The sequence below is a fragment of the Strix aluco genome, chromosome 6 (assembly GCF_031877795.1).
Source record: "Strix aluco isolate bStrAlu1 chromosome 6, bStrAlu1.hap1, whole genome shotgun sequence".
Taxonomy (NCBI): domain Eukaryota; kingdom Metazoa; phylum Chordata; class Aves; order Strigiformes; family Strigidae; genus Strix; species Strix aluco.
This window is the reverse complement of record NC_133936.1, coordinates 14,612,600-14,673,547: the sequence shown is the minus strand read 5'-3', so window position 1 is coordinate 14,673,547 and position 60,948 is coordinate 14,612,600. Positions and strand designations below refer to the sequence as shown.

General features: G+C 40.3%; 1 protein-coding gene across 2 annotated transcripts; it reads left to right on the top strand.

Moving 5' to 3' along the window:
- Positions 1-894: 894 nt before the first annotated feature.
- On the top strand, positions 895-50,378 carry RALB (RAS like proto-oncogene B). 2 transcript variants are annotated; one of them, XM_074828778.1, is made up of 5 exons: positions 895-1,047; positions 41,851-42,007; positions 43,132-43,340; positions 46,149-46,326; positions 48,479-50,378. In XM_074828778.1, exons 2-5 carry the CDS (start codon positions 41,894-41,896, stop codon positions 48,596-48,598), a joined length of 621 nt encoding a protein of 206 aa, XP_074684879.1. In that variant the 5' UTR covers positions 895-1,047; positions 41,851-41,893; the 3' UTR covers positions 48,599-50,378. The 2 variants fall into 2 exon arrangements, with proteins under 2 accessions (XP_074684879.1, XP_074684878.1); XM_074828777.1 differs by lacking the exon at positions 895-1,047 and adding an exon at positions 23,927-24,086.
- The last annotated feature ends 10,570 nt before the right edge of the window (positions 50,379-60,948 follow it).

Here is a 60,948-nt window from a genome sequence, read left to right as displayed (position 1 = left end):
CCTGACAACTTGAGAGAAAAATGAGTGACTTATTAGACCATTTGATAAAGCTGGAAAGAACAGACAAGCTTGCAGGCATGCAGGTGCTTCTTTGGATCTGAAATAGAAACAGCAAACTTCAAAACTAAATCCAGGTTAAGAACAATTCTGCTGAGTTAGGACATCTGCTTTGCTTCAAATGTTTATTAATTTATTTTTTAAAGGCTATAAATGATGACCTGGGAAATAAATTTATAATAATATAGCCCTGTAAATGGATTATTATTTCTAAAGCAGGCTTGCAATTAGAAAGGGATCTAAGGAGTAAAACCTACCCCAGCAAATCTGCACAAAATCACGTTGACTTTCCATGAGATTTACAAGCCTGTTTGCTTACATTTCTTTAGAAAATATTAATTGGATTCCTAAGTCACTTAGGTGCTTTAGAAGATTTTACTTTCACTGAAAAAGGCAATAAACAAGTCAAGGAACTGCCAAGGAGTGAGTACACATGGGTCCTTGTTGCTTACACAAACCCAACTGTGGCTGCAGAGCCAGCTATGCTGGGGACTGGTGTGTTTGCCTGAACAGACCTGGTAACAAGCTCAAAGCTTAAGATCTGCCATAAGCACAGACAATGCCAGGCAACACTAAGCAATGCTCTGAGGCAGCTCGCCTGTAATACATCTCTTAAGCTAGTCCTAGTAGTGATATAAATACTGTTTTCTAAGTTTGTTTGTATTTACTGAAAATTTTCACTGGCAGGGGTAGGGAAGGTGAAGCAGAAAAGTAATATTCTGCTATTGGCCATTCAGGAATTTTTAAGCTGTTACTTTTTCAATCATCTACAACAGTTTCCTTGTTTTTAGAATGAGTACATGATATCATATCCTGAGCCCTTCCCTTTTCTTGCAGCTTTCTGAGGCACTAGGAGGAGTCCAGCTACAGTCATTGTGTGAATTGGTCTGTAATACTGTAGCCGAGCTGCCTCTGTCATCGTCCGCCTGCCTGCCTTATTCATACTCCGTAAGAAATTGCTGCTCTAGGACGAACGACCCTTTAAACACAGTGAGTATCAGCTAAGAAAGCAAACAATCTATCTAGCTTGTAAAGTTGCAGCGGAGAAAGATCACTTCTCTATGTATTTACATGTATGTGCGGTTAGGGACACAAATACAAGCGAAAGGAGAACTTGCTGTCATTATCCATCACTGAAGTGAGAGAGAAAGGAGATTCCTGGCCCAGCTGTGATGAGAACATGGGTAGCAGCAATGAAGGAGGCTCTGGGGTGCAGAGACTGAATTAAAAGTGTGGGCTAGGTGTAGGAAAAGGCCAAGGTACATGTACTTGTGTGAGGCAACATACCTATTCGCTGTGGACAGACAGGAAAAAACAACTGCTAAAACGTATACACAAACAGCTGTGCCTGAGCACATGGCATTGTGTTAATGCTGGATGACAAGCACCTCTTGTTTATTCTTGATCTTGCTTGACTTAATGAATGCAATAGTACTAGCTAGTAATAAACAAAATAAAAGGAGAATAAAAGAACTAGAACTAGTTTTCTGCACTAATTTCCACTCATCCTTAAAGCATACAGGCCAAGTAAACATTAACAGTGAATCACTGATTCTTTTTAGTGTGACTACATAACCCATGGTGGTGGTGGTGTTACTTCTGCACTTCTCCATCTTGGTCTTTATCTCTGAAACACAGAGCTAAAGGCTCTGCCATTCTTGGTGGAGGGCCTAACGTTTTGTCTAGATGGCTCTGCAATGCTAATTTAGTAGAAACTTGATAACTGTATCAATAATATATTTATAGTTTTATTTATAGTGTATGAATAACTTAGTATGATCCAGAATTTGAAGTGTAAAAATATTACAATGGAAGTAAATAATCAGCTTGCATTTATATCTGTCAAATTATATTGTAGAAGTTATTTATTAACCTAGAAAGTCACTTTTAAACAGATAGAACATCTGAATTTTCCTGTGCATGTTGCTCTGGTAGAGTACCAAATACCAACTTCATTTCAAAGTTGTAAAATACTTATGACCATGATACACACAAAGGCCTCACTCTGTTTTGAATGGAACCAACAGAAAGCAGTAGTGATAATTTTGTGAATATTTAAGATAACAATAACTGACTTCAGAAATGTGCAAATAAGTTGTGTCCTTTCCCAAAACCATCTTTGGTGAGGCAAGCAACTGTACAGGAAACACATAACCTTTGAATATTTATTGATCACACTACTTTATCCATGTTTCCTTTGCTCACTGTGGTTTTGATCAGTTCATCCATAGGATCACAGCACTATGTTAGTAAAAATCATTGCTTTTTGTTATTTGCTAAAATGCGTTGTGAGGTGAAAACTCCTCTTCAGTTATAAGTTGCTGGATCCTCTTCTGTTGTTGATGCAGTTTATTTTATGACAGAACAAACCTGCCATTTTCTACAACATAGTTATGATAAGAGTAGAAGGATGCTAAAGATGTGCTCCTGTGCTGCTTGGTCTAGCCTCAGTAACATCAAGATTGCTGCATTAGAGGCAACCGTTAGTTGACCTACTCCAGGGTTCTGCCTCTGACAGTGACCTGTACTAGGTGCTTCTGACACAGTTGCAAGTAAGTCCAGAGTGATCAGCTGTTGAACAGGCTTCACAGGAGAATTTTTTTAATGCCCGTCAGCTATTAGTTGACTTGTACTGTGCAACATGAGGATTTTTTCACTCTTTCAATTCATAGAATATCACAGTGAGGATTCACATTTCCATATAAATATTTGTTTCCTGAATTCATCGAGATCTTGGTTCCAATGTTGTCATATGGCAATGAGTTCAGTAAAAACTGTGGGTTTTTAAAGAAACGTTATTATTTCCTTTTTCCAGATTTAAATCTGTTGCCTTTCACTTTCATTAGATGTAAATTTGTTTATACATCATAGGAGAGAAAAACTCACCTTAGTCTTTTAATTGTGTGCTCTACTGAAGACTGGTGATGTATTTTTATTCTTAGTTATAGTCTGATCTGCCTAGTTTGTAGCTATGCTTTTTGTCAATTTATAAACTCATTTCAAGGGCTTCACCCACAGTTTTTCCTGTAGTTAATTATTTTGTTGTCATGCTTAAAAAATTCAAAGATGAAAGAGATGTGAGTTTCCTTTATAGAAACCACCCAGCTCTGCTCTTGTATCCTGTTTATATATGTGTTTAATAATAAATTTTCCACCACCTTACATGCAAGAAATGTTAGGTGTGCAGCAAATGTTTAATTAATTAATCTCACAAACAACTTGTGAGGTATGTTCCTTCATTTTACAGGTGAGACTGAGAGTGAGACAGTTAAATTAAGACTTGCTTAATATCACACAGTGAGTCAGTGTTAATGCTGAAAATAGAGTTTATGTCTTCTGGTTCCTTGCCCTGTATTTGAATCATCAAACCAGACTTAACTCTAAAGTTGAATGAACTCCTTAAATGATTAAAATAATTGTTCTCAATTTCATGTTGGAGTATTATGTTTTAATCACCTAAGCAACTAAAATACTTGCAAAAGTTTTCCTTGCTTAGGATTTTTTTAGTCTTTCTTGTTCAGATATTGCTTCAGGTATCAGCTGAATATGTTTTGTTTACAGTAATCCTGAACTTCAAAAATACACTCAAGCAGCTCTCCATAAAAAAAAGAAGGAACACACTTAAAACTCACAGCGATCTCTTTGCTGTCAATGTAGCAGTGCCTTTTTTCATACTCCGAACAGCCGTTCCACTTAATAATACCCATAGCTTTAATTAATGGTGCATAGTAAAGTTATTGCCCCACAGAAAGCAAAAGATAGACTGCTGGTTATGCTGTCGTGACTAAATGAAAATGTAGCCTGAAGCACAAAAGAGCAATTGCATCTTAAGAAATATCTGCTTAGAAGTGCAGTTCTGAACTATATGCTGTGTCATCTCTGAATAAACTGGTATATAAAGAGGTGCAATCCTTGAAAACATGGTCAAATGAATAGTACCTGTGTTCAGGCTGATAGTATGCTCCAGCAGCTTTATAGCTTTTCTGAGTAGAGTCCACATATTTGTTTATGCTGATAGGACATACATAAATTTTTCCAGTCCTCACTATCTTAACTGTTCGATAGTGTTCTTCAGTATAGGAAAGAATAAATGGCCCAGAAAACATGTACTTAGGCATAAGACTAGAAGAGGTTCAGGAGAGGGAATGAAGAAATAATATTACCATGGCTTGCTCCCTATTCAACCTGGGTATAGACACAGCTGTCTGTTACACAGTCTTATACAATGCTTTCTATCATATATTTTGAGAGTGTGAGACAGCAGCACAAGGCTGTGGTCAGCTCCAAGATTTTTATACAGACTTCTGTCATATGTAATGAATAGGGCATTGCTGTGCAAGCAGCCTTCCAACTTAATTGCAATTTAACAACAAAATGCCTTAAAAATTCAACTGTTTCACTGCTGAATGCAAATAAAGTTCTTAGGTGGTAAAATCAGTCACTAAGCATTGGCATGCTCTATTTATGGAAATAAGTCTAATGTAATTTAACATGTTGTACTTGTAAAGAAGGGTGTCACATCTTACCTACTGAATTGGAGGCTAGACAGAAGGATCCAGATAACAAGCCAAGGAGAGATGCTCCACGAAGGCCAATCTGTTTCCTCTCTGGAGTCAATACTTCTAATTTACCATGTTGCTTTCCTTTTCGGTTTATTTCCTCTTTAAAATGTTAACTCTGAACATATTTTACATTTTGCCACTAAGGCTCTGTCATCAGTGATCAACTGTCCAATATTGGTCAGAGTACTGCTCCAACTTCACTTTCAGTTTTTGTTAGAGACTAAGGTGGTTTTTTTCACAGACTTCAGAAAATGGCTTGATGCCAAGCAATGAGCAGTTTGCAAGACAGCACTGTGTCTGCGTCAATCTATCAGGGCTAGAGATGTTGCCTTTCAAAGGGGTTTTTGAAAACCAGGCAGGAGTTGTCCGGTATAAAGTGGACAAAGAAGACACTTCTATGACTTTCATAGAGTTTGAAACCAAACCCAAGAAAGCAATGCAGATAATTGAAAATATTTCTGCAGCTCTTCACTCATGTCTCCTTTTATCCTAATAATAGTTCCTATTATTAACCCATCAAATGTAATGGTAATAATGTTTGAGAAGCTGAAAATTTTAATCAAACATTAGATAACATTTATGAAAAACCAAGCTGGAAAATATAATGTGCCTACGTGTTCTCTTCCAGACTGGGAATAGAAAGAAGACTTTGTGGTCTGTGTGTCTGATCAAAACTAACCAAAACAGTAGAAACAAAATACATGCACATACAGTTCATGGGCAGAGAATCCTTTTCAGCAACAGTTCAGCTAATAGCTATGAAGAATGAGTCAGCTTGAGAAAATTAGAAATTGCTTGTGGATAATCTGAATGAGAATGGAGGATGCATAATACAGTATCTCATTTGAGAAGAGCTCTGACAAAATATAGGCCTTGGATTTTGGATGTCGAGAGAGTTACGCTTGCTTCATCTATTACTAAAGAGAATAGAAAACAAGCCAGCCTTTATGATTAAATAGACATTGTGCTATTTTACATAATTAACTTCGTTTAAGATCCTACTTTCAGTGAAAACCTCAGTGTGTCCTGCCTACCTTAGCAATTGCATTATTAGTCACTGCTCTTTAATAGGTCTATTGCAGTCTTGTTCTGTTGATTCAGCACAGAAAGAAAACATTTTAGGAATGTCAGTTCTTCAGGCAGTGGGGATTATAGGCATGGTAACAGTACATGTTTGTGAAAGGTATATGCTGTCTGCCTTCGTTCCCCGCACAACAGCGAGAGGGAAACTGAGGTACAGGCGTAGTGCTACTCTGAGGAGTTAATGTAATGAATATATTATTATGTAAATTTGATTCACAGAATTGAGAAAGCAGTTGTGATAATATGGTGCTGATACTTTAGCGCCAGAAAATGAAACGGAAAAGAAAGTGAAAAGAAATGCATAATGAGGGAGTTGGCCAGTTCAGTTCCATTATGCAAGCACAGTGAAAGGTACAAAGGTAAGGAATGCCACAAGTAACAAAAAACCATCCAATATCAGTTACCTTACATTATATTAATTATTAAAGGTGGAGTTAGCAATGCAGGCAAAGTACATTTTTTCCAACATTCCTTATTATGTGTTAATCATGGCACTGTAAAGATCCAAAAATCTTGGATCATGCAACTTGAAAAATACCACTAGAATGTTTCATGCTGGAACTAGGTACAGCAAGGCAAGTACAAGCTGCAACTGTAAATATGGGGAAGGACTTCTCTGTTCAATAAAACAAGCAGTTTCTGCTGAAACTAGTTTCGCCTGAGGACTAATTTGTGGTTCCAAGTGTCTTTCAGTGCTGACAGCTGAAGAAGGTAGCTCTGGGCCAGATTGTAATGTTCTCTCCTTGCTCTAATGGGCGGATGTGTTTAATTAACCTTTGTTTCTGCAGAAGCAGACATTCTGGCAAGCTGTAGGAATGCTGAAGGAGGGAAATCTAAACAGCAGTGAGCCTAAGCACATTCTATACATCTAGTACTAGGTAAAGAATGTTAATGTAGACTGTTTCCTAGGAGATAGGTTTGTATAAGTAACTTCTGTAAAAGAAAGTTAACATGGTTCCGGCTGTAGGGCTCCCCCCCATTAATTTCACAAGACCCAGATATGGTCCCATGCCCTTGGGCATGTCTCTCATGTCTGGTTAAAGACTGGGCACAGTTGTTCAACTGGGGGTGACAGAAGCACATATTCAAGGTGGAAATATTCTGCTTAGCATTTTAGATAGAGTTAACCTTGCTGCCTGTTCTATGTCGAGCAGTGAAGAAGTCTCCAGATACCACAGCTTGGACAAACCTTTCCCAGAGCTTCCTGTAAAGTACAGATCTTAAGGTTTACAGCTAATTTTTCAAAAGGCATATGGCAAGTCTAATGCAAAGCAGATATCCTTTGCATAAAGTTGCTGAAGGCACTGTTTTTCACTTGAAAAACTAAAGATTACAGTTCATACAAATACAGCAAACTCCCTGACCACAATGTCCCTTGGCCCTAATCTTTCACTAAAAAATCACCAACTTTGCCTGAGTGTTTTGAAAGCATGCAAATTAGAGCTTATCTTCTCTGACCTTTATCAGCTCAGCTGCCACAATAGCATCATTGTTTCCTATCTCCTTTCCTTAGTAAGAAGCACCCTCCATTCCTCTCACTTCCTTTCTGGCCCAAACCTTTCCATCTGATAGGCTTTTTAAAGCTCTGCTTTGTCATCTAGTTTTGCTACTACTGTGATCTAAATGCCAACCTCCTTCAGTCCTGGTTGTCTCAGCCTCAGCCAGCCGAGGCCCTGTTTTTACTCAAACGGCACCTTTTAAACTTGAGTGATGGACATTTCTTCTACGCTTGTAGTCTTACAAACAAGTGTTCCCAACTGACAGAAACATTTAGGTTACATTTTTCTTACTAAAACTACGCTGTAGCAACACAGTATCAATCACAATCATAAACAGTACTTTTCCCACCTCAGCGCTGTGACGCAGAACTCTTCCTTTCCTAACACTGTGCAACCATCTCCACATGGCCACAGTACATAGGAACTAGTGTTAAGGCTGCAGTTTCATTACTAAATTCCTAATCCCATGCTTTGTCCACTGGGTTGCTGTTCCAGAATGGAGAGTTGTGACAACAAATGAGGTAATCAAGGAAAAATAAAACTGGCTACAGTTGTCAGGATTATGAGTTCAGTATAATTCTTCAGCTTGTTCATACTGGTCTCTGTTTGTTTCTTGTAAGGACTGATGATTCCAAAAGTCATAAGCTGTGTGTTAAGTTCTTGGGTGATGACAATTTCCTTTATAATGTTGCCCAGTGTCTGAGATCATAGAGATATGATCGTGTAGGCCTGCTACGAGCAAAGTGTCCTATTGCAAAGAAAAGGTTTGCACAAAGACTGAGGATAGAGTAGGAATCTTTATGTCCTGATATAGTTGGTGATTTCCAAAAGCTCTGAGCATTGGCCAAACTCACAGCACAGTCAGTAGATACAGTCAGGCTGACACATTACTTTTGAAAATTCTTCACCAGCATGGTTCAACATGCAGCCCGCTGGACAAATCTGGTCTGCAGGATCTTCTGTCTGGCCTGAACCACCTTTTCTATGGAAATTCCAAGGAGCAAGCTGCTGCCTCATCTCAAAGAGAAGGAAAGGAGGGAGGATGATTCTTGCCCATGCTCATGAGAGGTGGGCAAGAACAGCACCCTGATACAGATAAGTTCTTGTTGTGCTTCTGTCTGAAGCACAACATTATCTCCTGGTTGGGCAGGTGAGAACAGCAGCACTTCTCCACCACTGCCACTCTCATTTGCCACTTGTTGTGAGGGGGACGCACAGTAGGGAGCAAGAGACAGTAGTGTTTCCCTGCAGCCTATTGTTCCCCTCAGCCTCTTCCTCAAGCCGACTTCACTGTCCAAGTCTGAATGTGTGAATGGTAGGAGGTATGAAATCACAGTCCTGAGCTGCTATTGATTGTCATCTCCATGGCCTGTCCTTAAACTGGGATCTGACTCATGCAGCCTCTAGGGCTTGACTATCCTATTAATACACTTACTTTTGCTGCAGGTATCACTCACTGAGAATTGTATGACTATATTTCTTTGTATTTGTGTTCTTTGTATTAAATTTGTGTCTCTCTTTTCTTTGGCCATCTACATGTGATGCATGACTCAATTTCCCTGCACAACTGTAGGAATTATGTTTTTCTTGTAATTATGGAAATAATTTCAGTAACTTCGAATTCTGTATGCATACAGGATGTATGGGTTAACCTTGCAGGCCTTTCATTCAAGTGAGTAAATTCAGCAGGTTCTGGGTCCTATCTTCCTTCAGTACAGGAAGCATAGTGCTGACGGGGACTGAAAAGAAGTTGCTGTCCTTGGAGTCGATAGTAAAGCTCAGTTGCTAGTGGGAAGAGGCCCCATTCTGACCTAATATGAAGATTAAAAGCCAAAGGAAAGAATTACAATATCAGCTTAATTTTAGCATAATCTAAGTATGAATTATCAAAACTGAGAGCTCTCACTTAAACACAAGTTGAAACAATTACTTTATCTTCAGGGAGACTCTCTAAGTAATTGAGATCAATGTAAATCTCAGCTGAAATTCTGCTTGAGGAAAAGTACTGCTGGATGTGTCCATGGCTTGGTTTCAGCACATGCAGCCAGTTACAGTACAGGGGAAAACTACATTGACTTTCAGTCAAGCTAAAGGGGTACCTCTCCTGGTTTTGACAGATGACAGTTAATTACATTTTTCCTCTTTGGAAGAAGTATACGTTTGTTTCTTTTGTTATCATGTCTGATAACGTCAGGGGATTTTTCTGAGGGTAGTCTTGGAACAAAACAGCAGCTCCAGGCATTCTGTAAGAAGCCAAATACAAGGGAAGGGTGGAGTGAAGTTGCTGTTTGATAATAGGAATAATCTACAAGAAAGTTTCCTTATCTCCCTTCAATACTTGTTTTTCAGAAGAAACTGTGATGAAAAGGCAGGAGCTATTCTTCTCTGTTGTAAATTCTTTTCTGATAAGTCTTTTGGAAGAAATCACAATGCTATCTTCATTCAAATCCTTCCTAAAATGCATTTCTTCCATAAAGTGTTTCTATGCTAATCCACTAGGCGTTGCTATTTACGTCTTTAAAAGAAAGAGAGTACTTAACCTGGACTGATTGTAGATTAAAAATTACTAAGTGCATGCCTGTCCCATAGGAAAGTCCATGAGAAGAATCTATTGCCTCCTGGCAGTAGTTCTTTGTATTGTGGTTTTATTTCTTATTGTTGATTGTAATCTCTACAGGGAAGGGGCGTTTGTCTTTATGCACCTTTAAGGCATCATATATGTCTGTAACTTTATGCAAATTAGTGAAGATCAAGAAGGAAACAAGAAGTAATTTTACAATACAAATTAGCTTTGCCTTGAATAGCAGTCAAATTCTACTCTGTCATCCCAGTGTAAATCCAGATTTGGTGCAGAAGTGACTGGAATGGAATATGGTCATAGCTTTTGATGCAAAGAAGACTGAAGGGGAGAGGAGGCCAGTAATGCTGCATCTAATAGATTAATTCCTATTATTTTAGACTACACAAATGTTAAATAACCCTAGTTTTCTCTTCAGGACATGCTGACTGTGCTGCTTTGTGCTATAGGCTGCTAATATAACTCAGAAATACACACCTGCTATTTAACAGTGTATAAAACAGTGGTTCCCAAACCAGGCACTATACTAGTGAGGTCACAACAGTTTCAAACAATGTCACAAGCTGCATGAAATTCAATTTTATCACATATTTGTGCTAGTATTTGGTGTTGCATTAAATTCTGGCTCTAAAATAGCAATTCTTTGCAGTGAAAAATTTGGGGAACTGCTGTTTTACTCCACGAAAAATTGGGCGGAGAGACTATTTCCTCTGAGTCATCAATAGGAAAAGTCCATTATTACAGGGGTGAAACATGTGAACATGACAGCTAGAATTGAAAAAAAAACCAACTGTGAACATAGTCAAATCAATTGATGCAGCATATTTCAAACCCAAAGGTATCAACACTATTGCTTTCCAAAATTGTAATTAATCTATGTGTCAAAAATATTATGTTGCTATAATAATTATCATAACAAAGTTAATTAGTCCTTCACAACCAAACTACACTCACCACTAGGTAAAACATGGCAGTTATTTGTGCATGATATACAACAGATGAGAAGAAAGATATAAGATTATTACATCCATCAGAAATGGCTGGACCACTTTTTTTTTTTAGCAGTGTGTGCATATCTGTGCTGGAATCTGGCAAGGAAGCCCTGCCAGTAAAGGCAGGGGATGTTGTAGAGGCAGCAAGCTGGGAGCTGGGAAGGAAGGGAATACTTCCTGGTGCTCATTAACAAGCTCAGAGGAAGGAGAACATCCTGCCTCGTCATGTTAAATCAGCTAGACAGTCCCTATTAACATGGCAAATCCCTTACCCATCCTTGTTTCAGCAGACGGACATTCAGATTTTGTTAGGAAAGAGAAACCATGATTTTGTACGTGAGTGTGCAAAGCACCCATTGAACTTCACTCTCCTATACTGTGACTTCATAATTTGCTCAAGGGAGCTGTAAAATTAAGAATCTGAGGACTTACCTGTCTTTGCTTTGTCTCCCTTTATCAAGCACCCTTGGTTGGTTTTCACCTTTTTATGTTCTGCCTCAACTTAAATATTTATGCCATGTCCCATTAAAATCCTCAGTTGAGAACTTTCATCCTTTTAGCTGCACAACTACTGTGTACCATTTGTTAATTTGTGAATTTAAAATATATTTAGAGTGACTAAATGGCAGAGTTTGAAAAACAATGTTTTGTCTTTATACACATACCTTGAGCCAAGGCAATTCAAATCTGACCTGGAAAGGGACATCAGGTTCAGTCACTTGTGCCCTAGTAGTCCTTCGTTTCTTGTCTAGAAGTTGCCAGTTTCACAGGCAGTTTTTGTAATATCAATATTTTCAAGAGCCAACCACTGTTAACCACATAGTGTTTATTGCTTTAACTGTTTACTAGTGGATTTGGTTTTCTTATAGCATTTAGACAAATTGACACAAATGGCAGCTAAAATCACAGATTTAAAGCTGTCATCCTCATGGGGCGACTCCACACACAAGTTATTATCAGCAACATTAAATTGCAAAAACACTTGTAAAACCTTTGTTAAATAATATAAATTGAAATTTGTATATGCTCAAACCAATGCAAATAGCAAGTCATACAGACCAGAATACATTAAAAAAAAAAAAACAAAAAAAAAAAAAAAACCAACCAAAACCCAAACCAAAAAAACCACACAAACAAAAAAAGCAAACCCAAAAACCTTGGAAAGGAAAACATTCAAAGAAGAATGCTGATGTTAGGCTAAATTCACAGGCTATGTTTCATTACTATTATTGTTACCATTTATCAAGGACTTTCAAGCCAGTTCTGGTATTTCTCCCCTGGTGTTTATAACTCCAACTGTTACATTCTTAACTGTCATGTTGTTAGCTAAACTTTTCCTCTTAAAAGTTTCTTAGTCCACATTATTTCTGGTCAGATTTGAATCAGCAAAGCAGAACATTTCCTGTCCTTGGGGGGATGAATCTCTACTGGATATTAGGAGCCTCTGTCAACACCAACAGGATGCAGACCAGGAAGCTGTGCATTTTATTAACAGGAACTAGAACAAGAGTGGCAAAATTTTTGCAGAATTAGAATGAAATGTCTGTACACGGAACAGAATAAGAACTGGAACTTAAACATTTTTTTTGTATAACTAGAATAAAGCTGCCAACATACTAGTTTGGTAGATTTGGAAATCATCAGGAGAGCTTGTGAGAAAAAGCTTAAACCCAAAAACTAGGATTTGAATGAAAGCTCTAGCTGCCTAACTAACTGGAGCCATGTCTCTGGCATGCTGAAAAAGGTTGCTTTGGTGAATTGAGAGTACAAATGAGTTACGACCTGGAGCAAGAAGCCATTGATACTCTACTGACAAATGAATACTCAAAAATTTGGAATCGAACAAAAATGGAGCTAGAATTAATATTGGTCAATAAGAATAAAAATTGACTCAAATTCTCATGCTGGAACACAAAGCATGCTTCTCAGGGAGCTAACAGGGCACATGGATCAAAATACAAATAGGAAGTAACTCTGTGGTGTGGATCTAAAATAAGACCAGGAGTAGCCACAAGTGCGGTGCCATCTAATGTGTCATAGCTCTGTCTGCTTGTCAGCACTTCCTAATCTGGACTAGCATGTTTTCATACCTCTTCTGACAGCAACTCAGGAGTCTCCCCATGATCCAAATGGGTGACAGAGCAAGCTTGGTTGTTTGAAATGTGCTAGATGAAGTAGAAATGTGCATCAAAAAAAGCTGACAGACATTTTAACTGGTCAGCTTTACAGGCTGGTCTTCCTGTTAATTATGGCTTTCTACTGAATGAAGTCTCTAACAGGGATAGGTGAGCATGGTCCTCCATTAGCTGACTGGAGAAGCATAAAAAGCCCTATTTCTTCCACAGCCAAAAGGAACATATATTTATCTCGAGGGATATAGAAACCGTATTTTTGAGACATAAATTCCATAGCCTATGTCATTGCTGATTTGTGACCTTGAGATCTGTAAAATCATGCAGTATCCTCCTTTATGACAGCTGCAGATTTATTACAACTAATGTGGTAAGGGGAGCAGCCCTTTTATTATAAGTTTTTAAAAGGGGGGAGATGAAAGCTGCTGGTGAAATTGATGCTGTAGGTGCATCAAGCAAGGACAAGGCATGGCAATCACACCTACTTGGTTTTACACTTGCAGCTTCTGGGAACTGACAGGAAAGATTACTTTTGATTTATACCTATTTCTGAGAAGCAAGACTTGATAATTATCAGGTAGTTCACTTGTCATGCAACAGCTATGTCAAAAACCAACAGCTAAACTACAAGGCAGAATAGGAGTCACCCCATGAGGACAGCTTTAAACCAAGCTTGAAAATTCTGGGGATGAGACAGTGTGTTTCCCACAGCCATTGAATAAATCTCATTTTCTTTTAACTAGAATAAACTCATGTACCCAAGGTCTCTTAAGGCCCTCTGGAATCATATTACAATGATTCCTATCTTTTAATGAAGATAAATTCTTCTAACACAAGTAAGAGTCCTAGGTGAACCTTTTACACTGTTTGCAAAGTGGTGCCTATCAGACGTTTTTAATTTCCTTCATGCTGCAGTCTTCACCTGCTTCTACTTTTTAACTGCATTGTTTGGGTAACAAGAACTAAGAAACAAAACTTCCATGAAGAGACATAGAACCTTAATGACAGAAAAGCTAGCTATTGCTTAGTGTACTGAAAATTTTTTGTAAGAATCACAGCTCTCTCAGGGCAAGGAATTCAAGAAAGGATTGTAAAGGTGAGCTCACTTTTAGCCAATTATTAAAGATGAGTCCCAAGGTTTAAGGAAATTTGAACTCAACAGACAGAGTAGCGCTGCAACTCTTTCTGCCATGATTCAGACTGTATTTAGACATGGCAGCTTAGATCCATCTCCACTAATATCATACAACAAAGTAAGAAAGTACAAATGAGCTAAGTGTGAAAGGAAATGAGTTTTATCATCTTTTCCTGAACTGAAATCTTCCCAAATTATGCCCAGAAAACCCTTGGAGAGGTTTAAGAAAAGCCACAAGGAAACTGTTGCTGAGCCTTCAGTGCTGAGAAGTCAAAGGAGCCCAGCTGATCCAAACAAAGGATTCTTTACATGCTAATCAAAAGAGAGATTCAGCAGGTGGCCACATCGCTTAGGCTCTGTGAAAAGAAACTGAAAAGGCAGAACTACATCAAGCTGAATCTAGCATGGACGTGACATGACTATTGCATTTTGCATTTGACATAATGGATATCTTCAGCCACAATGGCCAAATCCATAGCATTTTTGCTTTCTAAAGAGCGTGAAGGACTGCCCCTTCTTGGAAGGAAGTGGAAGCTGCCACAAGACTATAATAATATCTCAGGCTTGCTCTATATAAAGATCTTTTCTAAATGTACAATGAAACAACTTGTTGGGTTAAAACATTTGTCAAGAAAAGATAAATTGTTAAACATTTGGGATCTTCTATTTACTTTGCCCGTTCCCAGCTAAGTACCTGCCTCTTAGCTGTCCTAAGTGTCTTACATCCTAAAGTAATTACAGCTGTTAAATGGAACAGCTAAGATCACAAACATTATCACCTACCACTCTCTTAAGACCTTTGGCAAAAGGACCAGGCAGGCTTTAGGGAAAGTAGCATCTTAAGCTGTTACAGTAAGATTCAGTAGCACTCTCAGATCCCTTCTCTGAATACGATCTATGCAAGCCAACAAGTTCAGTGGGAAGCTGATAGGAAATGACTTAGGAAGATGGTATCTTGTAAATCCTGCCCTTATCCATAAATTGAAAGGGGGAAGGAAGGAGAGAGTAGCAGTCTTTTTAAAATCACAGGAAGAAGATGTATCCTCTGTATTCAAGGTCTTAGAGGATACAGCATCTCTCTAGCATGTAGTGAACCAGACATCAACTTCCTCCTCTTGTGAGGTGATTTGAGCCCATATCTCGTAGGAAAATACTCCAAATAGCAAGCCAAAGGCTCTTGTGCTAGGCAAGAGACAGTACAAGCAAGATGTCTTATCATTTGTCTTATCTAATGGCTACAGCATGCACTGAACAGTCCCTGCTCTCATAAAGATGTCATAATTTCTATTGACTACACCGGTGGCATCTGTGCCTTTACAGTTCTAGCCGTTACCTGCTTGGCATCGTCCATCTATTGCTATGAACCAGGCATGCTTATGGGACAGTATAACTGACCAATCTTAGTTTTCTAACCTTATCAGTTAACTTATAGTGACCCACATAAGAGTTTAAGCTTGAGTTTTGCAGACTGAAGTCTTCTATTGATCTACAGAAAGGAAAAAAACATTATTTTTACCCTTATACTGTGTATATGCAGATACAACTCATTGTCTGCAGAAACCAGTTCTTGAAGGGAGTTTACTCCCTTTTTCTATTCAACTGAAATAATCATGATCCCAATGCTTCAATATGAAGTTGATTTTTATACTATACAAACTGCCCTGAGACAAACAATTAATTTGGCATGTGCCACCAAGCACCTCACTTAAGGCAACTTGGGTTTCTCAAGTGGCACTAAAAGTTTTCAGAATAGTCTCCCTAACTAACCAGTTTTCATCCCTTCTCTAATTCCAATAATATAATTGTTACCATCCAAAGCTAAGAGCAAAGAGCATATAATCTAGTGACATTGAAAATAGCATGAAAAAAATCACCATAAAATCCAGTGATCAGAGACAGCAGTGTCTCAGGTGGTGCTGCTTAGAATCAGACCACTAGTTTCTGGGCTATTTCAAATTTTCTGTTTTGAAAGATTCCACATTCCTTTTGATGCATTGTGCACTGGTTCTGGAGAATGGAAAGATAATATTATGGGCCACCTTCTTCATTATCTGACCATTTCTGTAGTGATTTAAATCTGTATCAATTGCAATTTAGCATTTTGCAGATATTTTCACAGACAGGAATTGGTATGGAAGAAAAAGGTAGAGGAAACACAGGCCTTGTACGTCTTATGACCTGGTTGTAATTCCATTTAAAATGTTAGTGAACTATTGCATAGAAAAAGGAAAGCCTTAGAAAGGACAAGGGTTATAAGGGGAATAAATATAGTTATGTAAGACAGATCAAACCAATTAATTTTCTGCTACTGAAAGTCTGATCAGAAAAAATGAAGGTAAAGCTCTGTTGTTGCCCTTCAAGGAATCCGGCTTGAGGATGAAATTCGTGCCTGAATGCAGAGAAGCAATTTTGAAATGTCAAAGTTTGATTCATTGTTCTCTGAAAGGTTGTGTAAAGCTTCTTACTAAAGATCTCAAAGTTACAAAGTTACACAAAGGTGGTTTGTACGATTAAGGGCAATCATAGTTCTCAAGGACTCTTAGAAGATATAGACACAGCTTGGGCTTGTTTCTTACTGTAAATTTTATTTTTTCATTCTAGATGGAACTTCTTAAATTAGTTTGTTCAACGTTTGCATTACACACATGATCCAGCAGTAGTACAAGTGCAGATTTGCAGTATATGATATACATAGATTCTGCTCTCATCTATGATAATGTCAAATCAAGTAAACAAGATTTGAGAAAGCCAAGATATAACACTGTTCAATAAACTGTAATTGATAAAAAGTGTCCAAAACAAAGCCATTCTTTGGCCACTCTGCTCTAGGATAGAAAATCTGTAACACAGCTTGTCAGCTCTTAAAACATGGCCCTGCAATGAAAGGGAAAAGACAAAACCAAATGAAAGCAAATGATCACTGCTTTCCAGCAAACAATTTCTTCTAGGCTGCAAACATCAGATGAATTCAGGATTTCAATTATTTATTTTGAGGAGATTAGTTTTGGTAGAAGGGTGGGTGGATTTGCCTGTGAGTATGTAATGCATTTCTCTTGTGCTGTAAATCAGTGTAGCTCCAATGAAATTTGGGAAAAAGCAGCATTTCTGACCCTTAAACATGATTTTAGTTGTGCCTAATTACAATGGCTTCAACTTTTAAATTAAAAATATATGTGTACACACATATCTATACATCTCTCTCTCTCTACTCAAGGGTTCTTTTCTCCTTATATTGCACCTTTGCTTGCTCACATTACCCACAGTGTCAGAATTCTCAACTCAGAACTTCCTGGCTCTTAGTAATTATTTCAATTTTTATTTTAATGCGGTGCTTCTGTTTATTTTTATGATTTTCCAGAAATAAATCATAATGAAATAAAAACTTGGGCATTGAAGAGAAGCTTGGGCTGTGGGCTTGCAGTGTCAGATGGAGTCCCATACTTACACTTTGGCCAAGGTACATTATTTTCGCAGACTGAGGACCCCACAAACCAGCACAGCTGCTCCCAAGCTTTTTCAAAGGAATATGAGGCTTAATGTAAACTGCATCAGAAGATAAAAGATATTTATTTTTTATTTACAATTTATTTATTAATGAGTTAAGAGATTGAATATTAATTAACCTATTAACACGTTGAATAGTAAATTGCTACTACTGACACAATTAGCTTCTAGCAAATTGTCTTTTCTAAAAAGTTAATCTCTTACTCTTTTGACAGATTCTAAGTATGTTACTGTTCACTGAAAAGATAAAAGACAATACAAAAGTCAGAATGTTATGGGATACAATGCATGCTTATTTTGAAATTACTTTCCTTAATCCTCTGATGTAAAGCATAATGGACTCTTATAGATTTAACATGAAAAAAAAGAGACTGTTTCTAGATGGTATATTCGGTTATCAGCCACAAGCAACATGTCTTTTCTACAGAAGAATGCTGTGTAAACTAACATATGAACATTCAGCGCACATTCAGACCTTCTTTAATTTGACATTTGCCAGCATGATAAAGTTATTTTGTAGGTGTAAGAAGGTGCAAGGTGATTTTTTAGCCACTCAGTCATATCAAAGTTAATTCTAGAAGGTGTCCCATTGATGAATAGGTAAAGTACTATCATAAAAATAACCAACTATTACAAAATTCAGGTCCCAGGTTCCCTCTTATAAATTGTGAGATGCTTGGAAAAAAAAATTTCTATTGCCACTTAAACAGTAAAGGGGTTTCAAAGCTCCCAAATGTTTGCAATAGATGTTGCAATTAAACATTGAAAAAAGAAAACTGCATTGATAACAAGATAGCAGAGTAAATATGAAGTGCTTTCATGGTGTAAGTATATGTTTGTATAAAAAATGCTCTGTTTCAGTTTGCAGGAGGACATTTTAACCTCATTCTAAGTTACCTCAACTTGATTAGAGACTGCAAACAGAAATAGATACTTAAAAATTTAATTGACAAATCTTCTTTCTGAGGTATTGATCCCACACTGCTAGAATGCTGGCTGCTATCAAAGCCAGTAATTTTCATTATTAATTGAATGTATTTGTCAATAACTTAATCTCAAAAGTTTGATTAAAAAATAAGGGACACAAGACCTGTTAGCATGAAATTTTTTCAAGCATGCTGAAATCACTCTCCAACAGCAGCTACTCAATAAGGTAGCACTGTTCAGCTCAGTGAGCTAAATTATCAATAATGTTATCTGCCTTATTATTCTGGAAAAATCCCCTGCCTTATTTATTTCTGGATTGTCCAGAAATAAATTCCAGTTTTTACACAACTGGCTTCAGTATGATAATGATAATCACATTCAACTCGATCTGTAAGACACTAAAGTACACTTTCTACCCTACATATGACCAGTAGAGCCTTAGTTAATGTATTTGCTTCAGCGGTGCACTTCAGGAAACGTGGGCCAGCTGGAGGGAGTCCAAAGAAGAAGAGTGCCTGGCAATTAAGAAACATAACCTATAAAAAACAACTGAAAAAACAGGTGTTATTTGAAGGAAGAAAATAATTCTGAGGACTGAAAAAATAATGGGCTTTGAATATTTAGCAGGCTGATGCAAAAGGAAAAAAAATATCTGATTGCTATGTCCAGTATGCAAATAATTAATATGCTTAAACTGCAGTAAGTGACATTTGTTAATTTTTTCTTATGATAAAGTAATCCAATATTTAAAATAAATTGCTATGATGATACTGCAATCTTCACTGCCTTGAAAGAAATACATGCCAAAAATTATTTGTGTCTAACTGATCTTGCCTTTGGACCATGGAATAAGACTACTTGACCTCTTATGACTCTCTCTAGACCTTTTATTTTCTTTTTTATTCTAGGCTACCAAGATATTTACAATAAACTTAGCTTCTTCTGTAAAGGCTCCAAGATCAGGCCCTAAATCTGTCATGCTGTTGATAATCATGACAATCAGAAGTGTAGCACTTGTAAAACTGGAATGTGAAATCCCTTACCTCACAAAATGTCAGTGAGAATCTCCTTAAAAATGACCTTGCGATATGATCCTGACAAATCCCAACTGTATCTGAAATGGAAAGGTGATTTAATAGCGAACTTTATTTTAGTGTGGTGGTTTCCTGCTTTCTGTAACAAAAATAAAGTGCATGATATAGTTGAAAACGCCATAAAGTACTACAAGACCAAAACCACAGTCTTATTTCATTTGTTTGTTTCTGATATATTTTAGTTTACTGCTTTACAGTTTTTGAATGCTGAAATCCATAAGTCATGGTAAGGTCAGCTTCATTCTCTTAAGTATAGAAATAATCTGTATAATGTAGCTCTTCTTAGACTACCCATGCCCAAAGAGAAAATCATATTTGACTAAATTATCTTTATTTTAGAACAAACTCCATTTGAGTGCACACTAGGTACATGTACCTCTTCTGACAAATTTTCTGAGCCTAGATTAACTCTGACAGCTGAACTCTGCACATACAAAAAATGTTGTATTTTGAGAACAAAAAGGACAACCACAGCATTCTGGATAATCCAATAGGGTTTTTTTTCTGTTTTCCCCAGTTTTACACTGGCATTCATTTTGATTGAAAAGTGGTTTAAAAAGTAGGATAAAAAAATACAGTGCCTTTGCAATGAATAAATTAATAAAAACTTACAGGCCTGGTTACCTTCACTGAACGGTTGCTTTGTGCTGCACAGGTGCTACGAGGGACTGGCTGTGTGTAACTAAGAATTCCTTCAGAGTGGGACAAAACCTCCCTGCTGCTTTAACCTGTTCTTATGTTTCTGGCTCAGCCTCATTGCTGGAGATGTGGCAGGACCACTTCTTTCTCCACCAAACCCTGATGTCTTTGTGGTTATTACTGGCAACCATTCCTGTCTCAGGCTCTTGTAAACTGAGGCTGGGGTAAAAGTTGTGACTCAGGTACCTGTCCTGCAGCGGTCCCTCTTCAGCATTCAGATGTCAGCAGAGAAGAGAATCTGCCTCTTATTTCTGTTATTGCCAGAGACTGAAAATGACATCACTAAATCTGCAAAGACTGACTTCCTAGGTAGCATTGATTCTATTGCAATTCAAGATCCTCCCTCCAAGTTCCTCATCAGTTTATATACCTTTCCTTTTACCCCGAGACTACACTTACATGCTCCCTGCAGGAATGGGGTATTCCTTCTGTCCATCATTTGCAGCCCACTAGGTTTTATAGTTCCTCAAATACATTTTTCCTGAACTGGCTTCTTACCTTGTTCCTCCCGTAGTCACTTATGCAAAAAATACAGGCAAGAGATGCTATGAAACACTGTCAAAGGAGAACTGGGTATGCCGATGGTGGTTTTACACAAACACTGTACAGGTGTAACTGCCAAACATGGAGGCCAAGGCAACTGCCAGTCCCATCTAGCATTAATTTATCAGAAAGGAGAGGGAGATAACAGTGTTACCCTCTCTCTCCTCAGCAGTGGTGGATATAGTAATGCAAGGGATTGGATCAATAGATCCCATAAAGTTCAGACAGCTTCCCTCTTCCCTGCAGCACTCAGGCTAGTTTTGGTGGTCTACTACCCATCTTACTAGGAATGGGTCTACTACCATCTTTTCCATTTAATTCCTTATATACATCTTAAGACCTATATATCTGGGTTTTACATCTTTCCCATCTCTAGGTTCTAGAACTAATTTCAGCTAATTCTTGGTTCAGCTAACCATCTTTCTAGAATATATTTCTACCTACAAAATAGAACTGCTCATAAGGGAAGCATGAGTCCTAATCTTTGCAGAGAAAAAAATATTTGTTTCTCAGTCATCCCACCACACTTACTGTTGCTCATGACTGGCAGTGACACAGAGTGCCCTGTTACATTCTTAGTGGGCTAGAAACTAAATGCATGCATCAGAAATACTGTCCCTATCTCTAAGAATTTGCAGTTTAAAACATATTATGGTATGATAAAACAACAGCTGGAGATAAATTTTTCCATCACTACTGAAATCTTACTTGTTTAGAAAGTAAACGTTGTCTGCAAAGCATTTAAAATAAATGCAATATAAATGACAACGAAAGGAATTTTCTCCCCTAAATTGTTCTATAGAATTTTTCTTCCTGAAGTACTGAAGCAAAAATATATCTGTAACACCTATGGTAACCATGGAGATTATACCAGGCAACATGCATAATGATTCAAAATGTGGCATCAGACAAATGTTCTTTGTCATGACTGAATTACTACAAAGAAGTAGGTTTCCCCTAAACAATTTACAGAAGCAGGATAGATGTGGTTAATTTCTCAACCCTCTTTTCTGCAAGGGGGAAGGGGAAGTGTCAGCATTGTGGTATGGGCAGCAGACTAATACTGTGTTAGGTTTGAAAAGACCTAGGTTCCCACATTCTTGGTAGTTTCAACTCATAGATGTGATTTGCTGAAAATATTTATCTTCTGTGAATAGTCACATCAGAGCACCTAGTCCCTCCTGCATGGCATAAAAGATGGCTGTGGAGACATATAGTTACAGAATAAACAGCAAACCGTTCTAATTAATTTTTACTTGGTTTTCTTTTTTTAGGACTACATACAAATGCACAAAATCTGTCTAAAAAACCAAAAGTGAGCATAATAAACCTAATTCTAGAAATACTAAGATTTGGGTAATTTAAGTGTTAGCTATAAAGCAACATTCCTTCACATTTGGCAACGTTTCTTTCCCTGCTTATTCCTTTTCTACATGGATGGCATCAAATAGTAAATAGCTCTCAGCCTGCCAGCTTCTAATGCAGGATGAATATTGATGCAGTTCTTAATCTGATTCAATCTATAATGCAGAAGGGAAGAATTACTGCAATTGGGACTGTTCCTAATAAACAAATCTGAAAAGAGAAAGTCACTTTTTCACCAGAGGCGTTAACTAAAATCTGGTGTTTTGCAGTTTGAGTTAGGAGGAGAAACTGATGATGATGCAAGGATGATGTCAGTCCTGTTTACTTAGAAACAATGTAGAAAACATCGTTTCCTTCAAGATGGGAGGAATTTAGACAATATTTCCTTTTTATACAGTCCTGAAGTACTCAGCTGTTTCTTAGAGTCACACACCTACTTTATTCTGCTTCTGTAACTTCTTTTTTCCAATTCCTGGTATTTTTTGCCAAAATTACAGATTATAGCAAATGTCTTTCCAGTTTCTCATCCTCCTCCATTTTATTTTGTTTTGGCAATAGGCCATTGTTTAATCTACAACTTTTATAACACTGGATTGCTTTTTTTTTTCATTTATTTTAAGCAACAGGCTTTTTTTATGCTCTCCAACTTCAAAATACAATCTCACCCAGCTATCAATAAACGGACATGGAAGATAATTATTTCTCTCTCTTCTGTAGGAGGCTACAAAGAGGCCCAATGTGAATGCAAGAGTTAACACAACTACTTGTTAGTTCTGTCTCAAAGGCTCTGAACTCCCAGAGATCACTGGTAATAGTAACTTCCATAGTTTCTCAGGGTGGGCGTTATCATGCAAAGTGCTGCTTTTCTAGAAGGAAGAAATTTACCCACACATTCACTCTAACTTCAGTGTGTGGAATTTAAATACGTCAACATTTAAAGCTAGAAAAATTAACCAAACTAATTAGAGAGAAAAGGTGTGTTTTCCTTTGTAACTGGCAAGACAGCTATGTCTGATTGTGCGATTGGTAACATTGGAATTGGATAGAGAGAATTTGGATTTGGGGACTGATTAAGATTTGAAGAAAGAATTGCAGTAAATATAGTAATAGACTTTTTTTTTTTTTTTTTTTTCCTGAGCAGTTAAAACTACTCTGTGCTGCACACATACATGACAGTATTGCAGTATGATGAGTTAATAAAACACCTGGCATCCTTGACAATTATGAGAAGCAGGGACATTTTCATTCCTTTGCCTTCTGATCTCATAATTATTCATTTCTGCAGCCTTCAGTAGAACTTGCACTACAATACAGGTGATGTATTTAAGACAGAACCCTTCCTTACTTCTTCTGGGTCGAAACAGAGCCTGTGGCGTTTATGGGCCGAGCTCTCTACGGGACTCTGGGGGATCCAACTGCAGCAGCTCCCCACGGGCCCCTTTCCCTCACGGAGGGAGGCAGCAGTAGGGCGGGCAGCCCTTTCCTGCCGCTCTTTGGCTGCTCCCTTGGCCAGGCGGGACCGGACGCGTCTCAGCCGCCCGAACACACAGCCATGGCCACACACCCCACCGACCACCTCCGTGCCCGGCAGCTGCTCCCACGGCGGGCAGAGCCCCCTCATCCCCCCGCGCCGCGCCGCCTCAGCGGCTCCCCCCGCCCCGCCTCCCAAGCCGATTGGCCCGAGCTCCCCACGTGACCGCCGGGCGGGCGGAGGGAGGCGGTGCCGGGGCGGGCACGCGCGCGCGCGCGCTCGCGGGGAGCCGGGCCCGGCGGGAGCGGCGCCGACGAGGGCGGAAGTGCCCGGCGGGGGCGCGCGGCCGGCGGCACCCCAATGAGAGCGCGGGGGGCGGCGGCGGTTAAAGCGGAGCCGGGCACCGGGCTGGAGCCGCAGCGCGGAGCCGGGTCTTAGCCCCCAGGTGAGAGGGAGGAGGCGGGTGGGCGGGCCTCGGAGCGACCCTCGGGGTTGGGGGGAGCTCGGTTGTGCCGGCCCCGCTCCTTCGGTGAGGGGAGGCGGGAGCCGCCGGGTCCTGGCAGCGGCCTGAGCGGGCCTGGGCCCGCCGGCCGGGCGGTGTGGCTGAGCCCCCTCGGTCCAGTCTTCCCCGTTCTGTGCAGAGCAAGGAGGCGGGTGGGGGTGTCACCCGGGGGTGTGGGGCACCCTTCTTCCACCTGGGGCTGTGGAGCGAGGGGAGCCCGGTGGCTTCTCCTTCCCCGGGACGCGGTTCCTCGGCGCCTAGAAGGCTTTGGGGGGTGGGGGAAGCATGCCTCGCGTGTAGCCTGTGTCCCTCGGGCCTGCGTGGGAGCCGGGCTGGGAGGTGAGGCTCCGCTGCGCTGCAGCCCCTCTGTCGTGGGTTTGGCCGCTTCTGCTGCGTCCTGGTGGCGCTGGGGCTGAGGTGGAGTCATGGGGGCTGGTTGCTGCAACTGGTATCTACAAGTGGGCTCGGGGGAAGGAAAGGGTGAGGAGAAGCTGGCCTTGAGTGTTGGTTTCTCTGGTGAATTCTGTTGCAGGCTTCTCTGCCTTTCCTTGGCTGCCCTGGGACAAGTCGTAGCTTTTCATCTGTGTGAGATAAACGGAGGACTTGAGATGCTGTCGGTCTCAGCTAAAATAGAAGTTTCTGAGGGATCTTGTTTTATTTGGCCAGGCTCTCTCTGTGCTGCTCTTTATCTTCCCTGCAGCCTTACCGGTGTAGATCTTGTAGGAGGAAAAAGGTGGTGCCTGAGCGTGACCTTACCAGGAAAAGGGCAGGGAGAGGTAGGTGGTGAGACAAAGCAGCTCGGTCACGCTTCCTGAACAGCTGGTGGAGGCCTAACTCGGTCTTTCTGCTGGAGCCCTGTTGAATCAATTCTGATCCTAGTACAGGAAACTTGGTCCTGACTAACCCTGAGTGCTTTCATGGAGGAAAGGGAGCAGGGAGACTGTACCTGCACTAGGACCAGCCTTCCCCTTTTTCACAGCTTAAGTCTGCAGTCCGGGAAGCTTTTTGTTTGTTTAACTGTCCAAACATTACTTCTATAGTTCTGAGATCCTTCTTGCCCTTGTGAGGGGGAGGGAAGTGCCTATCTGTTCAAGGGCATCCTCAGAGCCATGATTTTCAGGAAAAGCTCTTTTATTAGATGCCTTAAACTCTGCTCCCTTCCCCCCCAACCTGAAGTTTCAGAGCTGGGAGAAGGAACTAACAACTGGGAACCAGACCTGTGGTTCTTGCAAGTGATTTGCTTGAAGGCTGAAAATAGCTTTATTGTAGAGAATTTAGTAGCAAGAGCTCAATCTTACTTAGCAATAGCATCTTTACAGCTTATTCACTTATAGCAAATTTGTTAAAAGTTTTATATACTACTTTAATCACTTCTGGACCCTGTATACTGAACTTAGATTTTTGCTTATGATCAGATGATATCAATTTACCATGGTAAAAGTTTTTGCATTTACTTCCTGTATTAAATATTTTATTTAAGGAATAGAGAAGCTTTCAGACTACTCCTGTAAATGAGTTTACTATATTAGTTTTTTAGTAGCAAATTGTTTGTTGTACACCTCTTATGGAGTAGGCCAACTTAATTCTGTTTTGTGTGCCTGGAGAAAAGTGAAGCTGACCTATTTTCACTGGTGTTATGTATATGCTGCAGAAGAATATCTAGTTTAAAGATTTAGCTGGAATGCTTTACAAAAACTCTTAACAGAAAGCTTAATTTGACCAGACAATACCCTTTCTCAGTCACCCTTTAAAACTCTCAAACTTGTCTCTAATTGTCAGTGCAGTGGTACTGGATATCTGGATAGAAGAGCAGTTGAGGCATTTTGGTCAAATCAAGGCAGTAATGATGGGACACTACCTAGACAACTGGGATGTGTACACTGAAATCCTGGATGATATGTAGTTTCTGTGATCTAAAGCCTCTTTAAGGCTTGAAGTTTTTTCAGCTGTGACTTAACTGATTAAGCACCAACTGTTATTTGACCAAATGCTGGATAAAATGGCTTGCTTCTCTGGGAAGCATTGGGGTCCAGGCTTCACAAGCAACAGAACTGTCCTGTGAGCAGAGCAGAAGCGGTTAAGTGATGTTGCAGAACAAGCCCTAACATAATGATTTGGGAATCTAGCTTGTGGTTTGTTCTTGTCCTGTTGCTTTGTAAACTCTGTTTGCTTTCCATGCAGTGGATACTGGCACTTTAATTTGATAATTTCTTATTAACTAGATTCAAACTCCATGTGACTGATTAAGTGAATTGCTTTCTATTACACAATGAATTCATCTGAATTAATGGCCTCTCTTAGCAGAGGTACTGAAGGAGCCTGTTTCTCATGACAGCTGTGGAGGCACTAAGCACTCACGGGAGTGCAAGGGCATAGTGGTCTCAAGATAAAAAAAGAGTGCCTAAGGTCTGTAGGTGTCTTGCGTCTGAAGCAAACAAGTCAGGATGGGAGTAGTGTCCTCCAGGGGTTTGAGTAAAAGGCAGTGGCTGGGAAGGCCACAGAAGGTGGGTGCTTGCTGCTTTTCACAGCCTGTGTCCCTGACTTCAAGTGACTTTTGCATAATTGACTTATGAAAGGTGCTGATCCTAATTATCAGTCAGGTTAGATAGCAACTATATTCTCAAACTCTTTCTGTTTTGATTTGGAAGTACCATCCTTCTGATAGAAAATGTAAAGAACTGAAGGTTTTTGTCTTCATCCATCTTCCACCCCCATGTCTATGGTAACTATTCTGCACCACCATAGAGCAGTAGTCATAAGGTTCCACTGCTTGTTACCCACTATTGCACGGAGCGGCAAGGTCAGCAAATCCTGGCACTTCACTCTGCTGGTGGTAATAACCAATTTTGCAGCTTTTGTTTTATGATGCAACTGATACCTGCCTCTTGATAAGAGGCTATGGAGCAGATATTTTGAAAGTACTTGTTAATGATTGCTCTTTGGCAGCTATTTTGTTGGTAGCTCCTTTTAGCCCATTAAACAGGACTAAGCAACTTTCATCTATGCCTGCCCTAGAAATATCAAGTTGTCTTGTCATTTGAACAAGATAAGCCTATATAACTCATGCTTTGTCTCATGTTCTTCCAAATACTGCTTTAATAGTACTATTAGAGGATCTGTTTTGTCTTTTGTGCTTGAGATGTGCAAATGTGTTTTTCAAGACCTGTCAAAATGAGAGTCATGAAGTCATGTAATGTGAGAATGTCACCATAAAGATTCAAGTAGCTACTTACACAGCAGCCTAAGTAAGTGCTTGCTTTGAACAGTCACTTTCAACTGTTTTCTGTGGGACCCTGAGCCCCTAGCCTTCCCAATGCTTGCTGAAGTGGTTGAGAAAGGAGCAAATGATGGTTGATTACAGGAATATGAGACTTAATGGAAATGCAGTCCTGACTAGGAATCTTTTCAGGATCACAACTCAAAGACTGAAAAATTGGTCCTGGGGTTATAAGTATTTGTTAAAGCCTTAATCCTGTCAACTGTCACTTTGTGAAAGTGTTGCTGTCAGTTGATGTGATTAGTATGAAATGTTTCATTGCACTTTTAGTGGCCTGAAATTGGAGTTTTTAGTATGTTCTTCTTAAATTTGGAATGTGGCAGAACTAATCTGAAGTCAAAGAGTAGAACTGGAAAGCTGAGAACATGCTGAGTTATGCAGGTGCTGTGATTTCTCTGGTTTCTAGCTCTTTCTGTATGTATCTTTAGTGAAAAAGATCTCTGGAAGAGTACTGGAGACCTAAACTTAGCCCCAGTTTAGGGCATGGTTTTGTTCATGTAGATGGACGTGTTAAAAAATGTTTCCAATTTAGATTTAATATTGATGACAGGTTTTTTTATAAGCTAGTGGCTTAAATCACAGGTTTAACAAAAATATCACCTTACAAATCAGACTCTTAGAGTACTGCATTACAGGGTTATACTCAAAACATGACAAAACACTTTAATTGTAGGAACTACCTGAACTCTGGACTCCATGTGGGAGAACACTAACTAAAGTGGCTTTCCTTTTTTAAAGGAGTTGGTTTATAAAGGTGCTCAGCAGGGCACGGTCTTGGGCACCACTCTAAAGCAGACATTTAACAAGTGAAGTCTTTTTAGATCAAGCTGCAGGCCAGTTGCCTCAGCTTTCCAGGAAGGAGGTGATTTTGCTAACTGGGGGAGCTGTTACCTGATTAGAATGAATTAATTCTAAAGTATCTAGTGATCTCTGATACAGCCTTTCCACTAAACTGCTGCTGTGGTAAGGAACTCCTCCCCATGATGGTACTCTTCTGCTATTTAGTGTTCCTGGCTTACTGTGAGATCCCATTTTAGGTAGGTAAGGAATTCTCATTAGTGTAGTCACCAAGAAGTCTCACTGACTGACTTTTATGGCAGCCTTCTGCTTTTATCTACTGTGTCATAAAATAGGCTAGCCAAGCAATTTAAAGAAATGTTCTTTCAAAAGACAGGAATGTGTGCTGGAAACTGATGCTATTTCTCATTCTACTTTCTCATTTTCAATACACATTTTAGGAAGCACTTTAACTTTTTTAAACAATTCTGCAAGCTTATTGTGAATTGACTTTTAGGTTTGTCTTAAGGCAAACCAAAATCACAGTAGGATTTATGGTTGAATCTGTTCTGAAGCTTTAATGAAAGGAAACTAATTAAAAAATTATTAGACATAAGTAGACTGACCAGTGGTGATACTGTACATCTTCATCTTCATTTAGTTTGTAAAACAGGGATCAAGCAGTGATCTTGTCCCACTTCTTTTCTTAAGTATTCACAACTGTCTTCTAATAGCAGTTATCTGATGAGCATGCCTTCTGTTATACTCTTGTAAATAAATATTAGTTAAGGTTTCTAATTAAGTGTTAGTCATGAAGGACTTGCTGTAAGTTTACTAGCTCTGCTGTACCACTTGTGCAAGTTGTCAAATGGACCTTCCACTTCCAAAGGCTCCCCACAAATAAGATTTGTAGCAACTGTGATGCTGGGGCACAGACTTGAATAATAGAGTTGCTTCTGGAGACTGTCTAGTCCAGCCCTCCTACTGACTGCTAATCCTGACTTGTAAACTGGCCCATCATCCATCCCTAGGTAAAGCTTCATGTGTTCCTGCTTTTTCTCATGGGAAGGGCAACTCTCCTCCTTGCCTTCCTGGCCTGTCTGTCCTAAAGAGCCTGTAGCCATCTGCTGCAGCACTGTAACTATGAGAGCTATCCCTGCTCACCTCTGTGACCCCAGTGAGGTTATGACCCCTGCAGCTGCACACAGTCCCCCAACATCTCCTGTTTGTTCCCTGTGCCGCATGCACCCTGTTGTGCTGATTTTCCAAGAAAAGCATGAGAGCTATGAGAAGCTGGCTGTGTATCAGAACAGTAGTTTTTTATTTTGGTGATGTGCTCTGTGGAGAGAGGAAATGTATCAAAAGAGCACACAAGGGTAAATATATAGTTTATATTCTGCATTGGTTCTGTATTTTCATGTGACCTGTCACTTGCTAGGTTATAAAGGGAAGTGTCCTGAACTAAATGTGTCCTAATTTGTCTGTGGGGAAGTCAAGTGGTTCTGAGTTAATTCTGCCACCCAAAACCAGGGCTATCAACGAGTGTGTTATATGGTGCCACTTTTCCTTCTCCAGCACTCTGGAGGCTCTGTGGTTGGAGAGCACATGTTTGGCTGTAAATGCTGTTGCAGTGGTAGGCAGAGCATTCCCCATGAGGGAGACCAAAGGATAACCCTTCTACCGTAAGGAAAACTCTCCACAGCTTTTTAGTTTTACTAACTTAACACTTAACAGAAAGGATACTGGAATTGCATGTGACCCCTGTACTGGTGTAATAATCCAGTTTCCATTTAAAGATAAATACTGCTTTTGGCTTTGATATAAAGTATATGAATACAGTAGACTGGAAAACTACATGCCTTTTTGTTATTGAAAACATCTGTTCTTAGTCCAGAGAAAGGTAGCTGCTTGTATGTGCAGAATACCTTGGTATGGTATTCACTCTTCCTGGTTGGGGAAACTGGAGTGAAGAAATCTGTTTAAAGGCTATTTAACACAGCATCTGAATGATGGCTAACTAGTACAAATTATCTGAAGTACCAAATGTTACTATTGTTGCTTTATGTGATGCAAGTACATTAATTGAAAGATGGGGAAAAGGTTCAGTGCTTGGCACTTGTGTGGTGTGCCTGATTGAGGGAGCTTAGTGACTCATGGTATACACCTGTGAACACTTCAGGTAAGTGCTTAAAATAGTGGAAGCACTTTCAGAGGCTACAGGGAGGCGATTCCCCAGTGCCCCTGGGGAGGCAGGACTCTGGTTAAGAGTAGGGACTTATTACTTGCCTACCTCCATCAAATGTGAGCACAACAGTGGCTTACATTTCCCCACATGGAGATCTGGACATGAGACACTAACTTCAGTTTAGGATTAAGGAATGTAATTGTATGGGCAGAGACAGTTGCTTCTGCTGGTACTACCTAACCAAACTAAATAGTGTTTGGTCTTCTAACTTATCCCAGGCATCCAGTTCACTGGGGAAACTGAAGGCAACATGATCTAGCGAGTTCCATCTCCTGGGGGAGCAGTGGTAGCAACTCATGGCCTGTCTGCCTGCAGTGTCATGTGCCATATTTTCAAGACCAGTGGGCTAGCTCTGTCAGATCAAGGATCAGGATGGGTTGTGGGGAGGAAATTTAGCTGGGTAACACTTCATGAGAGCTGAAGAATTAAATCCTGCAACTCTGTGGCATGCTTATGGCTAACTGGTATTTGTTGGAATTTGCTAGATCTGTGTTAGTGGCAACTTCCTTGTGGATTATACAGCTGCAGGTTATCCACTGAAGTAACTGCAACCTTGTACTGACACAGAATTTGAATCTTGGGTTATTTTGAACTCGTGTGCCACTTAAGACATTGTGATGTTGAGATATTTGATTTGTATGTTGTATTTCTTATATTCCCAGAGATCTGATTAAAAATCAGTAGCATGTCATTATCTTTTAGTAGTGGTTTGATGGACTTGGTATATACTGTGTATCAAAGATGATCATTCTTCTGCATGGATGGGCTTTCAAAGGAAGCATAGTTGAAATATGCCTTTTAAGTGAATGGAAGTGAGGCTGTTGTACTACTGTTGCTTGACTGTCATTTTTCTTGTATGAGCCTAGTTGACTAGCTTGAGAAATGGTGTCATAATTCACCCGAAGTAATTGGGCAACTAGATGGTTACCACCACAGTGACAATCTTAGCATAGTATTACTGATTAATGGTATTAACTCAGTCTTTGTGCTTGTAGAAGACTTCTACCATGTTTCCTAGCAAGCTCTTTCTAGAATAAGAGCAGTGTGGTAGATCCTTCTCTTCTATAGTCTGTCTGCAGTGTGTCTTCTGGGATTTAATACTGGACCTGGAGGCTTCCTGAAAGTACTTGGAGAGGTCTAGTACTTGGCTATATATCTCCCTACTGAAGAAGTGTTTTTAGCTGTAATGGCACTAGTGTCCTATGACTTCCACTTCAAGTAACACTACCTTGTTGAAATAGAGTATATTCTGCTTGGTGCTATGTACAATCTGCTAGTTGCTCTGCGCTAAGTAATGGTGGATGGTGGCTTCTTTTTTTTTTCCCCATACAACTCTATAACTGATACTCTGTGCTATCTGTGAAACAGTGAGGCAACTTTAATAACTGTATTGCATTGACCTGTAACTACCTTTATCTAAATATTAAACCTTTAGTGCTAGAGTTCAGGGGATTGTGGTGGACTGACACCTTCCCTGAGGTACCTCACCTCTTGGGAGATACTCCACTTCAGGGTGATGCTGCATGCCCCCATTGCAGGGGTGTGTAATGGTTGTGAGCCTGATGCACCTGCTGTTTCTTCTGGTGAAGAGATGTGATGCTACTAGTTAGGGAAGGGAAGCAGCATGTTTTGTGCTTATCCAGTTTGTCACTGTTGACGTGGGATAGACACCTGTTTGACAGGATGCTACAGTAATGTGGCAGAGCTGCAGGGTTGCACCCAATGAAACAAACAGGATGCAAGGCTACTATTAGAATCTAAAAGGACAGGTATAACATTAAAACTGCAATTCTACCATGCTGTTAATTTCGAAGGTGCACACCATCTGTAGAAAACCATGTCAAAAGCCTTTAAAGACCAGAACAGGTAAGAAACCTATTAAACATGGCCCCTGTTGCTGCACAGTTTCAGTGGACTTAAAAGGACGCTTTCACTTTGGTTCAGAGTGCAAAAGTGAATGGAGTAACACAGCTCTAAAAGACAGAGTAATCTATAAACAGTGCTTTAAGCTGTTTTACAAAGGTTCTCAAGTGTGGTAGCCTCTTAATCCTCAAAAATGCCTGTTGTGCAAGTCCTTTGTTACTCTAAGAGGGTGACTGTTCTCATTGGCCATGTTGTGGGGACCAAACTGCTTGGGTACATATCAGGAGGGATAATTCTAGATCTCTCTGGCTTGTTGCTGTTGTCTGTTCCTCATGTGTTTGTCAGTGTCACTGGTGCTGACACTGCATCCAGGATAGAAATTCAAGCTTTCAAATAGTGATGATCTCCTGAAGGCACAGAGGCACAGTATCACGTTAAGTCTCCCTGTGTCTTGGTAGAGTCATAAGTTTCATTTTCTGACATTGTAGCAGCATGAATACAAACTGAGCAATGTTACAGTTGAATTGTTAACACAGATTTTTATGGTACTCTCCCTGGAAGGTTGATGCATGCTGGAGTATTGGCAGTTCTCCCACCATTACATTGTGTGTCTTTTTTTCTGATCCTCATTACGATCTATAAGGAATCCTGCAGGGGAAACTGCCAGTTTATCTCCTTCCTCCATGAGGAAGTCTGGGTAGAGATGACTCACCTAATGACTGCAAGGGTACAGCACTCTGTAGACTATTTTCATGCATCATATCCTAGAGGAGTTGACCTTGTGAACAGTATGGTTCAGTAGACAAAGTGGAACAGCTGTGGAGACAACCGTTAGCTTCTGTTCTTGCAGGTATTTCCAATGCTTTGTATGCATTCAGGATACATGAATTTAGTACAAATATACTTGGATAAGTGTCATCTATCTACTTAGAACCATTTACATAGGTTACTAGCGGATTGCAGTTGTACAGATGCATTACTGCACAACCAAGTAGCTGCATTTCTACTTACTGGGCTCGATTTTGAAATAAAATGTCTTCTTTAAGCAGGAATCAATTTGGTATCATAGCATAGTCTTAGCTTGGTAGTGAATTGGAAGGGGTTTTGTGTAACTCCATTCTCTTATTATAATCTCTTTAATGCTGCCTTCCATGATTCCTCCCTTTGTATTTATAAAGGCTAAGGGGAAAGATAGGCACTGCTTTATTGGGCTGGGAAATGGAGATGCCTACCTAAACACTCTGCACCTGTGACAAAAATAAAATAATTGTAATGAAGTGGGCATTTTATACAGAACTGTGTAAAGATGCCCAAAGATTAGAATGAAGCAGCAGAAATAAGGCTTGCATTCTGGTGTCTGTATTCAAGCTCTAATTAAGATGACTTGCAAGGCTTTATGGACTACATGTGACTGCGGTATTGCAGAACAGTACTGTGTTGGGATGTCTACATGCAATGATGATAATCTCTTGATACAGTTGTTACCTGGCTGTTAAGAGTATTAGCTTTATATCATGACCATTCCAACCTGTAGTCAAACATAGATATAAGAGATTTTTTTTGGGGGGGGGGGGGGGTTCTGCAGTGCCTTAAAAGTATTATTTAAGGGCAGTCCTTTCTCTTCTTCACTCAGCTACTGGTCAGAAACAAGTTATTTGGCTATTTTTCTTCTACTCTAAGGGAATTAAAAAAAAAAAAACACCAAACAAACAGATATTTAAGTCCCTTAGGAACAGGGATATGTATGCATTTAACTGTATTTCAGTTCAGTGTGAGATCTGACTTTAAAGGGTTGCTTTAAACTGCTGCTCTTCCAATGCTCAGACTGAATCCTTCCTGTGACTAAATCTCTGAAGGTTGCATTCAAATATGTAACCTTGCTGCAGGCTCGGATAGGATTTCCTTTCAATTTTTCTCGGACATCAAGATTATTCTAAGCAAGGTTATTACCTTGCAATTACTGCCAACATGTAAGATATTGTCTATTTATTTGTAATAAATCATCTAGAATGGTCTTCTACTGAATGATATAAGGGCATACATTTAAGAATTTTATCTAGTAAGTAAATGCCTGCTGCTGTCCAGTTTGCTTTCTAAGTTATAATGATGCATCACTCTAAAAACTCATAAGCAAAGCTGGGCTGTGCTTGGCAAGGATGGGGGGGAGGGGAACGTGCTGAGTATATGCAGGTATTTCATAGTTAAAATAGTCCACTATTCTGGTGACTCAGGTCTGAAGATAGCCTTAAAAGGTGGGGTTGTCCTACCTAGCTATAACCTTTTGCGAAGACCTGTGTGCTAGGCTTTGTAGGTTGCTAGGGTAAATGATTGGTGAAGTAGCAATGCATCTGGGAGTCTCCTGTTCTTCATGATCTTATTCTACATAACTATGTGTGTCAGAAAAATACTGGAAGTCTTTGTATAGTAAGTCCACTCTTCTAAAGATCACTTAGATGAAAATTGTTTAATAATATCAAGTGAAGAGCTGAAGATGACTTTGCATGGAAATGCATGGAATAGCGAAAAGTAAAATATGGTGTGAAGATTTAGGATCACTAGTAGGGATTCTTAATCTTGACTGGCTGTCATCCAGACTGGATGTCTGATGGTATTGATAGTGTTAGAATATTTTAGTGTGATTTCTGGGTACCAGTGTGGAATGCTTGCTTTCTCATGCATGCATGCACGGAGGACTCCTGATCACAAGTAAATTAAAAATACTGCTTTTATACTGCATATGGTATGCTCCAAATGAGCAAGTCTTAGGAACATTCCTGCAGTACAAGTTCATTGTACAGGCTGCAGTCTTTCTTCTTCTGGAAGCTAATGCTCCAATCAGATCAATTGGATGAAATACAATTCCTGAATTAAAACTGTTCCTCAATCTGTACTCATCCTTTCCTCAGCCTTGAAGGAGATGAGTGAATAATCATGGTCTGGCTTTAGGTTCTGGTTTAACCTTAAACTGATGCAACATCGCGAACTTACTTGTCTTGGATTTACTTCTTGTGTTTGTTAACTAGCAGTGCACGTACAGCTGCTGCTAGAGAGTAGCTGTGACAATGTCTTTAAATGTACATACATTTGTGTTTTGGTTGGGATTAGTAACTAATTCTAATTGATTTAAACTAGTATAATGTAGGCTTGTAACTTGCAGTGTATCAAGTGAATGACATATTCTGCAGTTTTTCCTGTAACATTTAGGGGTATGGCTGTTGCTGCTTCTTCCAACAAGGCTTCAGTTCGTAAAGATATATCCTTCATACAATCAGAGTAAGGTAGTTCCTTGCCCTAAATTCTTACTTTTCTCCTGATGTTATAAAGTATTAAGTTTTCCAAATCCATTTCTAGTTTACTGTCCAGTGCCCTTATCTTTGCAACTGCAAGTCTACTAATAGATCTTGCACAGAGAGAGAAAATGCCTGATTACAAAGAGGAATTTCCAGGCTTGGGTTTCACTCCAGTGCTCAGCCTGGACACTGCAGCGGGGTGTTGGCTGCACCAGCATGCTTGTCTAAGTAGCATAGTGTGAACAGGATCGGGGAACTTCCCTGGTTTTGCAGTAATACAAGTAACTTTTTGGCTGCTACAGTTTCACCTTCTTTGGCCTCTGTTGTACAAACTGATTTTCTTCCCTCAGGACAGCCCTGGCACTGAGGCATGTGGCCTTGCTTATGTGAGTGACAGCCATCAGCCCCAGTGAATGGCTTTCCTGCAGGAGGAGATGGTCTTGAACAGTCAGGGGCAAGGGAGGGAGGATGGTGATAGCAGCGCTGGGTGATATAAATGGGGGCTGTGAAACTACCACCCCAACCTGCTCCCCAAGGCAACTTGAGCTGAATTAATTCCTTGATCTGATTAAGTATGGCCAAGAAAAATATATAACTACAACTGAGAAGGTAGAAACACCCAGCAGTACGTGGGGAAGGGTACAAGAATATCCCATGGAGGAACTTCAGCCAAACACATCATAATATCTGTTTAGCTTGAAAGACAATAACTGGAGACATGCCCAGAGGTAAGATATTAGCACAGCAAAAGGAGACTAGCATTTTTATTTTTAGTCTGCATATCCTAAAGTTTTCAGTAGCATTAAATATGCCACTTAATCTCAAATGAACTGTTTTTTTTGTAGCTGAATTACCAGTTGGAGCATTTACAGTCCATTGAAAGCTAATGGAGTTTCAGTACTTAAATATTTTCTGGATAACCTCAGAACAGCTGAGGAGCTCTTACAGTTCATAGCTCATTGAGATTGTTAATTAGTTTTGTGATCCAGGGAATTTCCATGACTGCATTTTTGTGGGCATATCACAGAACCAAACACCTCAAAGCCTCTAACTCATATTCTGATAAATGAGGATCACTAAAATACTGTTGTAAAACCTTGTCCTTTCTGTGCTTGCTTTTGATGACATCATACTTAAGTCTTTAATAGGTTGAATACCCAGATTTTCCTTTAAGAGTAGGTATCTGAAGGGTTTAACAAAGCTCCTCTGTCAAGCTATTGGGCTAAGGGTTTCTAGAATCCTGTTTTAAAATCCAAAGAATGGCTGCTTTCAGCGGCAGGATAGCAATGAAAAGAAATGTCCAAAGATATCAGCTGCAGAGTGAGAGAACAAGGACTGATCTCAGCAATTTTGAGCGCAGAGCTTTATTTCAGTTTTAAATATCAAACTGAATTGGAAGAACTAGAAGCAATTCCAATTAAAGCCTTTGGAGGGGTCTGGAATTTTTTATTATAGTGGAATATTTACTGGAAAACAGGTGGACTTAGTGAAGTTTCTCATGTTTTTCTTCTATGTATTTGTGTGGGCTATAGCAAAATGGGTGCCTTGTAAAGTGACAAGTGTTTTTTCCTTTCTTTGAGTGACTGTACAACTGTGGAGTCTTAATGCAGGTGAAGTAAAAAGGGATGTAAAAGTGCAATCTGGTTTGAAATACATGTACTTATTCAGTAATAGTCTCTGAATCTTGGCATTAGGTAAGCCAATACAGTTTGTTAACAATGTTCTGAGCAGTTTAACTGTTTAGGCTGAGGAGAGGGTGGAGAAATAGCAAACTGATGCTTAAGTTCAGAGTTTATGAAGCTGTTCATAAACAAATGCCTTGAAGTGCTCAGTTTTGTGTCACTCTTGGCTTGTCCCTCAACACTGTGCAGGTCTCTCTACAGCAGGAGGCCTTAGTTAACCTGGAGGGGTTATAATCTAAACAGGTAAAACAAGGGAAGGCTGAAATAGTTGGTTATCTTAGGGTTAGATTTATTGAGGGTGACACGGCCAAGTACAGATCTTCAGAAGTCTAAATCAAAACAGCTCTTTAGTAACTACTATGGTTTGATTTGTAGATCTTGCTGCGCTTTATGTGGCCAGCCTGTCTGCTGGTGTAACCTTCATTTCTTGGTCTGAAGAGCATCTTTCACTAGCACTGCAAAGCTCCTATTGTGCATATGGCTTTGTGTAACCTATTATAAAACAAATTCAGAGTTATCAAGTCAATGGCTTAATCTTTATCTTTTAAAGTAGATGAAGCAAGTAATTACTTTTAATTTCTTAAAGATGAAAGACTGCCTGAAAGTTTATGCTCTGACCTAGGCTCTGTCTAGCACTTTATTTTGAAGCAGGGTGAACTGTAACCAGAAGAACACCCCTCAACACCCCCCAAAATCTTTCAGAAGGCTTTTTTACAGTTTGACACTTAATGCACAGAGTTTAATATGGTGTCATTAAACCTGAGGGTAAAATGACAGATTGAAATGAAACAGATTGACTGGATTGCTTCTCTTCCTGTCAGAGGAGGGTATATCTTGTTGTTTGGGTATAGTTTACTTTCCAGCAAGTAAAGAGCAATATGGGAGAAGAGGGAATACTTATCACAGAATTGTCTGGACACTTATTCATAGTGGGCTCTTCAGTAGATGTATTGAGACTCTTGGCCTTAAATTTACATTCACTTAAACTGAAGGGAATTGAATAATGTTTTTAAAGCAGCTGCATTCATCACAGTTTATTCCAGACACCACCACTTTTTTGAGAGGTCGTTGGATTTCCCAAGACTTTCTTTTCTGTAATGAACAGATGAATTAATGTCAGTGTCTTGACTGCCTCAAGGATGTTTAATCTACAGAATGGGATGAAAATTCATCCTTGCCTACTCGGAGATGACTGAGGAGAAAGCTTCCACTTGTGTTAGCTGAGGGTTTTTTTTAACCTCAAGGAACTGTTAGATGTGAGCTTTGAACCATGGTGTGTAAACTGTTTCTTGGGATTCAGAGGTGGAAATGCAAGTAAACAAACAGTTGGCTCCAATGACTTTGTGTTGTTTTATTAGAGTATTTCTGTGAAAACTTCACCATGCCCATTTCTGAACCAGTGCTACTAGCCTGTTTGTAAACACTGGTACTTCTGCACTGATACTGCCTGTGTAAATCCTGTGCCACACTGTTTCAGCCTTGACTGTTCTGTACTGCCTGGCTATTCTGGGGCTGCAGGGGGCCATGCTCCCTCTGTTGCCACCAAAGAAGAGATGCCTTGTGTGAAGCTTCTGGGATTTCACTGAGGGCATACAATGCAGGGGTTGTGTTGTGAGCAGACTCCTGCATTCAGAGGGTTCATGTGGTGTTGGTACGCTAAAAGATTCAAGTGGCACTTATAACAGCTCTGCAGGGAAGGTCAAGTACCTTGGCCATTAAGAGCTGGGCAAGCTTTAGATGCAATCAAACTGTAAATTTGTATGCTATTGGATGGATTATATTATACTTTGGTTACAAGTCAGGTAATGCTGTAAGGCTGACCTTGCAGTTTCTACTGGCTGGTGTTGAGGTGTGATGGAGAAGGAAGGATTTAAATATTCTCTGCACTTACCTCTATGATGAGCTTGTACTGAATCAAGTTGGTCAGTATTTTACCTAAAAGGCAGCTATTCCTTTAATATGACTAGGTAAAGATATGGTACCTATATTGACAGAAGAAGAAAGTTGTTATCTTCTCTTGACCATTAGTAAATCTTTTCATTGCAGTTGCATAGTGCCCGTGGACTGCCTACTGGCAGCAGCACTAAGTTTGTGTTGCCAGAAAAATGTCTAACTTGAAATCAGCTTTGTGTTAGATAACACAGCAGTTACAACAACCTTAGGATGGTTGTTAAAGAAATACTCAAAGGTTAAAACCAGTCACAATTACACTGAAAAGTTGCTAAGGATCACTTGTCTTCCAGAAAGCTTATCTACTGCTGTCAAAGCCAGACTACTCTTGAACTAGAACAAAATAAACTTCTCTACAACTTAAGAGCAAGCTGTGTTATTACTGGAGCACTTAAAGTTCCCAACCTATCTCATTGTGTAGTCCATGTGTAGCTCTTGCACCTTAGGTGTCTATGTCCAAGCAAGCTGAATTCTAGTTTATCATCTGTAGAACATGTTGACCATAAGCAGAGAAAGCCTTTTGGCAACAGCTTCTGGAGTTCAGATGCTACCTCTTGTATTTTCTTCCAGTTTTTCCATGGTCCCCTGGCAGGGAGCTCTGTTTTCTACCCCCCCACCCCCTTGCCTCTCCAGTGACTAAGAACTAAAAATCAAGCTTGCAATCCTCTTCTGATTTGGAGTCTCTGGGGTAATGGTTGAATTCACTGTCCCCAAGACAAATGTGTGTTTGTGCTGTACAGGGAGAATCTCTGAGGTAGGAATTGTCACATACCATTTCTGTGCTAAGGAGTGTCCTGGATGAGGGAGCTGATGTATAACATAATATAGAAAAATCACTAGAGGAAATATCTGTCTTCACTTACCTATGTTTATCCCAGAATGAACACTTAAAAGATTATTAATTTGCATTACTGTACTAAACGTGTGTAGCAAATGTGTGAGTAAAATACTCAGCATGGAAAAGTAGTACTGCTCAGATGTTTGAAAATGCTGTCCTGAGGGCACTTCTTGATTGTTGGCATGTTTGTTCTTGTATGTAGTAGTCAATGAGAACTTAGGTTGATTTGTTGCTTTTCAGAACATCAGGTCATGGCAAGGGGGAAAAATCTTCACCATCAGTGTACCACAGGGCAGGTTGCCTAGACTGGTCATGGAATTGACAGCCTCAAAACACAGGGCACAAACTGGATTGCTTGGAGCAAACCGCTTTATAAGGGAGAGGTCATCCAAAGGTCCTTTCTGGGCTAAACAATCCTATGGTGTGTTTGTAGGTTGACAGTTCCTTAGTCCCTAGTTAATTTTGTTTAGGGCAGTCAGTTATCCTGAAGTCTTTTCCAGCATAGTACTCTTAACTTCTACTGTAGGCTTTGTATTTCCGTCCAGAAGAACTTCATGGTGTGGTGTCTCAGTTCCAGTGTCATTCAGGAATGATCATGTCCAGGCAAATTTGAGACTCCTGGTAGTCTTGTTCCTTCAGTGCTTCTAGAATAATGGGCACTGCTATACAAAAAGACTGGTATAGCCACTTTCCATAATGGTGTTTCCTGAATGGTCTGCTGTTCTCCTTACAGCACTCTGCTAGGATACGAGTAGCTGGGGCCCTTAGTTGTGTTGTGAGGACACAAGTGTTGCTGTCCTTGGGTCTCCCTTATAGTGACACATCCTCTTGTATCAGTCACTTCTGGTTTTGTCCCCAATGTGCTGTTCTTGTAGCTGCTGCTCTGTGCTAATCAGGGTGTGGCAGCTGATGCTTGTGTTTGTCACAACTACTGTCCAGCTACTCTTCAAAAAAAAAAAGTAGCAGTATTTTTAAGAGGTGTCCAGCACTTAATTGCTTGGTTTGCATAACACACAAACAAAGGCTTGTTAACTAGTACTTCTTTATTGAAGCTTGCTCTTTTATGGCTTCACAACAGCAGAAGACTGAACTGAGAATTTCTTGCCAGTAAAGCAGGATTTATTTTTTTTCCAAAAGCAAACTAGATTTGCAGCATCAAAAGGCAGGAAGAGTATAAGATAAATGCTAATGCAATGTCATAAGACTTTCTGCTGGAAGCTTTTGCAACTTGTTCCTGCCAGAATTTACTGTGTATTTCACTTTTCCTAGCCTATGTAGAGAGGAGATCAAAAGTCATCTTTCTACCTACAAGCAGTTCTAAAGTATAGCTCTGATTCTGGATTGAAACTAAGCTTCATCAACATCAAATAAATATTTGAGAAAGGTGTCAAGCCTTATAAAAAGAACAATGAGAAACACTTAATTTCCTGTTTGAGAAAGTGTAGGTTTTTTTCTTTGGGAACTGCTCTAGATAGCAGTCATGTAGGATGGGTTTACAAACAAGAACAGCTTGTTCAGCTAGTAGCTGCTTTGAGAAACCTTTGGCACTTCTGTTAATGGTACTGTTGTCACAAATAAAAGGTATTTGTTCTAATACCATATTCCTACTCATACTTTAGACATCAGTGATGTAGTTTGCTTACCAGTGCATTGAAATGGCCCATTCTTCAGGCTTGCTGGACAGGGTTTTAATCTGGTCTTTCAGCGCTAGTGAGATGCTTTACCTGCATGCTACCATGATGTCACCAATGTCATGGATGGTGACTGTGTTTCTTCTGTTTGCAGATCTAATTGGTTGCCTGGCACTTCATCTGTGGCAAGCAGGACAATGGCTGCCAGCAAGAGCAAGAACCAGAGTTCCTTGGCCCTCCATAAAGTAATTATGGTCGGCAGTGGAGGTGTGGGCAAATCTGCACTCACTCTTCAATTTATGTATGATGAGGTAAGTAGCTTTGGGGATATAGCTTACTAAACTTTAGTGGGACATGGAGCTAGATGTAAATAGGAGAAGACCTGATGACCTGACTGGCAGGAGAATAATGTAGGAATCTGGGACAGGTGCCCTCTGGGAACATCTTTGGCTAAGGGTGACAAAGTTGATGCTTATTAGTGAAAGAACAGTCTTCAAAAGACATGCATGATGTGTGTGTGCGCTTGTCTGAGTGTACAGAGGCTATTACTAGTTGGCATTGAACTTTAATTTTGGTGCAGTTTCTTTTAGGCCAGTTAAGGTTGAAGTAGTGAGTAAGCATTCTAGCTCACTCTGAGCTAGATGATGAGTAGGCATTTTCATAGCATGAATTCTTCCATACTGGTATACAGTAAACTAGGTCAGACAGTTTGGACTAGTATGTGAAGGAATACATGATCCTGTAATTCAGAAGTTAGTATTTGCCTATAGGCTGCCCACACATACTATAGTGATGTGAATGTCTGAACAGGTGACAAGTCATTCATTAAGGCTACCCAGCTTAATCAGGCTCATGGCACAGCCTTTTGTTGCATTTTGAGGTTGAGAGAAAGGAGGTGGAAAGGTAAGGAGCTTATGTTGGACTTGTACTGTCAGCACAGAACTACAAGTTGAACTGGCAGTGGTGTTGTGGGTCTGATCAATATTGAATGGACTAAAGTGTGTGCCTGTGTAATTATGGAGCCGGTTTTCATGTTTAACAGGTAGATGCTGTCACCTACACCCATTGAAGCTTCAGATAACTGTACCCGAACTACTCAAATGCTTTTTCTAGAAGTGGGAGATCTAAATAACGCCACCAGCTTGCTGGCAGCTTATACTGTATCTTCATCCCTTAAATTGTGCTGAAATTGCTGAACAGTGTTTCATGTAGCAAGACAGTTTCTCTTGACTAGGCAGACTGGCTCTTTGATGTATTAAGTGCTTAAATAATTTGGTTTTTATAGTAAAACTAAAAAAAGTGGTGGAACTTAGCTGACAATTATGAGAACATTTTTGGGAATTTAAATGCCACTAAAGAGAAAGAATGATATGGACAACTACTGAGGCCATTTGACAGTAATTCTAAACACTAATCACTTTCTTATCAACTTTAGTTTGTAGAAGACTATGAACCTACCAAGGCTGACAGCTACAGAAAGAAAGTAGTTCTGGATGGTGAAGAAGTTCAGATAGACATTCTGGACACAGCAGGACAGGAGGATTATGCAGCTATCAGAGATAACTATTTCCGCAGTGGGGAAGGGTTTCTTCTAGTCTTCTCAATAACAGAGCATGAATCCTTCACAGCAACAGCAGAGTTTCGGTAAGTAGTTTCTCTCCCAGGCAGGGGGAAATATCTGGTTCCTGTGTTGCTCTGACAACTCCTTAAAAGTTACATCTCTTTATCCTTTGTCTGTTACCACTTGGTCAATAAAAGTGGCAACCTAACCATTTTGCCCTCAGTAACTGATAACTTAAATCACAGTATCCAGCCTCTGGCTCTAGTTGTCTTCATGCCTGCAACTTATGAGTACATTATGCCAGCAGCAACTTCAGGCAAGTAACAGATTCTTGGACTCCTAAAACATGTGTATTCAAGCCAATTTTCAGTCTTTGTGGATGTGAAGTTTAATTATCTTAGAGCAGTACTTCTGGAATTAAGTCTGCCTTTTGGCCAGGTTTCAGACACTGTATTGCTTACTGCTAGAAGCAGGTGCTCTAAGGAAAGGAAGGATTAGCCTCCACTCCCAGGTATGGATTGGTGCCAAACAAGGGTTGGCAGCCAAGCAGTACTATTGTAGGCAGATGTATTCCTAGAAAGACACACAGCAGTAGTAAATGCTTCCATTTTTGTTCTTGGGATTAGCAGTTCTAATGTAAAAATCGGCACCAGACTGAGCACAGAAACTGCTTGTAAAAGAAAAACAAGGAGTTTAAACCATTGTTCTGGTCTCAGAACTCATGTAGCCAGGTTCTTCAGGGCAAGTGTTCTAACTCTTATTTGATAATAGCTGTTGCATCAATGTAGAAGGTAAACCAGAGATTCCCTAGGACAGCTGTACAACTTGAGGTAAAACTTCCCAAAACATAGGAAAAGTATTAGAAGTTCCTTATGTTTGCCAGAATAAAAACTCTTTATCAGTCTGGCTTATGTCCACTTTGCCTCAGTGGTACAGGGTTAACAGATACTAATTGGTAATGCAAGTGCTGGTGCTAAGGTAGATACTTATTCCTAGGTTTTCTTAAAGCTATAGCAAACTCCCCTTGCACTCTAGGACTTTGGTCTGGGTTCTTAATGTATTACCCTGTTCCAACAGTAGTAGGAGACTGCATAATCTTTTAAGAGGTATAAAAATATTGTTCCTTAGTCACATAATACTTCTGTGACTTTGCTAGACTTCAGAAAATTGACAGTTGTGGGGCACACAAGCAGAGTGGTTCTGCTCAGTTTGCACTAACTGGAACACTGAAAGGAGCTAAACAGTTGAACTGTTGTAGGACTGAAAAACTGAGTACTTGGACTGCTCCTAGTATAAGATGGAGGAAAAAGTCAGATACCATCCAAAAAATGGGAAGAAAATGAGACACTTGGAAGTACCCAGCCGGGGTTTTGGCTTGCATGCTTAAGTGAAATATAAGGTTAAACCCAAGGCTTAAGGCTTTGGATGAAAAAGAGTAGGAGTGTTTATCTTGGCAGTTTGTGTTTTCTGTCAGACTTGTGTAACTAGGTTAACTGTGTGTTGGTTCAAGCTTCCAGCACAACGAAACAATGAAAAGGCAATGCTAGCCCTAAAGATGAGTAAGAAGGACGTAAAAACTTTGAGACAAAGAAACTCTACTTCTCAATGGTTCAAAACTAAACAAATAGTGAAATTAGTTAAATGGAGTATTTAATTAGGCTGACATTCAAGAACCAGTTCCTTGGAAAAGTCTTCCTCGGAAAGGAACGGGGATTGGGTAGTATGAGTCACCAACATTGCGGGGTAAACTGCAGATTGGTATTGATCCTCTAACTTCCAGAATTCTTAAACTACAAAGAAGTTGAATAATGAATGAACCATGGGCTTGCCTTTAAACCCTAGCTCGCCTGCTGATGCTATACATTCAGTGTTTGCTTTCGGTGCTTCTGTAATCTGAAAATGTGTGAAGGTACAGTTGAATGCAACAGCAGATTGTCTGTTTCAGTGTTAACACTATTTTAAATTCTCATGCACTCTACATACATTCAGTTATTTTGTGGATGGAAAGTGCAGGCATCTGAAGTAGTGTGGTAAGTCAGTGGAATGAGGGGGTGTAGCACCATGCTTATGCCTAGTTTGGTTCTTGTTCATCACAAAATGAAGCCATCTAAAAATAACTGTAGACTGGTACAGTTCTTCCAGTGTCCTAGATGGACAGCAACATGTGTCAATCTGGTTTCAACCTGTGTTTTACTCCAGTAATAGCACAGACTTTAAGATTGACATGTAGCATTGCTGTCTCTTTTCCTGGATGCTGCTAGGTCATTTTAGAATGACAAAGGGATAGCTAGGTTAATGCTGATGGTTCAAATATTTTCTTGGAGTCTTTGAAGGAGGAAGATTGCTAGCATTTTAGTTCAGCACTATTTAGTAACTGTCTCCTTTGTGTAAAGTTTAGGTAGCCATTAAGAATGATTTCTGCCATCTACTTATGCTGTTCCCAACCTACTACCTTGACAAAGCCTTGATGTTGCCCAGACCTTTATTGAGGTGGGATGTAGAATGGAAATTGAAGATGGTGACTGAATGCTAAGGTGAAACTTGACAGGTGTGGCACTTGTACTCTTTTCCTCATTCAGATGTGAACTCCTGTTGTGAGTTGCTCTTCTGCCACACAGTTCTTCTTTTACAGCCTGGTTAGTCAACTTACTAACTAAACAGTAAAACTACCTTCCTGGAAGTGTGAGGCTTTTATTAGTGTAAAGCTCATAGCATTAGTATGTTAAACTTCGAGTAATTTTAAAGTGTGTCTTCAACTGTTGGGAAATGCACTGTTAAGTACTGTTGTAAACACTAGTAATGTGCAGATCACTTGATCCACTCCTGATAAGGGTGAAGTTTTTGTTGCTACTACTAACAGATATTTTTATTTTGAATGCCTGATGCATTAGGGAACAGATCCTGCGTGTGAAGGCTGAAGAGGATAAAATCCCTTTACTGGTAGTGGGAAACAAATCTGACTTGGAAGAGCGCAGACAAGTGCCTGTAGAAGAGGCTAGAAGTAAGGCAGAGGAGTGGGGTGTGCAGTATGTAGAAACCTCTGCCAAAACTAGAGCGAATGTAGATAAGGTAAGACAAGTGACACCTGCTCAATTAGATTGTTACTACTTGTTTAGTAGACGAGTGATTAATTCTTGATTCTTGCTGGGACAAAAGCAAATCCACAGTTGGGCTTCTAAAAGTCTAGATTATAAAAAATAATGTGCTGGAATGTGTGCACTTAAGCAAATACCTGGCTTAGAGGAGCCAGAGACCCGGTACAAGTTAATGCTATTGTCTTGTTTTAACTGTTTGTACCTGAACCAATAGCTTTATGATAGTACATTGGGTAAATGGATTTAAGGATTCCCTGAAGTATGTTGATTTTTGTTTATAGGCTGTGTCCTATCATTATAATAGCAATAAACAGCAAGGTATAGACACTTATAAATTGCTCCTCCTTCCCTACAAAGCTACATATGGTGTGGCTAATGTCCAAGATTTCATTCTTGTTTTCTGCTGAGACTACTTTGAATTGAGAAGAACTCTTCTTGCTGTGTCCCTGTCCTGTTTTCACTTGTCCATGCTGGTCTAGGACAGTCATTCTCAGCATGTTTTTGCTGCTGGTTTCTTGCATAAACAGTGCTGGTGGGTTATTCCAGAAGAGAGATGAATTATGATTATGGAGTGTTTGCCCAGTAGTAAGGAAAAATCAGTTTCAAACCTCCCCTTCATTCTGTGTGTAGGGGGGGTTTCTTAAAGAGAGTGCCTTTTTGCTTCACCAGTCTGGAGGAGATGATCTGAAATTACTGTTGTGTCCCCCAAGGACTCCAAAGGTGTGGTTTGGTAATCTGCATTTGATTAGAGATTACAAATTGTAAGCAGTTTTCTTCTTGGACAAAGAAGATTTGCAGCTAACTGTACTTCTAAGTTCTTCTCAACGGCTTCCTGTTCTTCTAGTCTATATTAGTTTACTAATGGAAATGCTGTTGGTGCATGTTACATAGTAAGAACTATTTCTCTTATTGGTTAAAACAGTGTATATGAAACTCTTGAACTGAGACCTTTGGGTTTTAAAGGACATGGCATAATTTAAACTTGGTAAAAAAACATTCTGACTTGCAGAATGTTACTAGAAGGTCACTGTCAGATACATAAACTGGGTGATGTAGTAAAACATGAATACCTAGGCTTGCTCTTGCCGATGAGCTGTCTCATGTGACTAGCAAGTGCCTCACCTGTTTTATACTTAGACTGGCTTTCTGATCAGTTGGGATTAACAGCAACGTAGCTGTGTATCTGGAGTGTCCAGCACAGTGTTGTAGACTTGCTGTCATAAGTCTTCTCTAGCTAGCTTGTGTGACATACTGGTTATTCTCTACTGTTTTGTGTATATTAAAACAAGTTATTGGTCATTGTGCTGATGGTGCATTGATGCTGTAGCAGAATTAAAAAAAACAAGAGGGTTTTGAGTCAAACCATCCTATTTCTGATCAGTAGCATGGTCTTGTTTCCAAGTATCAGACTTGTGTAGTTCCCCATTTAAAAAAACAAAACAAAAAACCCCCAAAAAACCCCCCTAACTGTAGTGATACTAAGCTCTTGTTCTGTAATCATAAAAAAAAAATTCCCAATAACTCTTTACAGTAAAACAGCTGTTACATCTTAAGTGGTATGTACCTAGACATCAGGTGTACAGGGGTGGAATCAGCTAGAATTTTGGAGAAAACATTGCAGTAATGACTTTCTCTGTATCTTTTGTATAACATAATCTGAGAATTTTTTGTACCTGACACTGTCACTTGAATGTTGCAGCTTTTTAATTAGAAAACTGACAGAATACTACTAAGCAGAGTATGCTTGTAACTACATGGAAAGGACTAGACTAAATGCTTTGCATAGTTAATGAATAATTTGGCTGGAAATGTTTGCTAGGTACAGACAAATGTTATCATGAACTCTGAATGCTACTTCTGTGCAAGACTGATATTCAGTAAAAAGCTCTTAAAACAGGACTGTTGAATGATTTGATAGCCTGGTAAGATTGTGCTACTTCTTGCTACTGCTTGACATGCTGCATAATTCTGATGTTCAGTTTGTCACTGGGATCTATGTCTAGACTCACTTCTGTTGTATTAGGCAAAGTGTGACGCTACATCTTTATTTGCTGCTGAATACAGTAGTTTTTATCTGCTTTCTGGTGGCAGATCTTGTTTAATCTTTCTTTATTTCTCCCTCCTAGGTATTTTTTGATTTAATGAGAGAAATCAGAGCAAAGAAAATGTCAGAAAACAAAGACAAGAATGGCAAGAAAAGTGGCAAGAACAAGAAAAGCTTTAAAGAAAGATGTTGCTTACTGTGATGCTTGGGAACTGTAAATATCTACAGGTGGCATGGATAAGATACCACAAAGGATATAGGGCTGGATTCATGAAAGGAAGTCTGTATTGACTCCCTTATCTCTTGCTTTGCATATCTCACCTTCAAAATGTGAAAACAGAACTTTGAAACCATTTCTGGTATCCAACAAAAACCTATGCCTACTTAAACTGAAGTGGGCTCTGTCTTCCCAGTATCTTTCAAAAGTAGAAACAGTTTCAGTACTACAATCCTTCTGCTTGGTTATACAAAGTACTTTCATATTAACTTCCTAGTTTACTCTAATGTTTCTCTGAACATGTTTCTCTTGAACCTCTACTGGCCTTAACAAGAACAGCTGTTCAGGTTCAAACATTTTTTTCCAGTGTTGCTGCCCTCCTTGATGTTGCAAACTGCAGAATAGCTAGATGACATCTGGTAAAGGGTTTGAGTCTCCATGTTCTGTTAGTTGTCACTGATATTTCTTACACTGAAATCTGCTGGCTTCTTCCCCATGCTCCATGTAAGAAATAGCAACTGACACTTGAGTCAACTCAAAACAAACTTTCTTCCATGTTCTGTTTAGTCAATACAGCATTCATGAATCAAGCCTATGGACTCAATTCAGACCTATTTAGTCAATGCAAACATTGATATTTAAATACTGGCTAGATGCATTCCCTGCTGGTCTGTCTTCTCATCCTTAAATTATTGGCCTGGGGTGAGAAAATGACTGTAAGCCTTTCTTCAAAAGAAATAATACTGTCACCATCTCCTTGAAATACTGTTCTGGGTTTCTTCCATGTATTGTGGCTAGACTCAGTTACACTCACTCTACATCTATCATCCTTCCCCTCCCTGGTATTGGAATAGTGAAAATGAAAGTGTTGATTTCAATGGCTTTGTTTATATTGGAACACTTGTGATCATGTTGGAAAGTGGGAACATCTGTATCTGTCTTTTGTGTTGCTGAAGATGAAAACTTTGAGTAAGGATGGGTCACATCACACAATCATGACTTGGAACAGGTGAGGCATAGATGCTACCTCTCAATGATTAGCTGGCTTGTGGGTTGTATGGTGTCAAAAAAGCAAATGAAATTAAGCAGTTGCCACATCTGTTACTCAATTTTATATGTACTGTTTCTGATGCACAGCAACCTAGCACATGGGGATACATGTTGAGTTTTGCTGTCAGTATGCAATGGTGGTCATGTATTGATCAATAAAGACCAGCCTAGAAGTGGAAAAGTCAGTACTTAGCAGGTCCTCTTGTCAGCTGACTGAACTGAGGTTTCTGATGCAGTTTAAGAGCAGTTGCCAAAAACCACTTCTGTCACCTGCTGTGGAAAGTAACTGTCTCTTCTGTTTGTGGAGTCCCTCAATGAATTATGGCATCTCCTATTTTGAAGGAGTAGTGACTGTACCTTGTTAACTGGATGCTTAAAACAGTTACTTGACATGAGTATGCTATGAGGTTGTTCAATGCACACTGCAGCACTAAATTAACAAATAGTGTTTCTTGAGGTGAAGGAGTAGCGAATACTATTCAGTACTTAGTATTGTAATTTGAGGTTGAAAAACATTTTTTAACATGTACTAGATTGCTCTTGTGCATTCCACCTCTGAACTCTGGAGGGGAAAAAAAGTGTTAGATATCAGAACCTCCGGACTGAGGTTTCACAGGGACTTATTGCAACTCATCGTCTTCCATAACTAGTTCAACTTGTCAGGCAACTCATTGGATTGGGGAAACTGTACTAAATAAAAGGTGCTGTAATCTTCTTTCTTGTGAAGTTAAATTCCTTCTTTGTTAATGTTATATTGTATGTGCAGAAAGAATGGTTAACCAATTCTGGAAATAATTCTCTTTGAACAGTGTAATTGGTATTGCAAAGCCAACTTAATACAGTTTTGAAGCAGAGGCTGGGAGTCTGCTGGCTTGCAGAACTTGTTGCTTGAGCTGTATCACCTCTGTCTAAAGCCTAAGCACCTAATGGCACACTTGGAGCTGTAACGCTTCTAACAAAGTTTCTTAAACTTCCATGGATAAAGTCTGGTTTTGAGTGCATATTGTGCATACAGCAAGTGAGTGTCTCCTTCCAGAGGAAGGCAACTCATTTACGTTTGGTTTTAGTTGAGACCTAAAGGTTAGGTCCTTAACCTAAAAGATAAGCTTGTAATGTGAACTCAACTGTTGTTTATCTTGGTCAAGCCCCTCTGAGGTGGATTGTGAAATGTGTCTGACAAAACTGAATAAGTTTTCCTTGCTATATGAGCAATGAACTCAGCAAAGCTCACAATGAGCAGCTCAGCTGTATTGGCTCAAAAGACTTGCATGCCTTGACCTTTGATCTCTTTAGTCTTAAAATACCTGACAGTATTTGATAGGACAGATGAATTTCTACTCAGAACAGTGAGTCTCCAACCGGTGTTCTTACAGTCAACGTGCTGATCTCACTCAGGTTTTATTTTTGTAAACTGGTAACGCTCCACTACTGAGGTGGACTTCCTTGGAAGAAGGTGCTTGCTGCTTCATGGCTGATACTGCATCTCTCAGTGTTCTGTGCTTGTCACCTTTTCCAGAAAGGCTAGGCCTGGAAACTAATTACAGCAGCTTTTCAGTATTCCTCTTCTGTACTTGTGGCAAACTTCAGTTTAACTTTCCAGTTACAGCTGTAAACATGATAAACAAGGCAGCTATCTTGGCTACTTTGTAACAGTGGGCAACAAGCATTCTGACTTGTACCAGGAAAGCAGTAAAACCGCTCCCCTGGACTGGAATCCTGTTGCCTCCACCTCATATGGTGGAAGTGCCTGAATGCATGCCCTTCTAAATAGGGGTAATATGATTTGAGGGTCACTGAATGACTTCTAGGTGTGCTTCACTGGACACCAGTGGACATCAATATCAGGTGGGTTGACTGAGTGAATAAAAAATGGCACAGAGAAATGCTTCCTTTGGACTTGAGGACTCCCTGTGTGCAGAGTAAAGGAGGCTTTGGCTTCTAATCTAAATGAGTGCTTGCGGATCAGATACATCACACAAGGAGGACTTTGGCAAGAGGGGGGTGTGTGTGTGGCCACCTGCTAGCCATGCTGTGTAGCTGAGGCAGCTGAAGGCTGTACTAAAGCTAATATATTCTAGCAGCCTTTGCCTGTTAGGTAATTAAAGACCAAGACTTCTCTTTGTCAGTATAATGTGCTCTTAAATCTTTTTGGAACATGGCTGTAGGCAAGTAACTGGATATTTGAAGCTGGAGGTCATGCAAGACTTGAAGCTGGAGGTCATGCAAGACTTGACTATGCACTTGCACTTAAGCATCCAAATGTTATTCTTGTGTAATGACTTAACATAAAGTCAGGGAGCTGTTTACTGCTCTATGCAATCTTCCATACGTGGCTTAGCTGTGGGTGTTCAAGTGCTGCAGTCTTCCTTCTGGTTTGAGCAAACATCAATGGGACAAGCCCCCATTATAATGGGGACTAAGTCGTCATAGGAAAAAAGCAGGTTAAACTCCAGAGTGCAAAGGCAGACTTGCCTCCTCTTTTTTGAGGAGCATCTCTCCAGATGAGACTGCAGATGCAGCATAAAGTGCATCTTCCAATGACTTGTGCCATATATGTTTTATACAGACTAGTATACCTTTACTGCAATTTCTAGGTGAGTGCTTGGCTTGATGAAGAGAAGGATGTATGCATACACTTACTAGGCATTAAACCTCAGTAAGATATTAATAGCCATCGGAAGTTCCAGTAGAATCCTATCTGGCTAATATAGTGCTTAAGAGTACTCTCGGTCTAAGACACAAAGCTACAATCTGGAATGCATCAAGAGGTGGGGGGGAAATGTGTCTAAATGCTCACCAAGATCTTTTTTAAAGCTTTCCAAAGTGTTAACCCAGTACTTGGGGCTGACCGGTCTATCAATTCTTGCTCAAAAAGAGGATACTGTTTATCAATTCAACTCAGAGCTTATGTAGACAGAAGCTTTCTTTAATTGCTATAAGCATATGTTGCAATGTTCACCTCCTGTTGACTTTATAGTTGGGAGAAGGAGGGAAGAGGAACAAAGAAGCTATGATTTTCACCATAATCTCCACACTTCATGGGAATGGCAGGTGTTCCTCTTGGGAGGGGAAGGTGTTATCTCTAACACCAAGAAAGAGGTTTAGCATAGAAGTGATTGTGATTGCAAGATTTAATAAAACTGCCTCTAAACTATGTATGTTATACTATACAATGTAAATTCTTTTTTTCTTACATGGCTTCAGAGCTTTGTCTCTAACTTGCACAAACATTTTTAATGTCTATAAAACTCGTCACTTTTCATTATCATGCTAATACAACTGATTTGTATTACTATTGATAATAAAAAGAAAAACAGGCATAATATTTGTTTGTTATTGATTTTTACAGCATTCTAAAAGCATGTCTAATCCCCAGATTCTTGAACGAGGCAACTGTGAACTAACCTTTGTATCAAATCTGTAACATGATTATATTACAGACTGTGGGAAGGGAGGGGAGGAGGAGGTGACGACTGAGGACCCCATCATCAGTTTTCCAGAAATGCTCTGCATATGTTTCAGGACTGAACTGGTATGGTAGTTTGATTCATTCATAGTTAATTTTCCACAGCCTAATTGGATCAGACATATTAACTGTGTGAATGACAGAGTTGCTTCTCTCTTTAGTCAGTATTGTGGCTCAAATAAGAATAAGCAACATCGTGTGGAAACATTGATCCTTAGTCCTCTGAGTGTGCCAGACCATATTCTTTGTGTTGGTTTGTGATGAACAAACTGCAGCAGAGAAGCTGAGATGCTTCTGAGGCAGAATGGTTCAGGACAGAGTCACTGCACTGTTACACCACTTAATTCAGAGTAGCATAGAAATGGGATCTGCAGTAAACTTTGGGTGCCATTTCTGATGTCACTGCTGTACAAGTTGGAAGCAGAACATCCCCTAGCTGATGACTTCTGGCCAAGGTTTACAGCAATTTACAGAATCTTGTGGTGCTTGCCCTGTGTTTCAGATTGCCATGATGGTTTGCATAGCTTTCCTTTCCAGAGAGGCAATTTTTCAAATGTTCTGCAGCAGAGAAAGGGGGGTAGCATGAAAAGCATTGTGTAGGAGGCAGGAGAGGGTTCTGAGCGCAGCTGTATTATATAGCTGTACCCCAAGCCCAGAATGGCACCTTCGTTGGATATTCTGTAGATGCTTGTGAGGAACAGGCATTCCTGAAGCTGCAGCAGGATGAAACTGGAGAATGATTGCACAGACATAGCTTGGCTTCAACCTTCATGCTTGCCTGTGTTCTGCTCCACCCAGACCAATTACCTGGTGCGGGTCAGTGTGCTGAGTGCTCGGAGGGTTCCTGGGATGGTACAGGCACCTCTTCCTGAGAACTGTTGGCTCCATCTTGTGGCTTTAAGAGTCAGAAGCTCTACCATGGAGAGGGGCTGTTCAGCATGCTCAGACGAGCATACAAGTAGCTGCTGTTAATCTGCTACCTGAATTACATGTAGAAAGCCACACTAACTAGGTTCTGTTCTCGTTGCTCTGCTGTATGATTCTCTCATGCAGTAGGAGACCTTGTTCTAAATTATAATTTTCCTTTTGCATGCAAATGCTAATGTTAATTCTTGCCTAAACATTCTAGTGTGCAGTAGAACACTCAATTTCTCATGAGGATGGTGGCTTTACGATTTCTATGGCATTAAACCAGTTTGCATTGCAAGTGTAAGTTTGTTCTGCTCACTGAGCACTGATTTGCATGCCAGAGAGAATACTTATTGTTCCATGGGACTGTGCAGTAGTTCACAAAACATTTTGTTTCTAAGGGTGACTAAAGATGCTGGGTTTTCTTTGAAATATAAAGCCTTAATTGGGGGCAGGCGGGGGGGTGGGGGGGAGAATATCCTATTTAAAAATCTTTTTTTTTTTTCCCACCGTGCCCCTCAGTCTCTCCTCCCCCCAAACTGCTTAGTGTCTGTTGTGGGAATAGGATCTGCTAGGGAAATACCAGCAAATGGCCCCTTAAGCCTTGTAACTCCAGAGGGGGTTGGAGGTAAAATGCTGAGGTGAGACTGGGACCATATGCTCTGCACTTGCCTTCCTGATAAAGTTGATTAATCTCCAGAGTTTACAGTAAGTTCCCTCTTTGTTACTTGGCTTTGAGGCAGAATCATGTTTTTGATATAATCAGTTTACAGAGTTTGTTTTTAAAGTCTAGTATTCAGGGTATCGGAGGCTTTATGCATGTTGGCTTCACAGGCCAAATACCAGAATTCAAGGACAAACTTGTGCATACATGTAGCATTGAGAGACAAGGAAAGCTACTCCCTACTGTTTAATAGTGCTCTGTTTTTGTTTTAAAAGGAAAACACATACAACAAACTGAACTTGCTGTTTGGATGAGTGTTTCTCAACCTGTGGTCTGTAAGAGTGCTCTGTTACATGATTACCCTCCCCACAAAATGATGGCATTACACTTCTATAAGTGTAAACAAGGAAAACAACTGTGGACTGGGGGAAGGAGTAATTATCTAAAAAAAAATACCCAAATTCTTTCTTGCCTCCAAATGAAAAACATCATGGCAACATTGCCCAAGATAGCCTGTGGTTTTGCTCCTAAAAGTTTGTCTGGCTCTTCAGTTTTAGAAAGGCTGATGAGAACCTGAGAGAGACGGTCCTGGTCAGACACAGACCTCCCTGACAGAGGTGTCCTTGCCCAGAATGACAGGATTCCGAAATCAGAAGTTAAAACTTTGTTTCCTGCTTAGAAGGTGGAGCTATGAATACCAAAACCTACTAGGTTGCTGAACAAATGCCTGCAGGGTGGACTAGGTGTTTCGTTTTAAAGATGGCTATTTTTCTAGTTATTGCCCTGGTCATGGGTGTGGAAGAACTTCTTTCACTCTGGGGTCTCCATTTTCATTTCTTTATAGGCCTGCTTGGTTCTTTGATGTTCGTCTTTACCCCTAGGGTTTCAAATATTTTTAGTTCTACTTGGGTTCAGCCAGCTTAACCAAACATGAGCCCCTCTTTCCTTTCACTCCTGGTGACTATACTCCAATTAGGTGCTGAGTAGTGCCACTGGATGACAGGTACTCTTGTCCCCAGCCATGGTGGGCTGCCCCGTTCCAGCTGTGAAGACTGCAGGACAATGGAGAGTGAATAAGACTGTGGGAAGAACAACTGCCCATAGAAGGATTATGAGCACTAGGAGAGCTGGACACTTCAGACTTTGCTAATGGAAGCTGCTTCCTACCTGAGGAACAACAGCAGAGTATGTGATTCACCTATTCCTGCAGCCAGCTTAGAGCTTTCTTATGTGGTACCTTGAGTAAATCCATTTGAGCGATGACGGTAGTGCAACAAACAGTTGTGGAGCAGAGGGTAACACTGTGCCTGTTTGAGTTGTTTTGATTTGCCTTTTTTTTTTTTCCCCCTTCCCCTCCCTGAACAGTATGGAGGGAGGAGGGCAGGCAGAGCCGCTCCTGCGTGGGAATAAAGGCCACATTGCAGCTTTGCCTCAGGAGCTTGAAAACCATAAGTCAGGCCTCCAAAACTACATTTGGTTTAGAAATAATGAGATGCTTTAGAAAATGAACTTGGAGTTCTCTTTCACAGTCTTTTTGTTTCCAAGCCTTTTGAGTACACTTGCTTTATGTTTGCAAGCTTTCTTTCTTCAACAATGATGGTAGAAGTATTTTTTTCAATGAAAACAAAGATGTTCTTATGCTTGCTGATTCCAGCACCTGGGGCATAAATTTTAAAATATTGTGGCATTTGGAGGGGAGTGGAGGCAGGACACACAAAACACTCAACTTTAAGCCCCGTTTCTGCTGGGTCACCATCCTCCGCAGTAGGAATCTGAAGGATTGCAAAAACTGAAGCATAAGGACCCCCTGTTGGTGGTCCCAGTGTCTGTCTTGGCAGCTTGCCAGAAGCCCAAGGGATGCACTTAATTTTCTTTATTCATTAGCATATTTTTAATCAAATCCATCAAACCACAATGTTTCCACATGTCTCTCCCATGGCAGATGAACAAAAATAGGTCAGTGCTCAAATGCACCTTTAACACACTGCAGTTCTGCAGTTCACTGCTATATTGGAGTTGGAGGACAGCAAAGGACCTGTCCTCTGCACCTGGTGAAAGCTTGTGATGAAGAAGTCTTCACTTCTACCCTGAAAGAGGAAAGCATGTGGAGTTTGCCCATGATACAGACTTCTTTCCATCCGCTACCTGGTCAGAGGGCAGGAAGAACTGCATCTGAATCCTCTCCAACTTAGCTTCAGGTTTACAGCATTTGTTTAATGTTAAATTTTTGTGACTAATTAGGCAGGTGCAATGTCCAGGGCTGAATTCCCTGGCCCTAATGAAGTTTCAATACTGCTTACGCCTTGTTTAATAATAGGCTTTTTACATTTTTGTCACCTGTAACCTACCTTCATATACCTCATGCTGCCAACCCATCTCTAGCCAGGCAAGGAAAATGTTGCAGTGTTGAGATCATGTTCACACTTGCAGCTGAGACGTGTCTTGCCTTGTTTCTTATCTCTGAATTGTTCATAACAAGAGCTAAGTAAAAATTACTCTTCATGTTTTTTACATGAGCTTTCAAAGTTGGTTCTGGGTGGGGTGAATATTGCATCAACACCATGTTAAAACTTATCTTTTGTTCTTCTTTTTTGGAAAGAAATGAGGATATAGGTTCCAGGAGAACAGTCTTCCCCGTGACACAAAAATTGGGTAAAGTCTAAGGTATTAAATAGGTTTGGAGTATTTGAAATGCAAGTCTATGATAAAGGGATGCATGCTTTACTTCCTGTTCTCTTTCTTCCTAAAGAAAACCCAGGGCTTTGAGCTAAACAAATCTATGAAGACCTATCCTGAACGTTGAAATTGGAATGGGCTTGCAGCCTGTTCCTAGCTGTGGAAAAGCTAAGGAAGCAAAAGGTGAAAAGCTCTGCAGCATCCAGGCCTGTTTCCAAGCAGCCCCACCTCTCCTGGTAACCCTTTCCTGCTGACAACGCTGTCACCCCAGACAGGCTGCAGCAAGTGATGCACTCACAGAGCAACCCCTGCTTCTCTCTGCTGCTGGCAGATTCTCCCTTTTGGTCGTCATGGGCTCTTTTGCTGTTCCTCTTGTTTTGGGAGCTAACCCAGGGGGCGAGGATAGGAAAGGTGTCTTACCAAGATTGTTAATTTTGGCTTCCCAGTTAAAGGTGCTAGGCATTTCCTGCTAAGAAGGCCTTTTGCATGTATTTTTGTGTCAGAAGCCCAAAACTGGAATATAACCTCTAAAACTTGGAAGTCTGTAGTGAGAAGATGAAGCTGTCTCTGCTGTGCACCAGGTGGTCTCTGCTAAATAACAAAACATCCCAGCCATGGGGATGGGGACCTGTTTACTCCTTCCTTGTTGCATGCTTGTAATAGTTCACAGCAACAGTCATGTTATGGGCAAGTACTCTGCTTCTATCCGTTTACTCTTCTATTGATTCAGCTTTTCCACTTCTGTTGTAAGAACAGTCTCCATTGACTGCTATCAATCACTTGTTTACTTTGAAGTCTTAATACATACAGTTTTTACCTTGTCTAAATCCACCCTTACTTACACCTGTATTCTTTTATTGCTTTTTAACAGCTACTGTTAAACAAATTCAGTCCTGTTACATAGACAGAAGATAAGTTACAGCAGGACCAATTTTGCTACAGGCTCAATCCTACAGGTTTGTTTGCACCTTGTCAATTAAAGCTGCCTCTTAAAGTTGCCAAGTGACTCTTACCCCTCTCTAACTTGTGATCTCTCTGCTCCCCTGTAATGCCCACTCTTTGGGCAGACCTGGATCTGTACAGTGTTTATCACACAGTGGTTTGGGCTCTGGAGGAGCTCCATCTGCTATTGCTTTGTGGACTGCGAGCATGGCAACATCAGCGATATTTCGGTTTGGGGGAAGCAGATTTACAAAAGGTCTTGGGCATCACCGTGGAGTGTTGCAATGCCTGTTCTTGGCAGCCACCACAAACTCCAGATCTTTGCCTTTCGTACCAAAATTTCCTGCACCATGCACCATCTCAAAATGGCAGCCACCAAACCCAAGAGGCTGTTCCGCTGCCTGAGCAAGTGATGGGGAACCCAGCCTCTTAAATCTACCTTGCCTGCGGGCTGAGGATCTCTTGGGCTTCATAATTCAGGCTCTTTCTTGGCTTTCTTCCAGAAACAGAGCGTGGGTCCGTTCTTGCAAGGGAAGGGCAGGGTGGTTGGCAGCGCGGCAGTGTTTTGTATACACTACGCTTGGCGCTCAAAAGGCTAGTGCCGAACACTGGGGATTTCGCATGGCTCAATTCCCTTCCGCCCCAGGGAGTGTGTATGTCTCCTCTCCCAGCAGAGTGCACTTACCAGGGTATGCTCTGTGCCAGGGAGGGGACTACCTCTGTCCTTTTAAAGCTGGTCTCATGCGAATTGTGTAGTTCCAGATGTTGTGGGAAGCAGGGAGGTCTGGCCTTGTGGCTCTCTGAACTGTCTACTTAGAGAGCGGTAGGATCACGTTCCATTCAGTCATGCGCTGACTCAACTGGAGGCTTGGAGAGTGCTCCTGTCCCAGCATCACCCCATAGCCCCCTCCTCCTGAGAAGATCTGACCTTCTTCTCATGCTCCCCAGGACTCCTGTCAGTCAGGGAAGTGGACTGAGCCCAGCTCTTCTTTTGTGAACCATTGGACTACTGACTAAATTAAGGTATGAATAAAAATAGCCTACATCCATACCCTCCACCCACCTTGAGCACTTTTAGAAAAAGGGAAGAAAAAAAATTATATTTATTGCTGCATCTTTGGACACCTGATCTGGAAGGTGGGCAGACTGAAAACACCTGCTGCACCGAGTCCTTAGGGAAGCAATGTTCATCAGAAACGTTCATCTAGTCATTGTAAAGGACTGAAGTCTGAGGTGGATACTGCAGGCTTTACAAGGCTCAGAGGTCTTTGGCTTGCCCCTAAAGCCAGTGACAGGCATCTTGAATATATCATCGTGGAAGTCACTACCACATCAGATGCCTGAGGTTTCTCCGCATGATGTAAGTAATGTCAACATATAAAGTCAATGGGAGAAGGAATTTAGCATCAGTTAAAACCACAGATTTTACAAATTTGAAGTTGCACTAGCAGAAGTTGAGTAAGGCAAAGCAGCGTCTTCAGTCTCCTCGAGTTTTTTCCTGACCTGAGTGCACAACATGGTTTGTACTGGGAGTGACAGGGAGTGGACATAGAACAAACATTTCCCTAAAGTGTAAACTGTGTGACAGCCTCATTTCTCATGAGATTTGTCCAAGTAGTTCATCATGCTGTGGTCAATTTACTTTGTTGCCATCCAGGAAATATAGGTAAACAGCATGCAATCATACTGGTGATATTAAACATAATATACCTTTCCATTGTGACTGTACACTGCTGGCATCTGTAGTGTCCATTTTGTGGTGGGGGAAATGCTCTGACCAAAGGAACACCTAAGAAAATGAAGCAAGAGCCCTTAGAAATGCAGTGTGAGCCATCACACCAAATGCTTGCTTTTTATGTCATGATGAGGAGACTATTTTCCCTCCCCTAATATAGGGGTACAGTGATGCCTAAATTGAGTATCTTAAATTTCCCCTAACCCTGACATCTGGAAAGAGCTGTGAAATAGAAATACCATCTATTGCTAATTCTTTATACAGCCCTAGCACCTCTCACCCTGAAGGACCAGACCCCCTGAACTCTAGACCATGACTACCTTCCCATTCCCCCCAAAAGGCCACAGTAAATGAGGTCTTAGAGAAGTCCAGCTGCATGATAGCAGCTGCTGCCTTATGCTCCCCTAAAGGGAAAGCGGGGCCTGTTTTGGGGTGTGATGCGACCAACTGGCTGCAAGCCTTGCATTTTCTCTGTCTCAGTGCCCTTCGCTGCTCTTGGAGAGGTGGCCCTGCAGAAGAGGGTCCCAAAGGATGTGCAGCAGCCAGATACAACCTCGGCTAGAGGGAAAATTCATGCACGATTCAGAGCAAGTGCCACTTTACAATAACCTCTAGTAAAGACGACTTGTGCAGAATAAAACAACTAATTGGGTCTGTGTTGGGATGCTTTAGTACCCATGCTGAAATTTGGCCAAGGAAATGAAGCTCACACCTTTCACTGTTACACACAAATAAACCAATATTTCCAAGGGATTTTTCACAAACAGCATTGGTGAGGATTTATCATGCATAACGTCCAAACCTGAATGCACCTGGCTCCAGTATGGGATCATTGGTGATTGTTTTTTTGTATTGTTTTTTTAATATTCCATTTTCAGCTGGAAATTACTGAT

Bases quoted from the DNA above. Each gene is read 5' to 3' on its own strand.
- RALB (XM_074828778.1), top strand. From the start codon at position 41,894: ATGGCTGCCAGCAAGAGCAAGAACCAGAGTTCCTTGGCCCTCCATAAA. The intron at 43,341-46,148 runs GTAAGTAGTTTC...CTGATGCATTAG, and splicing joins ACAGCAACAGCAGAGTTTCG to GGAACAGATCCTGCGTGTGA. The intron at 46,327-48,478 runs GTAAGACAAGTG...TCTCCCTCCTAG, and splicing joins CTAGAGCGAATGTAGATAAG to GTATTTTTTGATTTAATGAG.